Source organism: Nicotiana tomentosiformis, chromosome 12, assembly GCF_000390325.3.
Source record: "Nicotiana tomentosiformis chromosome 12, ASM39032v3, whole genome shotgun sequence".
In the NCBI taxonomy this organism is placed as follows: Eukaryota; Viridiplantae; Streptophyta; class Magnoliopsida; order Solanales; family Solanaceae; genus Nicotiana; species Nicotiana tomentosiformis.
This window is the reverse complement of record NC_090823.1, coordinates 92,092,142-92,164,230: the sequence shown is the minus strand read 5'-3', so window position 1 is coordinate 92,164,230 and position 72,089 is coordinate 92,092,142. Positions and strand designations below refer to the sequence as shown.

At 38.3% G+C, this 72,089-nt stretch overlaps 4 protein-coding genes across 6 annotated transcripts; 3 read left to right on the top strand and 1 right to left on the bottom strand.

Moving 5' to 3' along the window:
- Positions 1-9,574: 9,574 nt before the first annotated feature.
- LOC138903037 (uncharacterized) lies at positions 9,575-10,318 on the top strand. Its single transcript, XM_070190946.1, has one exon. The coding sequence runs from the start codon at positions 9,575-9,577 to the stop codon at positions 10,316-10,318; it is 744 nt and encodes a 247-aa protein (XP_070047047.1).
- Positions 10,319-17,766: 7,448 nt separating this feature from the next.
- LOC138903036 (uncharacterized) lies at positions 17,767-18,390 on the top strand. The gene has a single exon (XM_070190945.1). It carries the CDS (start codon positions 17,767-17,769, stop codon positions 18,388-18,390), a length of 624 nt encoding a protein of 207 aa, XP_070047046.1.
- Positions 18,391-39,195: 20,805 nt separating this feature from the next.
- Positions 39,196-46,335, top strand: LOC104093530 (uncharacterized). Of its 2 annotated transcripts, XM_009599283.4 has the most exons (7): positions 39,196-39,290; positions 39,408-39,495; positions 39,576-39,774; positions 41,194-41,280; positions 41,418-41,804; positions 44,525-44,678; positions 45,225-46,335. In XM_009599283.4, exons 2-7 carry the CDS (start codon positions 39,428-39,430, stop codon positions 46,124-46,126), a joined length of 1,797 nt encoding a protein of 598 aa, XP_009597578.1. In that variant the 5' UTR covers positions 39,196-39,290; positions 39,408-39,427; the 3' UTR covers positions 46,127-46,335. The 2 variants fall into 2 exon arrangements, with proteins under 2 accessions (XP_009597578.1, XP_070047679.1); XM_070191578.1 differs by having other exon boundaries at positions 39,217-39,495.
- A 179-nt stretch (positions 46,336-46,514) lies between these two features.
- LOC104093531 (uncharacterized) lies at positions 46,515-50,068 on the bottom strand. 2 transcript variants are annotated; one of them, XM_009599285.4, is made up of 3 exons: positions 49,897-50,068; positions 48,357-48,942; positions 46,515-47,025 (listed from the first exon to the last, which is right to left on the bottom strand). In XM_009599285.4, exons 2-3 carry the CDS (start codon positions 48,805-48,807, stop codon positions 46,976-46,978), a joined length of 501 nt encoding a protein of 166 aa, XP_009597580.1. In that variant the 5' UTR covers positions 48,808-48,942; positions 49,897-50,068; the 3' UTR covers positions 46,515-46,975. The 2 variants fall into 2 exon arrangements, with proteins under 2 accessions (XP_009597580.1, XP_009597581.1); XM_009599286.4 differs by having other exon boundaries at positions 49,809-49,922.
- Between the last annotated feature and the right edge of the window lie 22,021 nt (positions 50,069-72,089).

Here is a 72,089-nt window from a genome sequence, read left to right as displayed (position 1 = left end):
CGCTTTTTTGCTTTCGTTTTAGTCCAAAAGCACTTAATTGTGTTCCCGTAAACTGATGAAATGTTCTTAATTGCAAAAATATTGGAAGATGAGCTCCCAATATGAAATCCAACTCAAGAAGGAGTGATCTGAACTCAAGGACAAAAACAGGCACAAAAGCTCAGAAGTGCGGACCGCAGATTATCATCTGCGGCCGCAGGATGTGAAGAAACGCCCATCAAAGAAGTGTGAAAAATACGGTCCGCACATGATATGTGTGGCCGCAGAAACTGGGCAAGAGTAAAAGTTCAGAGAACCTGCAACTCAAGTTCAACAAAAGTGCGGACCGCACAATTATTGTGCGGCCGCAGAAGAACAGCTACGCCGCCGCAGTTACATTTGTGTGGACTGCAGAAGAGCAAGTTGCGGCCGCAGACACATTTTTGCGGACCGCGGAAAGAGAGAAGTGCGGCCGCAGTTTTTCTAATCCTGTCATGCTGAAGCAAAGTGCGGACCGCACATGGAATTGTGCGGCCGCAGAATCTCCGAAAGGGCATTTTTGTCTGAAAATTCCAACCCTGTATAAATAGAAGAGTTTCACTTTTTTTAGGTTAAGTTTTGACATCAGCTGCTATAGTAGATGGTTTCTTTTACTCTTTTTAGTAGTTTTTGCTATTTTGAGCTTTTTGAATATTGATTTCATCATTTTAATTATCAATATGAGTTTAATTATCATTTCTTCTTCTATTTCTTCTATGGAATTGAGTTTGATACCCAATTTTGCCCTCATATTTTCTCAAAATATATATACTTTCAAAACATCATTATTTAGTTTACAAATCTATACAATCATTTTTTCTATAATTTCCTATAATTTTTAGAGCTTTAATATTTATTTTTCTGTATTTAAATTGCTTGAATATTTATTAATTACTCCTTCAAATTATTTTATGATGACTTAGCTACTTAAAGTTATTATTTTTGCACCTATAATACATGTTTCAAATATTTTACTTCATTTTATGTAATTACATTAATATTTTTAAGCTATTTGCTCAATTTTGCAGTAATAGCCTATATATGTAAAGAAATGCACTTTATTTATATTATTTATGTCAAAATAGCATTTTATATTTTTATAATACAAAGTTATTATCTTTAAGCATTTTAGTGTATAAAATATATTTTTACTTAATTGCCAAGTATTTTTTATAAATTATTTTCGTATATTTAAATAATAGCCTAGCTTTAAACTAATTTTTGAATTAAATTGGCCCAATATCCTTAGCCCAATAGACCCCAAGCCCAAATCAGGCGACCCTTGTATAATACTCGGTCGGTACCTATTTTTATGACCCGCCCCATTCGTTTTTGAATCCCAGTTGTTGATCTCTCAATATCATCGGCCTTCGTTCACTGTCCTTCTTTAATTAAGCAAACCCGCCCAAACCCTATCATTCTCTTTTAACCCGCCGCCCCTAAATCCTCTCTACTCTCTCTTCTTTTCTGAGAAACCCTAGCCGTTGTATCACTCAACTTCTCCAAATCCGGTTCTAAAATGGAATCAATCATTGATTCACTTACCTTATTAGTCTCCTCTCACTACTAGTTGTCCGTTTGTGGTGTTACCTAAGTACTTTCCTAAACATGGCGAGCAATAATCTCCGAAATCGAACAAAAAGGTGTTCAAATCTTGTATTTTGAGCGCCGTTTTGTCTACATACGTTCAACACTGTATTATGTGAGTCTGATTTCGTTTGAATTTTTGTGATTTACACTTTCCCTAAAAAAAAACTTGGGTTTACCGGATTTCTCTCCTAAATTTATTTTGAACTGATTTTGCAAGCCTTCTTTCCTTATTCTATGATTGATTTATTTTGTTTCCTTGTTTATTCGGTCAATTTTTACTGCTATATAAACCCCTCCCTATTCCCCTTTTAAGACAGACTAGAATCAACATTGTTTTCACTAAATATTTGACGCTTTGTTATGCTATTCTCTTGTTCTGTATTCTATTTTTGGCCGACTGAAAGCCAAGGCCACTAAGACTCTGTTATTCAACCTTCTCTTGGTTCGAGCATTGCCCGGAGTTCTTTCGAAGCTCCTGTGAACTTTGACACATTGAGATTCTGGGTTCTTGTGGAATTTTTGCTCTTTACTGTTATTCGTTTAACTGGTAAGTTACTGGACTTCTGCAATTTCATTCTTATGTGTCCGTGATTCATATACGTTCTCACTTCTGAAATTCATAGCTTAATATGTTTCTGGACTGCCCTTGTGTGCAATTCTGCTAGCTTTACCTCAGTTTTAGGTCTCTTTAGCATTTAATTTCACATAATGTGGCTACTCTGAAACATGCTTTTGCCTAATTTGAGCAATTTAGATTCTCTTAAATCCGTTTAGCCAATGTATTTTGAACTACTATTGTGTGTGACCTTTGCACTTGTTAGCATCTCTTTAGTATTTAGTTCTGCTTAAAATGTCAATTCTATTATTTGAATATGCTTCATCTTCATAATTTGTACTTTCTTTAGTTAATTAGTCTATTGTGTCCAAAACCTGAATGTTTACATTTACTATCTGACATGAGCTTGTTTTCCCATTCTGTTCTGAATCTCTATAATGGTAATCTTGCCATGTAGTATGTTTTAAGTTTGTGTTAAGATCCTTCTCTACCAATCATGACTAGTTCCTTGTTAATATATCCCTCAGCATGTTTTTGGCTCACTTGATCCACCAGTAATTGTCATAATCTGTGTTTCCCTATCATGTCTAATGCAGTTCTGATGTCTGATGTGAAATTAACATGGCTATTTTATGACACTAGGATATATACTTAGCATAATTTGGACCTTTAGGTTTTCACCTGGTTGGTATTGGGCATCTATGCATGATAATCTTTGTCAATCCTGCAAACTTATTTTTTCCTTAACTCTGCCAATATGTGACTGCCTATGTGCTAAGTGTCGAACCTGCTTCTAAATCTTTACTAAACTTGCTTTTAAATCCTGTGACATGTTCGATTATTTGCTCTATATGCTCAACTTGGCCACGTCTGTTTTAAGTTATAATTGTATCCCTCAATTCCCGTCTCTCAACCGTGGTCCACTCTCCTTCACTTGTTACCTATGCTCTCTTAAATTTCTCATTCTTATCCGGCTGAAAGCTAAGACTACCTAGGCTTTACTATTGACCTCCCTAGTGTGAGCACTGCTCGGGGTCCATTTGAGGCCCTTGTGAACTCTGACCCACTAGGATTTGGGTCCTTAGTCATTCCCTGAATCTTAAACTACCCCCCATTCAACCCATTTCTTCCTATTATCTGTTGTACATCTAAGTAGGTTGGTTTAAATGATGCAATGCTTGGCAATATAGTTATATGAATTGACTTTGGGCTCCTCTATGGATTCTGGGTTGTGTTGATGAATACGACTCCTTGTTAGAAGTCTGGGCATGCTGTGTGAGAATTGCTAAAGGCCCAGACAGTGATGGGTGATTCATTTAGGCCTGTTGTGGGTCTATATTTGTATCTTGCTCATTAATGGGCCTGTAGTAACTTTGTATAAACGATCGGGGTGTTAGTAAAATGGGGAATTGATAGATTTCTAATATGTGCATACTAAATTGGTAGATAATTTGCCTATACGACTCAGTGATTTACTTGCTATATATATGCTATTCCATCACTATGTGCACTATAGAAATCATTCCATTAGGGAAACACACATACACATTCTGCTAGCAAATACGAATTCAAAGTGCTGCAAATTATGCTTACTGCTACGTGATACTAGAAAACCTGCATATAGGAATAAATGTCATTGATTTCAATTCACATCAGCATTCACTAGAAATCATGCCTACAGTATTCTGACTATTCCGTTTGCCACTGTCACCTAGAAAATATGCCTATAGGATTAAGGTATGACGATAAAATTAGCTCTAAGTGTTGAACGTTAGATATCCTGCCTATAGGATATAATTACTCGCCATAATTTATTAATGTTAAATTGCTCAAACACTGTTTCACGTATGCTATTGTTAGAAAGCATGAATAATTTTGGGCTTTCCTCAGATAGATTTTATTGTCACTTAGTGTTTCACACCTAGACACAACATTTATAAGTTAAATAACTGGAAGTCTTCAATCTCAAATCAACATGCAACAATCGTATAATTATTTGGAGATAAGTAGTGCCTAGCCTTTGAAACCTCTTGTATGTTTTAATGCATAGTCACATAGAAATCATGTCTATAGGGCTTAAGGTTCTTAATTCTAAAACGGCCTAACATGAAAACCTGTTTCGCGTGCATTTGTTGCTTAAGTGTGGAGGCTAACTTGAGCCCTTAACTGCCATATTTGAAGTCCAATATGTGTTTTGTTTGTCGCCTAGTTTTGCATTTTTTAGCAGCCTAGATAAGGTCTAGAACCATCCAAATAGAGGTCCAAAACCTCCTGGACCATAGGTTTGGGACGGGTAGTGCACACATAGGATATGACTTAGAATTGAATTAGAGCGCTCTTAGGTAAACAACTTTAACATAGTAATCGGGTAGCAGGACATGATAGTCTGTGACCGCTGGATAATATGAGTAACACCCTATCTCGAGGGAGTTACGAAATATTATTTATGTTGCACGGGGTGATCCTTCAAGCTAAAAAATATAGGATCTCCCCCCCCCCCCCTCTTTCTCTTCTATTAGAATAAAAAAAATAGTTGCACCTCCCTATTCAAGATCTCTTTGTAATAAATTTCTTAGATTTTGTACTCTCTTTGATTACTTGATCACATATACTAAGTAAAATAATTTAAGTTCGGTCGGGACCCATAGTTGTAGACCTCGAGGAGTGCCTAACGCATTCTCTTTGAGGTGACTTGAGCCCTTACCCGATATTTGGTGGCGTTGACTAGTTAAAACAGAGTTATTTGCAAATAGGTTCCCTACTGCATCTTAAAAATACCTCATTTAATCGTTAGGTGGCGACTCTCCTCTTTTAAAACCTCATTTAAAAGAGTTGTCACACGTCGAGGCCCGATTTCGCGAGAAAAAAAGGGGCGCGACAGTATGGCGACTCTGCTGAGGAATTACACTTAGGCTCTTACCATAGCGAATTTGGCTTATATGGATTAGTCTTCTCAGAAATAAACGCGCTTCCCTTTTCCATTTTTATTTGCTACTACATGCACATCCCTCTCCCATTTTCCTTTTACTTGTTTAAATTCGTTGTAATATGCACATCCCTTCCCTGCTCCACCCTCTTTTGCTTAAATTGGTTATAACATGCATATACCTTTCCTATTCACCTTTGTTTTCTCTAAACTGCTCTTCATTTGTTTAAAGATTGCTACATCATATCTCTCCCACCCCTGCTCCCTTGCTTACTTTATTACATTCCCTATATTCCATGAACTAACTTCTTCCTTTGTTTTTTTTTTACGTCTTTTATGTTTTACCTTAATACTGTATTTATTGCTTTTACATATTTATCATGCAAATATTTGGCAACGTATTATTATCTTTGCATAAAGCATACTCCACACCATATTTCACTCATGCCTGATTAATAACATAGCGGCACTTGAAGAGCGTTCGCGCTCTTCCAACATTACCCTTTTAAAATTGGAAAGGCTTACTTGCGATAAACTAGTCAATCAGCGGTGCAGTCGACGGTCCCGTGCCTTTCCCTCTCAAGTTTTCCACTTGGGAGTACCGGTCTAGACCCTTCTAGAAATCTCACTCCAATATCAATTGTGCATGCATCATGTCAAATCTAGTATGGGTTAGAACGTTGTCCACGTGATAATCCACTAAGATAAGCCTTGTCCAAAGTCCGATGGGATTTCCATAATCCCAATGGACACCATCACATTATGTGCATTACTTGGAGAAAACATGTCGGTATGTTGATCATTAATGTGTAAATAGTCAGATCCGGAGGGGGAAAGGGCTAACTCTATTTGTTTGCAAAAAATGAGGCACGAAGTCCCCAGGTTCGACATGGTTCAAAACATCCCACCTTTCCTGCTTGATTGGTGAAAGAACCTCTCACCTAGTGACAAGAATCATGTGAAAAGGGTCCTTGGTAATTTACCTTCCTTATTGGACATTCGGCCAAATAGGGCATTGATTGAGGCCGCCACTATGTTTTGGGATGAGAAAAGAGTTTTCTTCCGCTTTGGTGACATAGAAATGACTCCTCTCTTAGAAGAAACATGAGGCTTCGCTAAGCTGCCATGGGATAGTTTGGGTTTATTAGTACCAGAAAATCGTACTCCCCGTGGTTTTTTAAAAATGTTGGGTTTCAAGAAAAATGATGAGTTACTCTATCTAAAAAAGTCATACATCCCATTTGAATTACTTTACAAACGTTATAGGCATAGCAAGTCATATTGCCTTCATCATGATGAACTTGCCATCACTTCCTTAGGTTGAACGCACCGCCGAGTTTTTGTGTTCATTGTCTATTTCTTGAAATTGATGATATTTCCGATGAAAGGGGGAAAGATCCACACTCGCTTAGCCATGGTCGCTAGGAATTTAATGAAAGGAATCGGGGGACAAACTTACACTATCATCCCCATGATCTTGGCCGAAATGTATCGCGCTTTAGATCGATGCAAGCAGGGATATGGACACTTCGAGGGCTGTAATCTATTGCTGCAGGTTTGGTTATTAGAACATTTCTAGAGGTGAATATCGCCAAGAGCTTCTGCGATGACCATTAAATGACTACATAGCTTACCATCATCCAAAGAGAATGATATTTATCCCAAATAGGTTTGCGCAACCTGGAAGTGCTGTGAGCTGGGTGCGTTTCTTCAGCAATTTGACTGACGAAAAGGTACATTGGATGTTTGAATGGTTCCCTAGCAGTGAGTTCATCATTAGATCAAGAGAAACTACTCATCTAGTGTTGATCGGGTTAAGAGGGAGCTATCCTTATGCTCCTATAAGGGTAATGAGGCAAATGGGAAGAAAACAGGTTATACCTCGAGTTTCCAACATGGTCCAATACAAAGTAGATTTTAAAGGGAACATCATTCCGTTCAAGTTCGAGGCACAGCATATGTGGAATCAAAAGGTCATTGTGGAGAAAGATACTATCTAGCTAGACAGGTATCATGTCGGCCATGTGTACATCTACCCATAATGGTTAGTAGATGATATAGCGGGGGATGTCAAGCCAGGAATTAATCTGAAAAATAGGATTATAGATGACGTTGCTGAAGCACAAGTCAAGTATAGGATGCTGCGCAAGAGGGTCTTCGAGTCTGAAGCTAGGCATTCAGAACAACACAAAGTAGATATAGAAGCGATCAACGAATGGAGAGAAATTGCTACTAAATCAATAGAGAGATTGGAATATTTGGAGCAAGGGCTAATGGAACTTGAGGGAAAGATGAGAAAGAGACTCTCGGATTGTCAGAACACGGTAGGCAATTAAGGAGGGCATCTAGCAAGGGCTTACTTACTATTAGATATGCGCGACTTGGGGAACCTGATTGACAGATCCAAGAAGGCCAAGCATGGAGAAGGTCCTTCTGGGGCCAAATAGATTAGGAAAAAATGTCTTTATTGCTTTCTAGATTCGTTCAAATTTTTTATTGTAATAAGGCAAATGCCATTAGTGACTTTCTCATTATTGTCGTTTTAGTAAAGATCTGACTCATTTTGGCATTAATGAAATGACGCAATTATTGGCATTAATTGTCTCCAAGTCTATGTCGCTTCGGCCTACCTCGGGCACAATGAGGTCCCTCAAATTAGGACGCGAATTTATTAATTCTGCAACACATGTTCAATATCGCAAACATTCTATTAATACTCCTTACTAACTTGGTTACCTTTTTGGTTTTTCTTTTCTTTTGTTTATTCCTATTCCGGAGAAATGAAATTTGATAACGTCTCTTTCTCTCTCTCTCTAACGTCTCTTTACCCCCTTTGTCTCTCTAACGTCTTCCTCCATTGTGAGACCACTGTCACACCGGTGTAAATCCGGCGACCTCTCACCGGATACAGGTAAGTCCTCCTCCCTTTTTCTATATCTTTTCTCCTACTCTTCTCTCTCTTCCTTTCTCACCTCCTATCTCTTTCTCCTTTCTCTGTTTCTTCATCTACTTCACTTCTAAGTTAAACACATTTCTTCAAGTAGCGTAGAGGAATAAGGGGTTTGCTTAAGCTTTTGGATCATCTTAATAGTGTAATAATATACTTGTAAGGTTTTAATTCTCTTTGTTTTGAATGTATAGATGAAAATATTTGCATTATCTTAGCTAATTTGGCATTTGGGTATTTTTATTTTTTTTTATTATTGTTTTGATGTTTGGGAGTTACTTAGTCCATTGTGAATACCCTTTTAGTTTCTTGAGCTCGAGAAAATTCTTGCTCTCTGTTTTGAAATCGGTTTTCTTCTTCTCTTAATCTTTCTTGCATTTTCTATAACCGTTTTTTTTTTACTCTTTGTAATCAAGATCTGAACACCATTTTGTTCGTTCTCTCCTCATTAGATCCCTCTTTCAAAAGCTCCTTTCAGGTTATTCTTAATATTCCATCACTCATATATTCATTATTGTGTTTGATTTATAGTGAACTAGCTAATCGTATTAGAGTTTGGTTGATTTGTATCTATAATTCGATAAAAGTAGTGTTAAAATCAACATTTCCCTCTTTTTAGTGGAAATTTTTTGCAACATTTACTGCTTTCGGTGCTTATATTTGATTTGAGGCTATTTGTTTCTGGTTTAATCAATTCAGCTTTTATTTCATCAACATTATTGACTGATTTTCAATCAATTCAGCCTTTATTTCATCTTATTCAACTTGATTTTGGCTGATTTGAATTGGGTTTGGTTATTTTTACTATTGGATTCATGAAAGTTTTGTAAAATTTCGGTTTCTATTCATTATTGACTGTTTTAAAATCAACTTAAGGTTTTATTTCAACCTTTTTTTTTGCGCTCCTTTGCTACGGGTGGGGCCTCACCAGTGGTAGCGGTGACAACCCCTCCCTCCTTTGTTTGGATTCGTGGTGTTTTGTATGTATTTCAGGTTAGGGTCTGTGGCTATTAGCAGTGAACAGGGCGTGTGTGTGCAAACATTTAAGAACAACCCGGGCGAGTGTCAGCAAGGGGCAACGGGAGTTGGACGCGAACGTGCTAGGTGGCCGCAACGTCATCGTATATACCAAGACAATTCCCAGGTTCTACTCGCGGGAGTTGGTATATCCCGCTTTTTTGTTTCTCTTTGTTGTGTTCGTTAAATTGCTGCCATCATAGTTCGTATTAGTTTATTCACTGTATTAATATGACTGTAGTTACAACTTGTCTTCTTCTAGTTTGGTTTGTTGCCTCGGGTATGTTAGTGATTTCTCTTAGTCTGTCATAGGTATAGTGGTTGTGGTCTGGGATGGTCGAGTGAGGTCATGTCCTCGAGGGGTGCGGGGGGTGGGGCATGAGGTAGGACAGGGGTTAGGGGTAGGGCAGGAGGCAAGGGAGGTAAAGGTAACAAGGGTGTCTATAGGTTGAGAATTGGGTCATGGAACGTAGGTACATTGACGGGTAAGTCTATCGAGTTGGCAAAGATCCTCCAGAAGATGAGGGTCAATATAGCTTGTGTCGAAGAGACAAGGTGGGTAGGGTCGAGGGCGAAGGACGCAGACAAGTATAAACTTTGGTACTCAGGAGTTCAGAAAGGTAAGAATGGAGTGGGTATCTTAGTAGATAGGGAACTTAGAGAGTCTGTGGTTGAGGTTAGACGAGTGAATGATAGATTGATGATTATTAAGTTGGTAGTTGGCGAGTGCACCCTAAACGTCGTTAGCGCCTATGCTCCGCATGCGGTCCTAGATGAGGAGGTTAAACGATGCTTCTGGGAGGGGCTAGATCAGATTGTGCGCCAGGTTCCGCCTGCTGAGAAGCTTTTCATAGGAGGGGATTTCAATGGTCATATTGGGTCGACCGCTGGTGGTTATGGCAAGGTACATGGAGGCTTTGGTTTTGGGGAGAGGAATGGAGGAGGTACCTCGCTGTTGGACTTCGCTAAGGCTTTTGGGTTGGTGATTGCGAACTCTAGCTTTTTGAAGAGGGAGGAGCATTTGGTTACTTTTCAAAATGCGGCGGCGAAGACTCAGATTGACTATCTCCTCCTCAAGAGATATGACAGAGGGCTGTGCAAGGATTGCAAGGTGATTCCGGGTAAGATACTCGCGACGCAGCAGAGGCTCTTGGTGATGGACGTTGGTATTATGTTAAAGAGGAGAAAAAGGTATGCTCGAGGAAGACCAATAATCAGGTGGGGAGCCTTAACTGAGGATAAAGCCCATGAGTTGGAGGGATAGTTGTCGGCTATGGGAGCTTGGAGGAGCAGTGGTGACGCGAGCACTATGTGGTCAGCGACAGCAGACTGTATAAGGGAGGTTTCGAGAGAGGTGTTAGGGGTCTCGACGGGCGTCTCTGGTAGGCACAGAGGAGACTGGTGGTGGAATGAAGTGGTCCAAGGTAAAGTGGAAGCGAAGAAGGTAGCATACCTGAAGTTAGTGGGGAGCATAGGCGAGGAGGAGAGGCGAGCGTACATGGAGAGGTATAAGGTAGCTAGGAAGTAAACTAAGTTGGCGGTCACGGAAGCTAAGACTGCGGCGTATGGTCGTATGTACGAGGAACTGGGGGAAAAAGGCGGGGAGAAGAAGTTATTCCAGCTGGCCAAGTTGAGAGAGAGGAAGTCTCGGTATTTGGACCAAGTGAGATGCATCAAGGACGAAGATGGTAGAGTATTGATGGAAGATGCCCGGATTAAGATGAGATGGCAAACTTATTTTCATAAACTTCTAAATGAAGAAGGGGATCGGGATATTTTTCTAGGCGAATTGGAGCATTCTAAGAGTCACCTTGAATTTGGGCACTGCAGGCGTATCAAGGTTGAGGTGGTCGTGGGAGCTATGCGTAAGATGAGTAGGGGCAGAGCGACCGGGCCAGACGAGATTCTAGTGGAATTTTGGAAGTGTGTGGGGAGAGCAGGTTTGGAGTGGTTGACTGGGTTGTTTAATGTTATTTTTAAGGTGAAGAGGATGTCGGATGAGTGAAGGTTGAGTACGGTAGTTCCATTGTATAAGAACAAAGGTGATATCCAGAGTTGTAACAATTATAGGGGTATCAAATTACTGAGTCATACCATGAAAGTGTGGGAGAAGGTGGTTGAAGCGAGGGTGAGGATGATAGTGTCGGTATCTAATAACCAGTTCGGGTTCATGCCGGGTTGTTCTACTACAGAAGCTATACACCTTGTTAGGAGGTTGGTGGAACTGTACAGAGAGAGGAAGAATGATCTGCACATGGTGTTTATTGACCTAGAGAAAGCGTATGACAAGGTTCCTAGAGAAGTTCTCTAGAGATGCTTGGAGGCAAAAGGTGTGTCGGTTCCTTACATTATGTCAATTAACGACATGTATGATGGGGCAAAGACTCGGGTCAGGACAGTAGGAGGCGACTCCGATTATTTTCTGGTTGTAATGGGATTACACCAAGGTTCTGCGCTCCGTCCGTTCTTGTTCGCCCTGGTGATGGACGCGTTAACACACCATATTCAAAGAGATGTGCCATGGTGCATGCTATTCGCCGATGACATAGTTCTGATTGATGAGTCGTGAGCCGGTGTTAACGAGAGGCTGAAGTTTGGAGACAAGCTCTTGAGTCTAAGGGTTTCAAGCTGAGCAGGATGAAGACGGAATACCTGGCGTGTAAGTTCAGTGTTGAGCCGGGGGAAGTGGACGTGGATGTGAGGTTTGAATCACAGGTCATCCCAAGTAGAGGCAGCTTCAAGTACCTTGGGTCGGTTATCCAGGGGGGAGAGGAGATCGACGAGGATGTCACTCACCGTATTGGGGTAGGATGGATGAAGTGGAGGTTAGCATGTAGAGTCATGTATGATAAGAGAGTGCCAACAATACTCAAAGGTAAGTTCTATAAAGCGGTGGTTAGACTAGCCATGATGTATGGGGCTGAGTGTTGGCCTGTTAAGAATTCACATATCCAGAAGATGAAAGTAGCAGAAATGAGGATGTTGAGGTAGATGTGCGGGTACACTAAGATGGATAAGATTAGGAATGATGATATTCGGGAGAAGGTGCATGTGGCTCCCATTGATGACAAGATTCGGGAAGCGAGGCTCAGATGGTTCGGGCATGTTCAGAGGAGAAGCCCAGATGCTTCGATAAGGAGATGTGAGCGACTGGTAGTGTAGTGCACGAGAAGAGTAGAGGACGGCCTAAGAAGTATTGGGGAGAGGTGATCAGGCAGGATATGGCGAGGCTTCAGATTTTCGACATGACACTTGATAGGAAGATGTGGAGGTCGAGTATTAGGGTTGTAGGTTAGGAGGTAGTTGAGTCTTTCCTTACTTCGTACCAGTATGAGACCAGTCTGTTAGGGTTTTTGTCAAAGATAGCTAGTGGCAATGTGGTGTCTTACTATTTCACTTTTTAGTGCAGGGTCTATTTACTAGCTATCGCTTTTGCTTTGCATCTTTCTTCTCGGTGATACTAATATTGCCTCCTTTTGTCTTTTTGTTTTCTTGAGATGCGGGTCTTTCGGAAACAGCCTCTCTACTCCTTCAGGGTAGGGGTAAGGTCTGCGTACACACTACCCTCCCCAGACCCCATTAGTGGGATTTTACTGGGTTGTTGTTGTTGTTGTTATTTATTTCCATTCCCCAAGGTTGGTTCATGCATACTGGCATCGTCAACATATCACACTAGATCCAGAGGTCCTCCACCTCCTCCTCCCCCACCATGTGATCCCAAGAACAAAGGAAAATCGAAAATGGATGATATGAGTGGTATTAGAAAAGACGGTGCTACCCACGCAGAGAACATTGAAACTTCAGACGGCCGGAGTACGCCAGCACAGAATGATTTGGTCCTACGTCTGGAACAGAAAATATTGAAGCTACAAAGGGAGCTTGAGCAGGTCCGGAACTTGACAAACCTTTCCCTCACCCTAAACGTCCCCGACATCAACCAACAAAACACAAACGCCCAAAACCCGGTACCTCCCCAAAACACATAAAACCAAAATCCGCAAAATCCTCCCACGCCTCATCAATACGCCACACTTCCTCAAAACCATAATCCTCCACCAGTACCTACCCCTCCACAATACCATCACCATCCGAATCAATATCCACAAACCACCACTTATCACACTCCTCAGAACGCACCACAGCCTACCCCTGATCCCCAAAACTCAACCAATGACCACCATTATGCCCAGATTCCCGGAGTCCATCAAAACAATCCCATATATGTGGAAACTTTACCCCATACCCCACAACAAACACTATATATACCCGAATTCGCCGAGAAGGACCTGCTTATCAAGAACAAGGCGGAAGAACTCAAGAAGCTTACTAGAAAAGTTCTAAGTGTCAAAGGTGAAAAATGCATCGAGGGGTTGAATTATGAGGATTTGTGTATTCAGCCAGATGTAAAACTGCCAGAGGGTTACAAACCTCCTAAGTTTGAAATGTTCGACGGAACTAGTAATCCGAAGGTTCATTTGAGAACGTATTATGACAAACTTGTAGGCGTTGGCAAGGATGAACGAATTCGTATGAAGCTATTCATGAGGAGCCTCACTGGAGACGCCTTAATTGTGGTATATCAGTTAGAACCCAAAGAAGTGGGTTAATTGGGTAAGCATGGCATCAGATTTCATGGATCGGTTCAGGTTTAACACAAAATATGCACCAGACGTTTTCTACATTCAGAATCTCAAGAAGAAACCAACGGAAACTTTCCGCAAGTATGCTACTCGGTGGAGGTCTGAAGCCGCAAAAGTAAGGCCGGTACTTGAAGAAGAACAAATGAATAAGTTCTTCGTCGGAGCTCAGGAGCGAAATATTGATGGTTATTGAAAACCATAAATTTTCTGACATCATCAAGTTGGGAAAAAGAATATAAGAAGTTATCAAAAGTAGAATGGTGACAAAGTTTGAAGCACTCCAAGCCATAAATAAAGCTTTGCAGTCAGGAGGTATCTCCAAGAAGAAAGAAGTGGGTGCAGTAATGGTAGCCCAAGGTCCAAAGTCTCATCTCATATACCAAACACCTCAACCCACCTCCCAGATACCAACAACCTGCCACCACTTACCATACCTATAACACCCAACCAGCATACTACCACTCACCACCAGCCAGCTAAAATTACCAAAAACCAAGACCAAATTTCGATGGCAGACCACCCAGACAATACACTCTAATTGATGAACCCATAGACCAACTATACAAGAGGCTAAAGGCTGCCGGTTATGTCATTCACATTCCCATTGTTGCTATGGAAAACTCTTCCCAGTGGATTAACCCAAATAAGACATGTGCCTATCACTCAGGCATGAAGGGTCATACTATTGATGAGTGTCGTACTTTGAAGGACAAAATTCAGACATTAATTGACACTAAAGTCATACAGGCAAAGGAAGTTGCACCCAATGTCCGTAACAATCCTCTCCCGGATCACAGGGGTGAAGGGGTAAATGTGATAGAGACCGATGAAGAATGGGACTCAGAAGGGTCAACTGGACTCATTCAGGAAGGGGATAATCCTAAAACATCTCCATTCACTCTCACACCTATCGTGGTACAAACTCAGGCACCAATTGAAGTTGAGGTAGCCGCACCAACTCCGTTTGAGGTTGAAGTAACAACACCCTTCACCTTGATGGTAACACCTACGCCGTCTTATAAGTCTAATGCTATACCATGGGATTATGTTGCGGAAGCAAGAAGGAAAGGAAAAGCAAAAATGGAAGAAACAGGTGCAACGCAAGGCATGACCAGAACCGGTAGGGTTTATACACCCAAGCATTTGGGAGGAACGAGCAAAGAAGCTGCATCTAAGACGCTTGTCATTGAGACTGGCCTGGATGACCTTTGGAGAAAGGTGCAAGCAAGAGAATATTTTGTGGTTGATTATCTAAACAAAACCCCTGCTCAAATATCCATTTTATCACTGCTACAAAACTCCGAGGCACATAGGAATGCCCTGATGAAGGTGTTGAATGAAGACTATGTACCCAATAACATCAGTGGAGAAATGGACAATATGGTAGGGCAAGTGTTGGAAAGACACAAGATCATTTTTCATGAACACGAGCTCCCACCGGAAGGACTAAGTCACAACAGGGCACTGCATATAACAATGCAGTTTGAGGATAAATTCATTGCCAGAGTCCTGATAGATGGGGGTTCAAGTCTCAACATATGTCCACTAACTACTCTGAAAAGATTGGGTAAAGGCCTGCACAAGATACGAGTAGGAAGTATGAATGTGAAAGAATTTGATGGGTCTCAAAGGGCCACAATTGGGGAGACCAACCTCAGCCTACAGATGGGCCCAACCTGGTTTGATGTTGAGTTTCAAGTGTTGGACATATCGCTACCTACATCCTATTGTTGGGATGACCTTGGATACATGTCGCTGGGGCCGTAGCTTCTACTCTACATCAGGCCGTGAAGTTTGAGTGGAACCATCAGGAAGTGATTATCCATAGAGACGGAAGTAATCCCATTTATACCAATCAGATTGTTCCGGTCGTCGAGAATAGAAGGAAGTTGGGTTGAGAAACATACCATCGCATCGAGCGCGTCAACGCAATTGAGAAAGACAAATGATGGAGCAGTAAGATAGAAAGCATACTATCATGGACAGGGTATGAACCCGACAAAGGTCTCGGCATGAATCTCCAGGGGATCACCAAACCGATACAGCTAAAGCATCATGGCACAACTTTTGGGCTTGGGTATGAATACACCTGGCAAGAGTGTCAGAATTGGTCGCCACCATGGCGTGGTCCTTATTATCCTCTAGAACAACCAGTACCATATTTGCACCAGTTATTTCATCAAGCTGACATGATGTGGAGGTCCGAAGAAGATAAAGTTTTAGTTGGCATAAGGAATTTGTTTCTGGATGATGAAGACATGGATTGCAGTGCGATAGTTGAGGAGGAGGAGGAGGAGGAGGAGGAAGGCCTTATTATTCAGACCGTGGAGAAGGGAGATGTTCTCAAGAACTAGACTGTTGCACCATCAAGGGCCCGTCGAGTTCCTGGGTAGCCTGGCAATTAGCAACATTTATTTTCGAAAGATATTTTATGAGCATCTAAGACATTTTCAGTATTTTGTTTTAAGCATATTTTGTTTTGAAATAATTGCTCGAGTCATCGAGTCGTACTTGTTTGACATTTTCAATATTTATTTAATGTATTATTATTTTTAGTATTTATTATTATTCTTTACACTTTTTTCTCTACAGTATTATTATTACCTATCCCGATGAACCTACGACTGTGACATGTAATGAGATAACGCAACTTAAGGATAGTGATTCAGAGGATCTGGAAGGGGATGTAATACCTGAGGAAATTGTCAGAGAAGTGGAAAATTTTGAAAACAAGCCTAAGTCTAATTTGGACGAGACCGAGACAGTTAACTTAGGGGATTCCGAAACAGTCAAGGAAACCCGTATAAGCATTCACCTATCACCATCATAGAAGGAAGAGTACATCCAATTCCTGAAGGAGTATGAAGACATCTTTGCATGGTCTTACAATGATATGACTGGTCTGAGCACATCCATAGTGTCTTACAAGTTACCCAACGATCCCATGTGTCCACCAGTGAAATAGAAGCTCAGAAAATTCAAGCCAGATATGAGTTTGAAGATAAAAAAGGAAGTCACTAAGCAAATCAAAGCCAAAGTTCACAGAGTGGTTGAATATCCGACTTGGTTAGCCAACACTGTGTCGATTCCGAAGAAGGATAAGGATGGGAAGATCAGAGTATATGTCGATTATGGGGATCTAAACAGAGCAAGTCCCAAAGATGATTTCTCTTTGCCCAATATACACATACTGATTGAGAACTGTGCCAAGCATGAACTTCAATCCTTTGTGGATTGCTTCGCGGGATATCATCAGATCTGGATGGATGAAGAGGATGCCGAAAAGACATGCTTTATTAAACCATGGGGAGTATATTGTTACAAAATGATACCGTTTGGCCTAAAGAATGCTGGAGCCACTTATATGAGGGCCATGACAACCATTTTCTATGACATGATACACAAGGAGATAGAGGTGTATGTGGACGATGTCATCATCAAATCTAAAAAGGGTACAGATCACATAGCGGATTTGAGGAAATTTTTTAATTGGCTTCAAAGGTACAATCTGAAACTGAATCCTGCAAAGTGTGCCTTCGGAGTCCCTGCCAGAAAATTGCTAGGATTCATCGTCAGCCGCCGAGGGATTGAATTGGACCCGTCAAAGGTCAAAGCTATTCAGGACTTGCCACCTCCAAAGAACAAGAAAGTTGTGATGAGTTTCTTAGGGCGTCTCAACTATATCAGCCATTTCATAGCACAATCAACTATGATATGTGAACCGATTTTCAAAAAGTTGAAGAAAGACACTGCAACAAGTTGGACTGAAGAGTGCCAGAAAGCCTTTGACAAGATCAAGGAATATTTATTCGAACCACCTGTTCTGGTCCCACCGGAACTTGGGAGACCTCTGTTACTCTATTTATCTATACTAGATGGGGCTTTCGGCTGTGTCTTGGGACAACACGATGAGACGGGAAGAAAGGAGCAGGCCATATACTATCTGAGTAAGAAGTTCACATCCTATGAAGCATGATACTCTTTGCTGGAGCACACTTGCTGCGCTTTGACACGGATAGCTCAAAAGTTGAGGCACTACTTCTGTGCTTATACCACATATCTCATATCAAGAATGGACCCGTTGAAATACATCTTCCAGAAACCCATGCCTACCGAAAAGTTGGCGAAATGGCAAATATTACTGAGTGAGTTTGATATCATCTATGTAACTCAGAAGGCAGTCAAAGGGCAAGCATTGGCAGATCATTTGGCAGAAAATCCTCTAGACGGAGAATACGAACCATTGAAAAAGTATTTTCCCGACGAGGAAGTATCATTTGTGGGAGAAGACATCACTGAAGCATACGATGGTTGGAGGATGTTTTTCGACGGAGCCGCGAACTTTAAAGGAGTAGGTATTGGAGTTGTCTTAGTATCAGAAACCGGCCAACACTATCTGGTATCCGCAAGACTCAGGTTTTCATGTACCAACAATATGGCAGAATATGAGGCTTGCATTTTGGGACTCAGGTTGGCCATTGACATGAACATTCAGGAGTTGCTGGCGATTGGAGATTCCGATCTCTTGGTACATCAGGTTTCAAGAGAGTGGGCCATAAAGAATACTAAGATATTACCATATATGTACTATGTACACAAGTTGATGAAGAGATTCACAAAAATAGAGTTCAAACATGTTCCAAGAATCCAGAATGAGTTCGCAGATGCATTGGCCACTTTATCTTCCATGATATAACACCCAGACAAGAATTGCATCGATCCTATGCCAGTAGGGATTCATAATCAGCTAGCTTATTGTGCTCAAATTGAAGAGAAAATGGATGGAAATCCATGGTTCCACGACATCAAAGAATATTTGGCAAAAGGAGAGTACCCGGAGCATGCAAATCATACTCAGAAACGCACACTCCGAAGATTATCCAACCACTTCTTCCAAAGCGGAGGATTTTTGTACAAAAGGACTCCAGATCTGGGAATATTACGGTGTATTGACGCTAGGGAAGCATCCAAATTGCTCGAAAAGATACATGCTGGAACTTGCGGACCGCACATGAATAGCTTTATCTTAGCTAAGAAGATATTAAGAGCAGGATATTTTTGGATAACTATGGAAACAAACTACATCAGGTATGTCCAAAAGTGTCATCAATGCTATGTACATGCTGATATGATACGAGTGCCACCCAATGAACTCAATGCAATAAGTGCACCTTGGCCTTTCTCCGCTTGGGGGGTAGATGTCATCTGTCCAATCGAACTCACCGCTTCAAATAGGAACATGTTCATTCTAGTGGCCATAGACTATTTCACAAAATGGGTTGAAGCCGCATCTTACAAGGTTGTAACTAAGAAGGTCGTCGCAGATTTCGTTAGGGATCGTATTATTTGTCGGTTCAGGGTGTCGGAATCAATCATCACTGACAACGCCGCCAACCTTAACAGTGATTTGATGAGATCCATGTGTGAAACCTTCAAGATCAAGCATAAGAATTCCACAGCATATAGGCCGCAAATGAATGGAGCTGTAGAAGCCGCCAATAAGAACATCAAGAAGATATTAAGGAAGATGGTAGATAATCACAAACAATGGCACGGGAAGCTACCATTTGCCCTACTTGGATATCGTACCACGGTTCGCACATCAACCGTGGCAACTCCTTATTTGCTGGTCTATGGGACTGAAGCCGTTATTCCCTCCAAAGTAGAAATTCCATCTTTAAGAATCATACAAGAGGCCGAACTCAGTGATGTAGAATGGATACGAAGTCGCTATGAACAACTAGCTCTCATTGATGGGAAAATAATGAATGCGGTATGTCACGGTCAACTCTACCATAACAGAATGTCTAGAGCTTTCAACAAAAGGGTTAGGCCTAGACAATACACACCGGGGCAGTTGGTGCTAAAGCGGATACTATGTTTAGCCTATCTACATTTCTTCATCTGATGTAACTGAACTATGCTTGACTTGATTCCCGTTTAAGAGGGGATACATAGGCAGCCCTGTGGGTTCGGTCACATCTTAATAAAATCTTCATTTTGCCATGGTCAGAAACTGGGGCGTAATTTTGAGGAGGACCCTCAAAATTCTAAAGCTAGTCTAGCCAACTTCATCATACGCAGAACAATCAAAGGATTGTTTTTAAACTGGGGCAGAATTTTGAGGAGGACCCTCAAAATTCTAAAGCAAGGAGGTCGCAATGTCTCTAAAAATGTCACAGTCATTGGCTCATCTAGATTACTTAATATTGCATACTACCATAATTCAAATAACTACACTCATCAAATGCATGCATATTTTTCAAAAAATGTTATTTCTATAACAGCCAGATGCTGCCCAGGGTAACTCAAATAGGATCTCAAGATAGGAGCAAAAGCAAAGCAAGAAGGTGAAAGCACAGACCAACCTTCCCCCACAAAACTCACAATCTTTCTTTGGATGCAAGCATAGTAAGACAACAATATCTGCAGACACATCAGGTCACTACCTTCAAGATAGCAAATTATCTAGCGCAAACATCTCCAGCTAAGAACTACTTTGCTTTCTCACTATCACTCATCATGAGGCTAAGCATTGCCTCCCTTCCTGTATAAGTCTAAGCACTGCCTTTCCCTGTATGAGACTAAGCATTGTCTCCCTCTTTGCATGAGGCTAAGCACTGCCTCCCTTCTTACATAAGGCTAAGCATTGCCTTTTTTGCATGAGACTAAGCATTGTCTCCCTCTTTGCATGAGGCTAAGCACTGCCTCCCTTCTTGCATAAGGCTAAGCATTGCCTTTTCCGCATGAGACTAAGCATTGTCTCCTTAACTGCATAAGGCTAAGCATTGCCTCCTTAACTGCATAAGGCTAAGCATTGCCTTTTCCCCATGAGACTAAGCAGTGTCTCCTATTTGCATAAAGCTAAGCATTGCCTCCCTAATTGCATAAGGCTAAGAATTACCTTTTCCGTATGAGACTAAGCATTGTCTCCTATTTGCATGAGGCTAAGCATTGCCTCCTTAACTGCATAAGGCTAAGCACCGCCTTTCATTACATGAGACTTAAGTATCGTCTCCTATTTGCGTGATGCTAAGCACTACCTTTCTTTTCATGAGACTAAGCATTGTATCCTATTTGCATGAGGCTAAGCCCTGCCTACCTATTTGCATGAGGCTAAGCCATGCCTCCTTAATTGCATAAGACTAAGCACTGCCCTTCCTGCATGAAGCTAAGAACCGCTTCCCTTACTTGCATGAGACTAAGCATTGTCTCATTTTCTTGTATGAGGCTAAGCATTGCCTCCCTAATTCCACAAGGCTAAGCACTGCCTTTTCCTCATGATTAAATGCTATCTCCATTACGCCATCTAAGACCTAGCATTATCCTCTACTCACCCAGGGCTAAGCATTGCCCTCATCTTACCCAAGACTAAGCCTTGTCTTGTCTCATCTTCGCATACGGCCAAACATCATATTTTGCATTTCATGGGCTGAAATATTGCCATTTTGTCCAAAGGCGTCATGGTATGAAGGCATCATCCTCATAGCTGGAAGACACCATTCCATGGCCCGAGGATCTCTTAAAAGTGCACATCATTATTCAAAGGCGTCATGGTTCGGAGGCACCATTCTCATGGCCCGGGGACATCATTTCATGGACTGTGAATCCCTTATCACATGATTCATGGCCCATGACATCATGGTCTAAGGACACCATCCTCACCGTCCAAAGACAGCCCTCATGGTCCGAATGGAATCTGCATCATGTTTAAATTCTCGCAATAATCCATATATATCATGTTTTAAGTTTTGCAGGTAATCCAGGAAGTAAGCGTTCGCCTTAGGGGAGCAATCTTTGCTCTGGTTTCCGTTCAATGTTCACATCCTGCAATTATTTCAAACGTAACCAACCACCATCAATTACCCGCCTTTTACTCTACGACCGTTCAGATATTTGCTCAGTGATACATCCATAACGTTTCAGATTCACATCGATGACTCCGCATAAATTCATCTGATACTGTCCTACCCCAAAAGAACCTTTTCCGAAGCATACGACCATTCCTATAACAACTCCATCGGTTCAGTTCGCCGTTGGATCTAGAACTACACACGGCCTGATTCCCGTAATACCAGGGATATGTAGGCAACTCAAGAACCAGGGTTCGACCTCCATTTTTTCAAATCACCTCATTCGGTCAAAAATCGGTCATCATTTTCTTTACCCGAAAACTCTTTCATCATTCCCGGGTAAAGAGGGGCAGCTGTTGATACCCAATTTTGCCCTCATATTTTTTCAAAACATATATACTTTCAAAACATCATTTTTACATCATATTTAGTTTACAAATATATACAATCATTTTTTCTATAATTTCCTATAATTTTTAGAGCTTTAAGATTTTTCTGTATTTAAATTGCTTGAATATTTATTAATTACTCCTTTTAAATTATTTTATGATGACTTAACTACTTAAAGTTATTATTTTTGCACCTATAATACATGTTTCAAATATTTTACTTTATTTTATGTAATTACATTAATATTTTTAAGCTATTTGCGTAATGTTACAGTAATAGCCTATATCTGTACAGAAATGCTCTTTATTTATATTATTTATGTCAAAATAGCATTTTATATTTTTATAATACAAAGTTATTATTTTAAAGCATTTCAGTGTATAAATAATATTTTTACTTATTTGTCAAGCATTTTTATAAATTATTTTGTGTATTTAAATAATAGCCTAGCTTTAAACTAATTTTTGAACCAAATTGGCCCAATAGACCCCAAGCCCAAACCAGGCGACTCTTGTATAATACCCGGTCGGTACCTGTTTTTATGACCCGCCCCGTTCATTTTTGAATCCCAACCGATGATCTCTCAAGATCAACAGCCTTCGTTCACTCTCCTTCTTTAATTAACAAAACCCGCCCAAACCCTATCATTCTCTTTTAATCCACCGCCCCTAAATCCTCTCTACTCTCTCTTCTTTTCTGAGAAACCCTAGCCGTTGTATCACACAACTTCTCCAAATTCGGCTATAAAATGGAATCAATCACCAATTCACTTACCTTATTGGTCTCCTCTCACTACTAGTTGTCCGTTTGTGGTGTTACCTAAGTGCTTGCCTAAACATGGCAAGTAATAATCTCCAAAATCGAACAAAAAGGGGGTTCGAATCTTTGATTTTGAGCACTATTTTGCCTACATACGTTCAACACTATATTATGTGAGTCCGATTTCGTTTGAATTTTTGTGATTTACACTTTCCCTAAAAAAAAAACTAGGGTTTACCGGATTTCTCTCCTAAATTGATTTTGAACTGATTTTGCATGCCTTATTTCCTTATTCTATGATTGATTTATTTTGTTTCCTTGTTTGTTCGTTCTATTTTTACTGCTATATAAACCCATCCCCATTCCCCTTTTAGGACAGACTGGAATCGACATTTTTTCACTAAAACATTGAGGCTTTGTTATGCTATTCTCTTGTTCTGTATTCTGTTTTTGGCCGGCTGAAAGCCAAGGCCACTAAGACTCTGTTATTCAACCTTCTCTTGGTGCTAGCATTGCCCGGAGTTCTTTCGAAGCTCCTGGGAACTTTGACGCATTGAGATTTTGGGTTCTTTTGGAATTTTTACTCTTTACTATTATTCGTTTAACTGGTAAGTTACTGGACTTCTGCAATTTCATTCTTATGTGTCTATGATTCGTATACTTCTCACTTCTAAAATTTATAGCTTAATATGTTTCTGGACTGCCCTTGTGTGCAATTCTGCTAGCTTTACCTCAGTTTTAGGTCTCTTTAGCATTTAATATTACATAATGTGGCTACTCTGAAATATGCTTTTGCCTAATTTGAGCAATTTAGATTCTCTTAAATCCGTTTAACCAATGTGTTCTGAACTACTGTTGTGTGTGACCTTTGTACTTGTTAGCATCTCTTTAGTGTTTAGTTCTGCTTAAAATGTCAATTCTGTTATTTGAATATGCTTCATCTGCATAATTTGTACATTCTTTATTTAATTAGTCTATTGTGTACAAAACTTGAATGTTTACATTTACTATCTAACATGAGCTTGTTTTCCCATTCTGTTCTGAATCTATGTAATGGTAATCTTGCCAGGTAGTATGTTTTAAGTCTGTGTTAAGATCCTTCTCTACCAACCATGACTAGTTCCTTGTTAATATGTCCCTCAGCATGTTTTTGGCTTACTTGATCCACCAGTAATTGTCATAATCTGTGTTTCCCCATCATGTCTAATGTAGTTCTATTGTCTGATGTAAAATTAACATGGCTATTTTATGACACTAGGATATATACTTAGCATAATTTGGACCTTTAGGTTTTCACCTGTTTGGTATTGGGCATCTGTGCATGATAATCTTTGTCAATCCTGCAAACTTGTTCTTTCCTTAACTCTGCCAATATGTGCCTGCCTATGTGCTAAGTGTCGAACCTGCTTCTAAATCTTTACTAAACTTGCTTTTAAATCCTGTGACATGTTCGATTATCTGCTCTATATGCTCAACTTGGCCATATCTGTTTTAAGTTATAATTGTATCCCTCAATTCCTCTCTCTCAACCTTGGTCCACTCTCCTTCACTTGTTACCTATGCTCTCTTAATTTCTAATTCTTAGTCGGCTCAAAGCCAAAGCTACCTAGGCTTTACTGTTGACCTCCCTAGTGTGAGCACTGCTCGGGGTCTATTTGAGGCCCTTGTGAACTTTGACACACTTGGATTTGGGTCCTTAGTCATTCCCTGAAACTTAAACTACCCCCCCCCACCCCTTTCTTCCTATTATCTGATGTACAGCTAAGTCGATTGGTTTATATGATGCAATGCTTGGCAATATGGTTATATGAATTGACTTTGGGCTCCACTATGTATTCTGGGGTTGTGTTGATGAATACGGCTCCTTGTCAGAAGTCTGGGTATGCTGTGTGAGAATTGCTGAAGGCCCATACAGTGCTTGGTATTTCATTTGGGCCGGTTGTGGGCCTATATTTGTATCTTACTCATTAATGGGCCTGTAGTAACTTTGTATAAGCGATTGAGGTGTTAGTAAAATGGGGAATGGGTAGATTTCTAATATGTGCATACCAAATGGGTAGATAATATGCCTATAGGACTCAGTGATTTACTTGCTATATATATGTTATTCCATCACTATGTGCACTATAGAAATCATGTCATTTGGGGAAACCCACACACAGAGTCTCCTAGCAAACATGAATTCAAAGTGATGCAAATTATGCTTACTGCTACGTGCTACTAGAAAACATGCCTATAGGAATAAATGTCGTCGATTTCAATTCGCATCAGTATTCACTAGAAATCATGCCTACAGTATTTTGACTATTCTGTTTGCCACTGTCACCTAGAAAATATGCCTATAGGATTAAGGTATGACGATAAAATCAGCTCTAAGTGTTGAACGTTAGAGATCCTGCCTATGGGATATAATTACCCGCCATAATGTGTTAATGTTAAATCGCTCAAACACCGTTTCACGTATGTTATTGTTAGAAATCATGAATAATTCTGGGCTTTCCTCCAATAGATTTCATTGTCACTTACTGATTCACTCCTAGACACAACATCTATAGGTTAAATAACTAGAAATCTGCAATCTCAAATCAGCATGCAACAATCGTATAATTATTTGGAGATAAGCAGCGCCTAGCCTTTGAAATCTCCTGTATGTTTTAATGCATAGTCACATAGAAATCATGTCTATAGGGCTTAAGGTTCTTAATTCTGAAACGGCCTAACATGAAAACCTGTTTCGCATGCATTTGTTGCTGAAGTGTGGAGGCTAACTTGAGCCCTTAAGTGCCATATTTGAAGTCCAATATGTGTTTTGTTTGTCGCCTAGTTTTGCATTTTTGAGCAGCCTAGATAAGGTCTAGAACCATCCAAATAGAGGTCCAAAACCTCCTGAACCATAGGTATGAGACGGGTAGTGCACGCGTAGGATACAACTTAGAATTGAATTAGAGCGCTCTTAGGTAAATAACTTTAACATAGTAATTGGGTAGCATGAGATGATAGTATGTGCCCGCTAGATAATATGAGTAACACCCTATCTCAAGGGAGTTATGAAATATTATTTATGTTGCACGGGGTGATCCTTTAGGCTAAAAAACATAGCCCCCTCCCTCTTTCTTTCTTTTCTATTAGAATGAAAAAATAGCTGCACCTCCCTATTTAAGATCTATTTGTAATAAATTTCTTAGATTTTGTACTCTCTTTGCTTACTTGATCACATAGACTAATCCATATAATTTAAGTTCGGCCGGGACCTACAGTTGTGGACCTCGAGGAGTGCTTAACACCTTCTCTTTGAGGTAACTTGAGCCCTTACCGGATCTTTGGTGGCGTTGACTAGTTAAAACAGAGTTATTTGCAAATAGGTGCCTTAACGCACCTTAAAAATCGTTAGGTGGTGACTCTCCTTTTTTAATACCTCATTTAAAAGAGTTGTCACACGTCAAGGCCCGATTTTGCGAGAAGACAAAAAGGGCACGACATGGTTGTAACCCAACCCTAGAGTGTAATCTTAATGGGTGTTTGAATTATTGCTTGTTTATGGTTGGGTGTTTATTATTTAGCCTTGTTCTTTCTTTTAATTATAGAATTAATGGTTGCAAACATTAGTTCATACCTATTTGACTTGGTCTCTACTTGAGAAAGAGAGACTTAGTCTAGGAAAACTTGGCTAATAAAAAATTAGGTAAATCGAGAGATTGATAGTCCCAATTAAAGGGTTGAACCTAGAGATAGTAAAACCCGACTTGAGCTTTGTATTAATCATTTTGTTCAATACCCGTTTGGACTTTGAGAAAGCCAAATTGAGAAAAATCACTCTATGGCCGAGAGGTATTGAGTGGGTACTCGAGTGTTGATAGCTATAATACACCCCGACTAATAAAACAAGCTTTTAAGTTTATAACCCGTTAGGTAAACACCTAGGTGAAGGTCATAGCCCTAGGCCTTTTACATCATTTGAAAAACAACAACAAAAATACTTTCCTAGTTTCAATTCTTAGTTTGTAATTTTAGTTTAAATTAGACCTAGAAATAACCCAAGTTTGTGGAAGTGCAATTTTAGATATTTCAAGCTCATACACTACAATATATACCCCTAAGTCCCATTCATTGCTCCTTGTGAAAAATCGACCTCGACTCCTTGTTGGGTATTACTATTGCATCGACCATTTCATAACCTTAAATAGAAGTGTGACTTGGACGAGATGCGGCATTAGGCTAAATATGATGACTACACAGGCTAGAGCAGCTCAGTTAAGGAAATTAAAGAAAATTACTCAGCAAGAACCGGATTTTTCAACATTTAACCCGAGTACGCACTCGTCACCTCACATACACGGCCTTCACGTATTTCAAATATCATAACAGTACCAAAACCTAAGGGGAGTTTCCCTCACACAAGGTTAGACAAGTCACTTACTTCAAATCTCGCTCAATCAATCGATATGAATGCCTTTACCTCGACTTTCCGACTCCGAACAGCCCAAATCTAGGCAAAATCAATTACATACTACAAATACAACTACAAGAAACTAATTTAAATAATAAATCTACGACTATAGCAAAGAATCGAAAAATCACCCCAAAAAGTCGACCTGAACCCACATCTCAGAATAGGGTAAAAGTCACAAAATACGAATCTCCATTCGATATCGAGTTCACCCATACCATAATTACTCAAATCCGATACAAATTTCTCGATCAAAAAACCTCAAATTTCGGTCAGAGGATTTTTCCACCTTTTTCACCAATTTCTCAACCCAAATCCTTAATTAAATGAAGAATACATGATATCTTAGTGGATATTGATCAAAAACAAGTGAAGAGTCCTTACCCAAATGTTTTCTCTAAAAAAACCTCGAAATTGCGCCTCAATCTGAGCTCTATATCTCAAAATATGAAGAAAATGGCAAACCCTCGATTTAAACCATTCTTCCCAGCACTTCCACTTTTGCAGTCCAAAAATCAGTTCTGCGGTACTGCTTTTGCAGTGAAATCTCTGCATTTACGGAGCTCACTTAAACTCCCAGATATCGCACCTGTGCATATCCATCCGCATCTACGGACGCGCTTTTGCGCCCACTCGTCCGCTTCTGCGGAAACCTTGGCCACCTCAGCTCCCTCACTCTCCGCTTCTGCGGTCATCCTTCCGCATGCTCCTCTTCTGCGGCCTTTACGTCGCATCTACGACCGCTGACCACCCCCTTCAGTTCAGTTTCTGCGCTTGGCCTCACACTTCTGCAGGCCCGTACCTGCGGTCAAACTTGCGCAGGTGCGGTTGCACATGAATTGGTGCACTTCAGTCATTCTTTAAGCTTCAACTTGATCCGTTAACCATCTGAAGCCACCCCGAGGCCCTCGAGACCTCAACCAAACCTACCAACAAGTCCTAAAACACAATAAGAACTTAGTCGAGCCTTCAAATCACATCAAACAATGCTAAAATCATGAATTGCACATCGATTCAAGCCTAATGAACTTTAGCACTTTCAACTTCTACATCTGACGCTGAAACCTATCAAATCGAGTCCGATTGACCTCAAATTTTTCACCCAAGTCATAATTGATATTACGGTCCTACTCCAACTTCCGAAATTGGAATCCGACCCCAATATTAAAAAGTTCACTCGCAGTCAAACTTTCCAAAAATCATCCAGTTTTCTTACTTTCGCCAATTGACGCCGAAATGACCTACGAACCTCAAAATCAACATCCGAATACGCTCCTAAGACTAAAATCACCCTACGAAGCTACTAGAACTGTCAAAACTCTATTTTGGAGTCGTCTTCACATATTTCGAACTACAATCAATTCTTACGACTTAAACTTTCATTTTAAGGACCATGTGTCCCATTTTACTCAGAAATCAAAAACAAATTCTCCTGGTAAGTCACAAAACCTAATATGAAATAAAGGGAGCAATAAATAGGGGTTCGGGCTAATACTCTCAAAACGACCAGCCGGATCGTTACACAAAGATTTATTTTTCTTACAATAGCTATTACGCCTTGGCCATCACAATTCATCGACACAAATGTAGTCAGTTTAATACCTAATGGAATACTCGCCAAGAAATTTCTTAATCAGCCTCATTACCAGGCAATGTCAATACCACAACACCCATCAAAAAGTGGCCACACAATCATTAGTGAGTTTTCCTCATCTGAATCAGAGATTCAATATCATCATTGTATTCTTCTAATACAGTGAAAAATCCACATATAGAATACTAACTCATAGTACTTCTCAAGTAAGGCATAAAATCATCTCAAGTGCCTTTTAAAATATTCAACACATAATAGAATTTATTTTCTTTGGGTATCTTTCATATTCAAATACCAAAGTAAAATTTTTTTAAACATAGAAGCAACTTTAACTTCTACAGAAATATTTTAAATAGGAAACGGGTTATAATTCAACAATTTCTTCACCCAAATATTTAAGAAACCCAAAGTAAAATACCATGACCCCCCACATTTTTAAAACGTTTAAGGTAGGGGATAATATTTTTCATAATTTATAAGGAGTATTACCAAAATAAATAAATCATTCTTCTTGTTCTTCAACTTGGGTGTATGACACAAAATTAACTTTGTTAGCACAAATACGCTTAGTAGCACAAGAGTCTAATACTCAATCTCTTGTATTAGCCATAAGATTCATTTGAGATATGATCACAATAATTATATCATCCGCTTAGTCAAATTTACTTTTGACTTTGAAGGATTATCATTTCTATCGAATCCTCTTCTACATTGAAAAATATATGATGGCTTAGTGTGCCCCCACAAAATAATTATTATTTCCAATAATGTTTGATCTCAAATAAATAACTCATAGTTATATTAAGAAAAATTAGTCATTATTCAACATCCATCCAAATGATCAAGAGATAGCAAAGATTATTTTTAGAACATAAAGTACTTACACCAAAATACAATATACTTTGGTCTTCCAATATATATAATGTTGCCACAAGAATCACAAGTTCATAAGGCTCTTCCATATTGACATTAAAAAATTATTTTTAGCAACATAAGGGCGACAAAAGCAACGGACAATAAAATACATACATGAGTTCTTTTAGATATATGTATAATTACTATTTTGATAAAGTCATATTTAGCCGCACTCAACTGTTCATTCATGATCTCTAGCAACATAAGTAAATCGTAAAATATTGATGCATTAAGAAATTAAGCTTTACCACTACTCAAAACAAATAACATATTGCCTCTTTAAAATGTTAAGAGAGAAAATTTAAAACACTCAAGATAAAGAGAACTACAAAAGCGTCTCTTATAAGACTAAAGAAATAACGTGCATTTTCTTTTACAATACATAATGCACATACATAATAACACACTATAAATCTACTACAGCAATTAACGCATAGCCCGAAACACTAATAAAATTAGAGGAGATTATATTTATCATCTTAAGGCCAAAGTTTATGTGCCTATTATATTTTCACGAGAATAAGCATAAAAGAATAAGTGTTGAAGAGGTATATATTAGTTCAATTATGCATACCTGATACTTAAATATAATATTACGCAAAACATATCAAGTGGAAGATATTTCAGTGTGTCTTTAAAGTCCATCAGAATTTTATAAGTAGTATTCTCCATAAGAACAAAGTGAAATATCCTTAAAATTGTTGTAAATCTTACGAAAAATACTTGATCATCACGAAACTTGTAGGGAATTCTTCAAAGCTTGAGGCGTGTCAAATACACTGTCCTTAAGGATATTTCACCCGAATTGGGTGTATCCCCCAGGATTCAACAAGCTCTTTTAGTATAAAACGAGGAGCAGAAACTAACAAAGATTTATTCATAGTAGAAAGTCCGGCAGAAGGAAGGAGAGTATTTTCTGTATACTTAGTCTCACTCACAAAAGGGAAGAATGTGTGTATATGTAGGTAAAGAAAATCAAGAGGCCATGATGGGTGAGTAATGGTCCAACGGTTACAAATGTGGAATAATGACTCATTATTCTATGAAATAATAAAGACACTAAATGTTTAATAAAATGAATCTAGACACCTTCAGAAAATATGAATTTGGACACTTTCTTTTGAGATATCATATCCACTATTTTTCTAACAGATGGAAGATGAATAAAGGATATAGTGATTTGGTTGTGGCATGGGTTAGACCTATTTTCATTTTACCCTTATTATCGACATAAAATAAATAGTGGTATTAGATATGTTAATATTATATTACACTAATAGCAAAACGGGTACTTGTTAAAACTTAAAAGATAGATGTCACGACCCAAAAATCACTAGTCGTGATGGCACCTAACTCGATCCGCTAGGTAAGTTAACTAACAGAAAATACAATCCAAAAGAGATTATAGGATAGTAGTAAAGAATCATCCAAACATTTACAAATTGACCTAAGAACTGGTAGTACGAATCACGAGCTTCTAAGACTTAGAATTTCAAAACTAATACAAATAATTACACGTTATGTTTGAAAGTTACATAAACAGATTAGCAAAACCTAAGCTACCAAGGACAAGAGGCAGCTATATCCGGAATGCGCGAACATCTTCAGAGTCAGCACCCGACATCACCAGCCGCTCTGCTCCAAAATCTACATGCAATGTGCAGAAGTGTAGTATCAGTATAACCGACCCCATGTACTAGTAAGTATCTTGTCTAACCTCGTCGAAGTAGTGACGAGGCTTTTTAGTTAAAAGATACTTACTGATAAAACCTGCACTTTGAATCAATAATAGAACTATACCACAATATAATCGAGAAGAATACATGAAACGGATACGCAAAACAATAACCGAGTGTTAACAGAGATCAGAATTTGGCATCTTCAAATACCTAGACCAATCCTTTCCTTATAATGAAACTAATAAACCACAACAGTCAATTCTTTACTTTCATAGCATGAGAAATGTACTCAGATATCAAGTTAATTGTACGACAATACCCTTCGTACTTTTATCTCATCCTCACCCAATATACGTATAACAAAACCAACCAGATGGCAGAAATACCGATAACAAGAAATCACAAGGTAGGAAATACGCAAGTAGCAATAATGAACAAGGATAACTATATAGGCAACAGTAAAAGACTAGGCGGAAAGCATGTGAGTGATGACAACAACAACAACAACCCAGTATAATCTCACTAGTGGAGTATGGGGAGGGTAGTGTATACACAGACCTTACCCATACTCTGGGGTAGAGAGGCTATTTCCGATAGACCCTCGGCTCCCTCCCTCCAAGAACTCCCCACCTTGCTCTTGGGGTAACTCGAACTCACAACCTCTTAGTTGGAAGTGGAGGGTGCTCACCACTAGAGCAACCCACTCTTGTCAATGTGAGTGATGATAGCAATTGGAAACAAGGAATATCAACTTCAACTATCTAGCATGATGAAGGCTTAAATAGAGGTATAACAAATAAGAAGTAAACACCTGATCTTTACAAGTTAACAAGTAGAGGCATGAATGACAAACTTAGAAAAAAGGGCTTGTACTAAGGTGTGACCGAATAGTTACGACATGGGTGTGATTATAGCAGCAAGAAGTAGACATGGTATTTGCAAGTTAAACAAGTAGAAGACATGGGCATCACAACAACAATTGAGATAGAGATCAAGGACAATAACAACAAGTCACACAAGATTTATAAGTACGATAAAAACAACTCAAGGTAAAGGTACAAACGTATACATGGGAAATAGATATCACATCATAATGCATGTCCCTCGTCCTCACCTGCACGGAAACACCCATCGTGCCATGATCTCACGATAATAAAAGCATAACAATATAAATAAAATGGCACGACATCACCCTTCATGCTTTAACTCTCAAATGACATGGCACGACATCACCCTTCGTGCTTTTATGCTCAACAATGTGGCACGGCATCACCCTTCGTGCTTTTACTCTCAATGATATGGCACGACATCACCCTTCGTACTTTTACTCTCAATGATATGGCACGACATCACCCTTCGTGCTTTACACTCTCCCTCACACGATAATGTATATACAATGGCACGACATCACCCTTCGTGCTTTACACTTTTCCTTACCAAGCATATGTATATCGATGACAAACAAGGCAGTAAGCATAAATAACATCAAGGAGAGTGTTTTAACGGATATTCCAAACAAATCCCAAATTACAACTTTCCAAGCCAACAATGATTCAATAAACCCTCAAGAACCGTATTATTCAAATACTTCCACAAATCTTATAAATGATCCACAACACAAGTATAGAGTCTAGTATCTCAAGAATATAATGATTACGCATAGTGATGACCGAATTAGACACGTCAATGTATACTCAGAACTCCGTCAAATTTGATCAAGTTATAATAAGCTAAGTCTTGATTTATAACATTTAATACTATGTTCTTAGTAGCTAAGAGTCAAGTAAGGCATGAAGCAGGAAGGTCGCGTAATTCTACAAACACAAATATAACATAATCCACCCCTCGAGCATGATTAACCTTGGCACTTACATATACGCTCGTCACCTCATATATGTATCACCCCCCGTATGTAGCAAACAATGTCAAATAGGAGAAAAAATTCCCTCAATAAAGTTAGGCAAGATACTTACCTCAATTCGGCTAACTCAACACTCAATTTAGCCTCTTTTTGTTTTTACAAATTTGCCTCCGCTCAGTTCAATCTAGCCAATGACTATTTGAATTCATCACACAATGCAAGAGAAAAAAAATCAATTAATAAAGCTGTGATGTTTATTAGATTTCTAAAAAGTCAACAAAAGTCAAACCCCGGGCCCGCCCGGACAAAACTTGGGTTCATGGGTAGGTCTTGACTACCCATAGCCGCACGAGTTCAAATATATGTTTTGTTTTCAAATCCGAGTCCTATTCGACTCTCAAATCCCAAATTTTCATTTTTCAAAACTTTGACAAAATCCCTAAATTTTCCCCTAGATTTTTCATGAACTTGATGTTAAATCTTAGATAAAATCATGAATATAGTTGAGAATTGATTAGAGGTACTTACCCAATTATTTGGTATGAAAATTCCTTCAAAAAATCACCTCTCATCGAAGCTATGGTTCAAAATATATCAAAATGAAGCTAAGTCTCGGAATTCTCAGCACTTAACAGGTTGCAGATGTCGCATTTGCGACAGGGGGTTCGCAAATGCGAACCCCGCTAATGCGAACATCTTATCGCAAATGCGAACAAGAAGGTTGTTTGTCAATGTCGCATTTGTGACCCAATACTTCGCAAATGCGAAGACCAACATTCCGCAAAAGCGATAAGGTTCTTCGCAAATGCGAATTTTCCCCAGCAGCCCAGACTTCGCAAATGCTATAGCTGCTTCGTAATTGCGGCTGTTGCATTTGCGACAAAACATCGCAAATGCGATGTTACCAGCATCGGCAATCAAAGATAATGAAAAATCATTCTGAAACTCACCCGAGCCCTCGGGGCTCCAAACCAATCATGCACCCAGGTCCAGAAACACAACACAAACTCGCTCGCGCACTCAAATCATCAAAATAACCTCTAAAACCACGAATCGGATGCCAAAATGCTTGAAGATCAAATTGAACTTCTAGAATCGCAAGCGAGCGTCCGAACCATATCAAATCAACTCCAAACAGCGCCAAATTTTGCAGACAAGTTCCATATGACGAAACTAACCTACTCAAAGCTTCAAATCATGCATAACAACCTTGAAACGATGAATCACACCTCAAGTTAAAATCAATGAACTTTGAAACCTCAACTTCTACAACCGATGCCGAAACCTATCAAATCACCTACAATTGACCTCAAATTTTGCACACAAGTCACATTTGCCATTACAGACGTATTTCAACTTTCAGAATCGGAATCCGACCCTAATATCAAAAAGTCCACTCCCGGTCAAACTTTCCAAAAATCCAACTTTCGCCAATTTAAGACTAATTCGACTATGGACCTCCAGATTACAATCCGAATGCGCTCCTAAGTCCAAAATCTCCCAACGGAGCTAACGGAACCGACGAAACTCTATTCCGAGGTCAAATGCTAAAAAGTCAAACTTGGTCAATTCTAGAGCTTAAATCTTGAAGTTCATTCTTCCAAATCGATTCCGGATAACTTGAAAAACCAATACCGACGATTTACGCAAGTCATAATACATCGTGCGGAGATACTCGAGCCCTCAAAATACAGAGCGAAGTGCAGATACTCAAAACGACCAGTCGGGTGTTACATCCTCCACCACTTAAACATACGTTCGTCCTCGAACGTGTCGGGAGTCGTTTCAAAGATATCAAATCACGATGTAACCTTACTATGCATAAACCCGGGGGTGATCCCACGTCACCATGATCCACATAAGCCTGCCAATACAACATAACTAGAGATCTTTATTTTGACCTTGGTCTTTAAACCTTAGAACCCAATCTCTATCATCCAGAATTCATTACAAGACCCGAATCCCACATCTACACAATGTATAAGTCTGAACAAGTTGTATCAAGTTATACCTATAACCCAAGATGTAATCACATGATATACCCCATCACTTCGACACTCACAGTAGGAACTGCTGACCACCATTACTGCCCAAAAACAAATCCGGTGCCGGTAGCAAACCTCGTATCGATTAGGACCTCGTTCAAAACCCCCATACCCTACCGATGATGAAAGAAACACGCATAACTGCTTAACCACTCATCTGTTCAAAAAGCCAAGAAACTCACTCATCCGACTAGGGCCATTGTCCAAATCCTCAGCAAAAATATAGTTTTATTCTTCCAAACCTTCTGCATCCCAATACAATAGTGCAAATCTTAGGTCTAGAAACCTCATCTCAGCCAATACAAGCAGCCCCACTGACAAATATCAACAATAATCATATAGAGCCTCACACAACCCGATTCCGTACACTAACAAGTAATAATTCAGACATGACAGATAATAGTAAGAAAACTAAATAAGAAGACTACTGAGCAAGTTAAGTAGGCAGGAAAATTTTAGCATTTTACTATGAACTATTTTCAACAAGGTGAAAGCAAAATACACGAAATAGGAATAAGGAGTCACATTTCATCACTGTACCGTTGCGGCGTACAACCCGATCCTATCATATCAATCTACATAGGGTACCTATCGAGCCATAATACTCGAGCTCACTAATCACATGTGCGTCAACATCAAGCATAACAGAGTGCACAAAAATATAACTGTGGGAACATTATTATAATACCGAGAAGGACAAGCACAACTATGGTGCAATAAGCAAATCAACATCATGAAGTCCACCTTTCCCATAGTGCCATGAGGCCTAAACTATACTGCAATATGCGTGTGAAGAATCATGTAGCCCTCACAACCCGTCACAGTATAAGAGAGAAACATATAACATAAACCAAGGCGCGAATAACATCCATTCCGCCCGATGATATACATGTGGTAACAACTGCGCAAGAACAAACAAATCTGATCCGATATAGAATACACATTCTCATTAGGCTCAAAAGCAACCCCCAAACTAATTTCCGATCATCCCCAAACATGTAATTAACCTTCCAAAAGTCCATAGCAACCTTTCCATAACACCTACCATCAATCGTCCAATCCTCAACATTTCTTCACGACTCGCAGTCAAGGAATAGTCTGCCACTAGAACATCCAGTCTCTAAACCTCGCGATTACCAGAATCTTCATATCCAATTTCAACACCACTACTCAAATGGCTGATGTGTCACCCACATTCCATCATTCTACGGAAAAATACTCATAAGTCAACACACAATGCACCTGCCAACATGCGAACTCTCCTCCGGTGGGAACAGATAGTGCCAGCAAAACCTTAGACACCTGAATCGTCCATGTCATCAAGAACTCATATCCCTCCCTCCAAAACTAAACTGCAACCTTGTACATGCAACTTTTCAACCCCATACGGCGCATCGCCCCTAACATGCTAACTCGCGATACTACGAAAATCATATGGTCAACTCTGAACCATAAGCAAATTGAACACCTCATCAACCAAGAATCTTTCATTTAACTCAATCCAGGAGAATACCACCATACGCAATATAGCTTCTATACTTGTGGTAAAAACCAACTCCGACTGTGGTCATAACCATGATAAATTCTTCGGAACTCAGTAACACATAATCGAGTAATCAGAACTAATCACCTCTAACTCAACCGAGTCACGCAGACTGCCAACCCGAAAGTAACTCAATCCGATATGACCGCCCTGAGGGAGCTTCCTGGGAACCCGAAGCCATTTCTTGCATCACTCCAACATTGACATGTAGACCTTTCTTGACAAGGAAATACCGCAGATCCGATTACCATTCGCTACCTTTTTCAAGCCCACCAAACTAACCTACTCGAAGCTTCAAATCATGCATAACAACCTTGAAACGATGAATCACACCTCAAGTCAAAATCAATGAACTTTGAAATTTCAACTTCTACAACCGATACCGAAACCTATCAAATCACCTCCAATTGACCTCAAATTTTGCACACAAGTCACATTTTCCATTACGGACCTATTTCAACTTTCGGAATCGGAATCCGACCCCGATATAAAAAAGTCCACTCCCGGTCAAACTTCTCAAAAATCCAACGTTCGCCAATTCAAGACTAATTCGACTACGGACCTTCAGATTACAATCCATACGTGCTCCTAAGTCTAAAATTACCCAACGGAGCTAACGGAACCGACGAAACTCCATTCCGAGGTCAAATGCTAAAAATTCAAACTTGGTCAATTCTAGAGCTCAAATCTTGAAGTTCATTCTTCCAAATCGATTCCGGATAACTTGAAAAACCAATACCGACGATTTACGCAAGTCATAATACATCGTGCGGAGATACTCGAGTCCTCAAAATATCGAGCGAAGTGCAGAAACTCAAAACGACCAGTCGGGTCGTTACAATAGAGGGCTAAATTAGATACCAAACTAAACTTCAGGACCAAACATGCCATTCTCTTCTTTATTTATGAAAAAATGGATTTAATTAGCATCCGCTTCCACATGGAATAGAGGATATAAATACATTCAAACTTTCGTATCCCTTCGGCATTACTAAAGGCAAGTATTAGTCAAACAAGTTATCAATTTTAAAATAAAATAAAGTAGAATTCTCTTTACTTATTACTAACTTTTTAAGTAGTGAAAGAAAACACAAAAATTTGGTCCAATGAGAAACTGAAAATGTTATACTATTAGTGATAGCCAATGGTTATGTCACATGTTTGTTGATTGAAGTAGCTAAAGGTACTACCTTAATTCTCAAAAGTGAAATTCCTCGTACCAATAATTGCAAAGTAGGAAAAACCTTTTTTAGTGCGATTTTGCCATGTCCATAGACAATATTACAAAAAACGTGCAGCCAAACAATGTCCTAATGATGGTTTTTCAATCATAATGTTATATTCCCATGAATGATTAAGGTTCTACGAGTAAATAGAATAATCTAAGAATAATATCCTAATAACCAAAATGAAAATATAACTATAAATGGATGTATTTTTAGATATTCAGGCCCTCTTGGCATTTAAAATTTGTAAGCGCAGGACAAAAATGAGGATTTTGCTATAGGAGTTAAACAAACATAGAGATTAGCTAACGATATTCATACAACAACTATATAAAAATTATTACCATCTTGTTTATTAACCACATAAAAATTCATTTTGCATGTATTGCGTGTCTATATTGAAATTAATCTTCATCGTATTAGGGTATTTAATTTGATAACCGCCGATGTTTTAACACCCAAATAGTTATTTTTTTGGTTTCCTACTCGGTGTTCGATTCCCGTATTGGGACCCGACTAAATCCGATGCCGGAAAGTTCCACATTGGGATTAAAGCGCTCCCTAACAAAGGCGACTCCATACCCAGGGACTCGAACCCGAGACCTCTGGTTAGGAATAAAGTAGTACTTACCACTACACCACAACCCTTGTTGGTTAGCCAAATAGTTATTAGTACTTCTTTTACTCCATTTAATGTGATACTATTTTTTACTAGCCAGTTTCAAGAATAATGTCAATTTTCATATTTAGAATAATTTAACTTAAGTTTTATTTTACCATTAATAATATACTCTTATGGAGTAGTCAGCAAAATATCACAACATGCTTAACATTACAAGTTACTTAAGGCTCGTTTGGTACAAGGAATAAGAGATCATTAATCTTGAGCTTAAATTTGAGATGGGTTTATCTCATATTTGTTTGGGATAAAATCACGATATAATTAATTCTGAGATTAGTTATTCTTGAATTGTAGTATTATTTTTATCCGTATATAAGAGTAAAATAATAATTTCGGAATAATAAATCCCGAAATAATAAATCCCTTATAGTTTTGCTTTTTTCCTAAACTCTACTTACAAGTAAACTACACCACATAAACAGAGTATCACTTGGCAAATTCCTGTGTTTTTACCAAATAGTGAAATTTATTAAAAAGAGATGTAAAAAGGATACTTTTTTTTCTTTTAGCATTTTCACATTCCTCGACCTCTAAAAACTCAGTTTGACTGAGCTCTCTCTCTCTCCGTTGCGAGTAACGCGTTGCTTCGACGCTCTTCAACGGTCAGTCACAAAAACGACGTCGTCATACTCATCTTCTTCGTTCTTCCCCTAGCTAGGGTTTTTCTCTTGTATCATACTCACCTTTCTTTCTCCTCAATCGAATGTGATTTTAAATAGAGAATATCAAGGGATTGAGAATGTTCGAGAAATCGAAGAAACAAAAGTGTTTTGTGACTGAAGAAGATATGTCCACTCTCTTACAAAGGTCTCTTTTTGCTTCTTCATTCTTTTTTCTAAATCATTTTTTTTGGTATTGATATTTTTGTTTGGTGATTAATATTGAAGGTATAATGCAACAACTGTACTGGGAGTGTTGGGTGAGGTGGCAGCACAAGTTGCAGCAGATGAGAAAATTGATTGGAATGCATTGGTGAAGAAGTCTACAACTGGGATTACTAATGCAAGAGAGTATCAAATGCTATGGCGCCATTTGGCTTATCGCCATGGTTTGCTAGATAAATTAGATGATGCTGCACAACCTTTGGTATGTCAATCATCGCCAAATTGTTTGTCTTTCTGCGTGTGTATGTGTGTGTATTTTTGGGGCGAGTGGCAGAGCTAGGAATTCTGACAAGGGTAATTAAAAAAAAAATACAAGAATGTCACACCTGGGATTTGAACCTGCAATGGAAAGCAATTTTTGAATCCCTTTCCCACTACACTATAATCTTTCCCTGCGCCAAGGGGATTCGACAATTATGATTCATTTTTACCCTATTTGTGTATCATAATTTTCCAATGAAGGCAATTCAATTGAACCCCTTGCGCACCCTAGCTCCGCCCCCCGTGTGTATGATCGGAGCAGTGTATTTTTTTTTTTTTTGGGGGGGGGGGGGGGTGTTTGGTGGCTTCATTTGGAAGGAAAGGTCCAAATAAAGCAGAATGGATATAAGTGATTGACAAAGTTGAATCAGCTTGTTTGTGATTGAGCCGTAGATGTAGTTTTGTATACTAATTTTTTCTTAGTGAAAGTAATATTTTATTGAGATAGTAGGGGAAAACTCCCTATATAAGAAGTATACCAAAAGTAGAGAACCTACATGAAAATATACGGTTCCTTACAAAAGACGCCCAATCATCTATACCGGCAGGAGTAGTGGATGCTCCAAATTTAAGCAAAAAACAAAAAGCCCCCAAGCTGTAGGAAGTAATGTTCTCCCTTTAAGCTCTTTTGTTCCTTTCTCTCCAAAGTATAATACCCACATTACTGCTAAGGGCGTCAATTGCTTATGTTATGCATAATCTAAATCAATTTTGATAAATTGGGAAATTTCATGCGTGTTAAAATTTCAATTGCTTTTTGATACAATGTGGAGTTGCGCTTTAGCTTATGTGTTGGTGAACTTTGGATGTTGAGAATGGCTGAATATAGCATTTCCAGCTTTCTATTTTTCCTTCTTTTCCTTTCTCAATCGCCTGTCTTCTAAGTGTTGTTTTTTGATAAAAAAAATTTGTGCTGCTTGCATGTTTGTATATGTGTGAATAAAGTATATATGTGTGAATAAAGTGTAAAGATGCATTAATTTTCAAATTTCACCCTTTCTCCAGATTGGGAATAAATATGGCCTATTTCATTAGGTTTTGGGGTTTAATAATGTACTAAGCTTGGTGCTGTACATATGTGAACATCTTCATTTATCTTCTGCCTGGAAGGATCTCTTTTCTGGCGGAATGTTGTGTACTCAATAAGTGACACCCAGAAAACAATTTTTTGGTCCCTAGTTTAGTGTTTTTCCTTTTCTTTTTGTGAGCTTTGTTTGAATAATTAAGTGGCAGTAATTTTAGGAGCATGTATTGATAGTTGATGTTTGGTGGTGAAAGATCCACCTTATAGCTTGAACCTTATGTTGGTGATTTATAATTCCATGACTTTGTTTGTTGATTTTGTACTTTTTGATGACAGGATGATGACAGTGATTTAGAATACGAGTTGGAAGCTTTCCCTGCTGTAAGCAGTGAAGCTTCAGCAGAAGCGGCAGCATGTGTCAAGGTAGGTCAAATAATCTGCCCAGAACGCTGTAATTGTGAACAATTATTTGGCTGAACAGCTTGCATCTTTCATATGCACTCAGTTTGTGTTGTGGATAACCAGTTGTGTGGTTTGGGGGGAATCTTGGCCTTTGACAGGTACTAATTGCTTCTGGTGTTCCAAATGATACCAATATGTTAAATGGTTCAACTGTTGAGGCTCCATTGACTATAAATATACCTAATGGCCAAACTTCTAGAACTGGTATGGATAATTCATTCCATGGTACTTCTATGCACGGGACAAATATTACAGTCCCAGTTGCAGTGCAAAAACAACCATTGGCAACTGTGGCGGCTGCTGAGGGATTGGATACCCATGGACTAGCTTGTATCAACTTGCCTCCTCGACGAAAGCGTAAACCATGGTCAGCAGCAGAAGACATGGAACTCATTGCTGCGGTCCAAAAATGCGGTGAAGGAAACTGGGCAAACATATTGAAAGGGGACTTTAAGGGAGACAGAACAGCTTCACAACTCTCTCAGGTTTTTCTTTGTATATGATGAATATATCTATCTTTATCAAAATACTGACTATATCTATATATATTCTCCAGTTTTAATTACTCTCTCTAGTTAGTAAATGCTTTTAACCTTGTCCTTCTTAAATTTTAGCACAAACATGGCGCTAGTTAGCACCGTAGGTAGAAATAATAACATCGTAGTTGAATTGCGTTCTTCTTTTTTGCTTTTGGTGTAAATCTGAATATATATATATATATATATATATATATATATATATATATATATATATAAGACCCTGAGTCAATTGTAGATGCTCTAGATTCCTTGTTAGAGGAGCAAGGAGGGTAGATTTCATAGCTTTCCTCCTGATGTAACACCTAATTTTGGACCAGCACAATCTTTAGGCTGATGTTTTATATTAATATACAGAAACTGATACCTTCTCAAAAAATAATTGTTAGAGAAGGTAGTCATCTTTCATTGCTTAGATTAATCCTTGTCTTGGAGTTAAAAGAATGTTAATTTTTTCGGATCCCTTGTGGTTCGCAGCTCACTAAATTGATCTCATCCAAAATTCTAACCCCTCTATTTGCTCCAAAGAGTAAAAACCAAGAAAATAGGTCATTCTCCAGCTCAGTTAATTGATAAGTTATAGATTTGCATGTTAGTAGAAAAGACACCTATATCGGGATATTTTCGTGAATCATTCTAGCTATATAGCTAGAGTTTGCTTCAGTATGAACCTAATGATAGAGAGACAGAAGAAAGATCTTATCAGATTGATAAAATAGAGCTGTTTCTAGTGCTTCACAAATGATAGGAAAACTGGGAAGGAAATAAAAAGAAATAAAATTAAATGAAAGTTGGGTGGAATACCCCTTTCTCTGTCAAATGGTAAGATGGTAGTAAGGAACATAGAGACGTCTCGCGTGCGGATTTTCCTCAATCTTGAACAGTTGGTGTGTTTACCTCAATCTTGAATTAGGCAACAACCAATTCATGTCTTGCAATATCCAAAATTTAACAGTTTGGGAATATATTGTTCCTCCACTCAGACTGACTTCCATGATTCAAGCGTTAGGTTCTGATTATTTAAAAAATGGCAAGGTATGATGCCATGTCCTTTTGGCAGTTGTACGATGCATTTAGTAGTACAAGTAGCATGCCCAAGGTGCTTTCCTTCGGATGATATTACCTATTTTAAGGAAGAGGGGATGCCGTACTTGACAAAATAACAGTCCAATTATTTAGGATCACTATTTGTCGATAAACCTCGATTGTGATGTAGCAGTTATCCTCTGATCTATGTGGTGTGAGGTTATGGACCAATTTTAAGAACTTTTTGTGTCAGTTTTATGGTATAAATTAAAAACTTTATACTTCTGATGTAGGATTATTACATTCCTTGGAGGATAACTTTTCCTCCCGTTAACCCCTCAATATCTAATGAAACTTCTTACTGAATCCCTGCTACTAGTTTGGACCAAATATTAATTCAATCATTTTAGATCACTGTTTCTCGGTAGACCCCAATTGTGATGGAGCAATTATCCTCTCATCTATGTGGTATGAGTTTATCAGCCAATTTCAAGAAATTTCTGTTTTCAGTTATATGGTATAAATGGAAACTTTATACTTGTTCTGATGTAGCACTGTACATTCCTTAGAGATAACTTCCCTTCCATTCTTCGCCTCATTTAGGTAATGCTTGCACCAAATCATGCATCTCAACAAGAACTAACCAAGTATTTGCCTTTCCTTTTGATAAAATTACATTAATTCTCATGCCCCTGTTTTCAAGAGGACAACAATAAACAATAATGTAGCAAGTAGAATTTTATATTAATAAAAGAACCCACCAAAAGAGAATGTTGTTATTACGAATAGGAAATTATAACTCTAGTATTAGAAAGCTAGTCATCAAATCTGAAATCAATGCTAAAACTACATCTTTGCATCTGAATAAAAAATTTAATGTGGTTTCACTGCCTAATTGACACGACTCATTTTACATAATTTCACTTAATTGTAGTTTTTTCCAATTCTTTTATCTATATAATTGTTTTCTTGTGTGTATGATTATTGTTTCTTGCATTACACACACGCGCACGCGCGTGCATGCACACACGTATAAACTTTTCATCATCTGCAGTATTATTATCTAAAAGGTGTGCTTTAATTGCGTTTTACGCTTAAAGTGCAAATGGAATTTGGCGCTTTTGGCAGTTTTTTACCGTTGACAATACCGGTGAGACCTTTAGTTGCAAGCTCTATCCTCCCAAAGTGTTAACAAGTTTTGGTATGCAATCATTTATTGACAATTTTGGTGACATAGATGTAAATGGTAAATGGAGTAAACTTAGTGGTGAAGTCATATCTAAGTATTGTTTCTGTCTTCATTTACATCTAAATATTGATTCTTTAACTTCAACCCAGCATTTTGGTTGTACTAAAGATAATCCTCCTAGTGATATCTATGTCAAACAAATAGTTGGAGATAGAGTGATAGACCATGGATGTCCGTTGTTATCTAGTATGGTTAGGATGTCTGGGTTATTCCCAGGTTTCCCGGGTTCGAATCCCGGCAACGGAATGAGATGCAGAAGTGTGTATTGGTTTAGCTAGCATGGACTGGACGTAAAAAAAGTAAATAGGAGAAGTTGTAAATATTGTGTCTGTTGTCAACTATCATTTTGCATTTTAAATTTACCATGAGATTATGAATGTTTTTTTTTGTGCAGAGGTGGGCCATTATTAGAAAACGGCAGGGAACCATTGTCGGGAATGGCTCACAGCTTTCAGAGGCTCAGCTGGCAGCTCGTCGCGCAATGTCCCTAGCTCTTAATATGCCTATGGGAGATAACTTGAAAGCAGCTTGTCCAATCAGCGCTGGCGGTAATCCTCTCAACTCCTATATGATGTTAATGTATCTGTTCCCACACTCCTGATGGGAGAAGGAAAAGGTTGAGGGTGAGGGGGAGGATAGTTATTGTTGAGATACTGTCTAGAACTCTACATTGGGTGTGTCAGATGGCTGAGAGTATCCTGTGATAATCTGAATGTATGTTGTCATTTACAGTATCTGCAGTATGTCTGCAAAGGGGTAATTAATTATTCAACTGTTCAATGTTTTTTCTCCTGGAACTGCTCAACGTTCAATAGTTAAGAAGTTTCAGTTGTTCAAGAGTCTTTAGAAGGTCTGAGTCCTATATTCCAATTAATATTGACGGCATGCAAAATACATATAAAAATTATTGCACGCTGATCTAGGAAAAGCAAAATTCCACAGTGGATTAGGAGCAATTTCTCTTTTCAGCATGACTGAGTTATTTGAATGGGTGGAGAAAACATGGGAACTCTTCCCTTCTTAACCTTGTATATCAGAGGTTAATGCCATTCTTGCATACTGCAGTTTTAACCCAGGTTTTTGTGTTGTTTCAGTGGGGCAAAATTCAGGCGCTGGACCTAGTAACTCTTCACATTCTGTTGCTGCTGACTTTGCATCTGGTGGTGCACAATCCCAGCATCAGCAAGATCCGTTGTCGTCAAAACCTCGGATAGTCCCAAAAAAGCCATTGCCAAAACCTAATACGAGTCCTGATTCAATTGTCAAAGTTGCTGCTGTGGCTGCAGGTGCCCGCGTTGCTACCCCTTCAAATGGTGCCTCATTGCTCAAGACAGTACAATCTAAATCTGCCGTCCAAATACCTAGAGGAGGTCCTGCAGTCAAATCTCATGTCCCAGTTAGTACAAATGGCTTGCCCAGTAATGTGCACTTTATTTGTACCGGCCTGGTGTCCCATTCCACAGGCCCATCAAATGCCTCACGGCCTGAAACTCTGCAGGTGCTGGGCCACTCTTTGAAACCTGTATCATCGGCTGTTCAACCTAGCCTTGCTGGTACTTCATCCAGACCAAATGCTTCAGCTGCACCTGATGCCCCAACATGTGCTCCAGCTGCTGAGCTTGAAGAAAATACTAAGCAAAAGCTTCTCCAAAAAAGTCAAACTACCACTCTGTCTAATGCACAAAGTGAGAAACAAGTAGGAGTTGTAGGTGCTTCTGGTGATAAGGCACTACCACCACAAGTCCAACAAGATAAACTTCCTGCATCAAGCAACCCGTTCATAGAGAAAGCTGAAGATCAAACCTCATCGTTCGGTGATGAAGTAAAGGAGGATAGACAAGATGATCAAGATTCTGTTCCAGGCATTCATGTTCAAGAAAAGTTAATAAATGATACAACTAATCCTAGTAAAGCACTAGCTAGAACTGAGAATGGGAGTACTAATGGTTGTGATCTCAATAAGGCACCAACTAGAAATCAGAATGGAAGAGAATGAAATGGAGTGACTGGGTTGGACCAACTATGCATGTAAAGATAAATGCATGTTAATTCTTATCTTCCTTTTTGGTAGTTTTGCCTTCTTCCTTCTTTAATGTAAATGTGTAGGTTTCTTGCAAAGCGTTGTATATACTTGGGTGACAAATTACAATTCCTTGATATTCCCTCGTTAATTATTGAATATCTCCATGTGTTATTATTTCGTTATCTTGAGATCTCTTTTGCAGGTTGTGCAATCTACATTAAAGAGACTACGACACTTAAATTCCTTGTTGTTGCCCTGGAAGCAACTACATAGTCTTAAATATATAAGTGCAAATGTTGATTGCAAGGAGTTAGAAAGCAAGGGGTGACAAAGATTAGTAACATTAATCAGCAGAAGCTAATTTCTTACTAATAACATTTGAACTTCCCATTTATTTCAGTCAGAAATAATTTACAACCGGATGAAACTGCATATTTCACAATGACAACATACTTGCTAATAACATCAGAAGTATCCAGTTATTTTCTCAGGCAGAAAGAGATATTGACAACTGGATGAACCTATTCACAGATATATTTACATCAAAGAATATTACAAGCATAATCACAACTTAGCTTTCCCTCCATTTTTACTTAGTTTTCTCCAATTGTTTTTCTTTAACCATCATTCTTCTCTTCTCCTTCCAACCAGTTTCAAATCACGAATTTACACCAATCGGAGGAGGCAAGTAGAGGTTACTTCTTCCGAACTAATTCTGAAAATCAGAGACACAAGGTACGGTATGATCATTGAATCCACTGCAACAAAGAATCTGGAGGGGCAGCAGAAAAGAAATCGAATAAACTCAGCCATTGCAGTATGTCAGCTGTACTGCAAAGATGAGAGCCACTGCTCCGTATACTTCTTATTCTCTGCATGTAAAAAATGAAATCAATAAGCATAAAGTATGGAGAACACAAAATTAACAACTGAGCCAGCAACTATACCACTATTTAATTCTATAGACACTTGTTTTTGGTTTACCCCACGTCTAGATCGATGCATCATTCAAAAAGTGAAAAATGTCAAAAATAGGAAGGAAATAAGAGAGTTGAAATCGTAATGCTTGACCAGAAAAATGGTTACATTTCAGAAGAACAAAGATTTCAGATTGACAGTCCTGTAATGGCTAATGAACAGAGTTGCACAAAAATTTGAAGTCTTCTGATGCCAAGAAAGTTATGATATGTACATCTCAACCAGTAAACAGAACCCCTTTTATCCTATAACTGGCTTGTCAACGATGACATAGACTCCACTAACTGAATATGGTACTAAATACTTCTCAACTGATCAAGCCGTGTGGGACAAAGGAAAAAATCTAACTTTTAATTTCAAAACGGAAATAAAAAGGGGCAAGATCAGAGTTGTGTAGAACACAAGATACGATGCTAGATATGAGTCACACTAATGTATAACAGGTTATCAATGAGAAATTCATTCTGGAGGTGTGCTGCATTAATGACTTAACATTACTCGTTAATAATCATCATCTACCCTTAAATAATTCACCACCAATCCTTGCCCTTCCCTCTGGAAAAGACAAAGGGAGAAAAGAATCTTGAACTCATTCTAATTTCTCTAGATTGCAGCACCTATAGGAAATGAAAAAAAAACCATTCAATAATATAAAGAAGGCCAACCAAAGCAACCTCATTCAGTCACCACATTACATGAAAGGAAGCTTTCAGCAATCTTAACATTCGGAGCTTGCACTAGATCTGCTAGTTATACTTTCAGCACATTAACAAAGCGGAAATGAAGCAAAAAGCAGGAAGCTCAATTCACCAATTTCTAAGCATGAAACAAAATGTTGACTCTCGATTCAAGTCCTTCCTTGTCCTTGTGTGATAGAATTTAGTTATAGCAAGGGGAAGTCGACAGAACCTTCAAAAGGTAATGGTTCGTGTTTTATCTTGTTTTTGCCCAAGCAGCCACTAGTTTCAATAGCAATGTATATGTTTCTCATAGAATTACTTAGTAAGCCATTAGCAGCTAGCAGCATATTATCAAGTGGAGAGAAGTCTTTATGTCAGGAGTTTCATATACTTTTAAGTACGTGTTATCTGTCTGAGACGAATATAAATTTAACTATCTGAAACGAAAAATATATAATTGGTTCTGTCGCACCAAAGAGAAACCAACAAAAGTAGAAGTTGTATTTCCAAATAAAAACAGAATATTCCAAGAAACTGACTCTTACCAGAAGCATGTATATCCTTGAAGTTTCCAATGCCCTGCAGAAACTTGTCTTGTGCATTATCTTCCATGTTTGCGCGTCCACGTCCATAGCAAGGAACAAGCACAGCAAAACTATCATCTCTATTTTCATCACTGTGGAACTCCGGGCCATGAGGCTCCAACCATCCAATGGACCAGTCTGAATCATCAGACTCGGACCCTGATACACATCCACCGTCCGATGGCACAAGAACAATATCATACTCCCTATCAATCTTGCGCTCCTCTCGACTCTGCCATTTTCTCTTAACCCTTCCAGATGAGGAGGCAATATTCCGAGGGAATGTCAAAGTATCCAATTCAAATAACCCTGAATCAGATAATGAATTTAAACAAGTCCCTTTCGAGATTTTTGGTTCTTGATGCTTTCCACTCCAAAGCCACCAGGACAAAGGGGTAAATGCCAAGGCCATATCTGACTAAATCAAGAAATTTCTTGAACCCAAAATAGAAATCAAATTCTGAGACTGAGTTTTTGAACAAAACTGCTGGCAGATACAATGAATCAGGATTATGACAATTGAAGGTACTAAATGTGTTATTTGTTCCTGTTCCAAAGAAATTCAGCTAGTTAGAAGATGATACAAACAGTATTAACACAGCATGTTATACAATTGAATGACCAGCAACAAATTGATTTTTCTTTTTAAGTTCATCAATTTTCAATACAGCAATAACAATAATAAAGACATGGAACACAAATAAAGTGACATCTTCGTCCATTCATTATGACCCATAATGTTGCCATCTTTGTGATAGAAGATGGTTATATCACCATTTTTTTTTTTTTTTCTAAAAACAATTTAAGAAAATTCAAGCTCTTCCCTTTTTCCTCCTTTACTTTTTCTACTTTCCCATAGCAATAAATCAGTAACTATAATCAGCTTGTAGCAAAGGTTTATAAGAAATTATAATATACCCCCTAGAAATAGGTCCTGATAGCAAATTAGAACCAAATATTCTGACCCTATTAATTAGCTCAAATTTTTATTGAAATTTAGCTCAATTTTCAGATATTGTACAAAGTGGTGTTTCACAAAAATAAGAATTAAAATTCCAATTTCAGCCAGTCAAACAAAAACCACCAAATATAAAGGAAGTACAATGGAAAAAAACCACAAAAAGAAAAAATCAAGAATCCCAGTAAAGATCATAGCTTTGCAATTAGCTGTGCTAAAACTCGTCATAAATAAACAAACAAAAATCTTTAAAAGATTCAAACTTTGGATGCTAATAAATCAAACCACAAAGAAAGCGACTTTAATCAGAAATCCAGTACAACTTCTCAAAAAGAAAAAGAAAATCATAGCTTTAGGATTAGCTAAAACTCTTCATAAATTAACAAAATAATATCTTTTAAAAAATGAAAAAAACAACTTTTTGAGATTTCCAACATGGGTATCTCATAAAGAACCTTAAATATTCCTTCTCTATCAAACTTCATAAGTCGATCAAAAGGTTCAGTTGCAGAAAATATTGAAATACTTGGCCAATATGTATACCTGCTTAGCCTGAATTTACATGTAATTGTAAAAGGGGTATTTTTTTTGTTTTTTGTTTTATATGGAAAAGGGGTCTTTTTTCTTTTCAATTTGAAGAAAAAAATTAGAGAGAAAAAGAAATTGGAAATAGACAGTTTTCTTGAACGTTTGTGATAGTTTCCTTCAAGTATTCAACTACCAAACCTGAAGCTGAGTCTATTTAAAACACAGCTTAAGTTCTAAATTTAGAAAGGGCAATTATTGTCTGGTTTAAGGTACAGGTGAAGATGGTGGAACTGATTTTTTATTGATCAGGAATGAGGGTACAATTGTCTTTGTGGAATTATTTGAGGGTAGTTTTGGAATTTGGAAAAAGTATGTATTGATTGGATATGAATATGATTGGTGAGCAAGCAACTGAAGAAAGATAAGTCAAATTAAAAGAAAAGTGCTGCCAGGTCATATGATGTGCCAGGTGGCAGTGGGACCAGGACCAATGATAACGTTGTTTGTCAATTTCTTGTGTGTGTGGTTCAAGTAATTTGGCCACTAGTTGGATTGAACAGTAGGCCTCTAATGTCTTAGTTGTGCCAAGAAAATAAAAATAATTCGTCTGTTTGTAAAAAAACAAAATGAATAAATTCGGAGTATAAAGATTAAATTTCCTATTGTTTTTCTTTACTTAGACATAGATTTTTTTTTTTTGAAAATCAAATTTATATAAATAAAAATATTATAAGTTACAAATTTTAATAATAAAAAGTAATTTTATATACAAAAGTTTTGGTAAGTGGCTCTAATGTTGCTGGAAAATGGGTAAGGTAAATCTAGTTAAGGACAACACAAGTTACTTGAGTACAAATCAAACTACAAGCCTAAGTTGTTGGCCACATCCACACCTTTTGAAAATGCCTCCATGTTTGCCTCTCAAAAAGAAATGTATCCAGTTGTTAGCAGAAATGGATGTAGTGAACAACTAACGGGTTCAACTGAACTCTTTACTTTCGATGCGATATAAAAATCCATTAAAATTGCAAAAATAATGGATATGAACTCATAACTTTAAAAATATAATGGGTTCAATACTAAAAACCTTAAAAGTTGAACTCATAGTATTTAAATCCTGGATCCGCCTCTGGTTGTTAGACCGGTGAAAGCATATAATGGACAAAGACAATTCTATCAAGACATTTTGAGAATTAGTACAATTAGGTTTACATTTATGACTTTGTGTGTTACCTTTGATTAGGGTTAACCTCCAAAAGACAATAGAGCAATGATACGTAGGAGAGTCCGGAACCAGCAAAAAAAAAAGAAACAAAAAAGAACCAAATTAATGCGAAAAAAAAAAAGAATTAAACTACATATAGTACATGTATACTATGTGCTATATATGAGTATGAGCTAACGTCCCACGTTAACGACCGTCTTCATTTTATTTATTTTTTGTGGTAAAAATACATAATGCATGGTAACATGCGCAATGCGCGCCAAATATATTTAATTTTCTAAATGAGAAATAAAATGTTGGTTGATGCATTGGTTAAGGGCAAGTGGAATGGTGGCCATAACTTTGTGTCGTGAGCTCGATTCTAGCCTTCCACAACTTAACCGATGCACCAACTATGCACTTTGTTGCATAGTGCATGTTTATCATGCGCTATATGTATTGTTACCACAAAAAAAAAAAAATCAATACGCGAGGAGGTTAGCTCAGACCCATGTATAGCGCATGCTTACTATGCCTTATATGTAGTTTGCTTTTTATCTTTTTCTTACACATTAGTATGGTTCTTTATGTTTTTTTTTTTGCATCATTTTGGTTGATTCGTTAGCTTTTCTTTTATAAAAAGTTGTATTCCCCTATTCTAAATCTCCTCCTCCCTTAAAAAAAAGGAGAAATAGTTGAATTTTTGTCTTCATTCCTAGAACTGAAATCTCTTGGTGAGAAATCCTATTAGTTATTTAGTTGGAAAGAATTCGACCATGATAAAAAAGGCAGATGAGAATGTAAATTAGGCCACCTATTTGACTGCGTAAAATCTTTAATTTTCTTAGACAACATTGTACCTTTTTCACATGTTTAAAAAGGAGAAAATTAGTTAATAATAAAAGAAAGAGGGCGGAAAGAGAGACTGTATATTTATTTTAATTAATTAAACCTTTCATACCAAATCTTACCGTAAAAAATAGTCTACCCTTGATATTCATTGTATCTTTGCCAGAATTCTATCTCACCTTACTCTTTCCAGGAAAATTACTTGTGATTGGAATTGACTCTCGTATTACAAATAGCAAATTAAATAACAAGAAAATTAAAGAATATGATGCCAAACGTCATTCCAAATATAAATGGATGTGTTTCAAAATTATTTGCGGCTTGGTGGGGTTCAATATTTCATTTCAATTTCATTAGCTAGGACTAGGACAAGAGCATGATAAGGACAAAAGGGCAAAAGGGTATGAAAGATCCACTAAAATTGGACCCCCTATATTATATCAAAGACTTTTGTTTTCATTTAGGCATCCGACATTCTAAATTCTTTGGCCCCATTAATAAGAATTTATGTCAAATAAATCCACTAAAGAGGGATAATATTTTTACCAAAGAAGGTTTTTATTTTAAAAAATCAAATGCGAGATTACATATTAAAAATTGATTGATCGAATTAATTTAAATTCAAGAGTTAAGCGTCCTAACTCTTTCAACACATTCTTCGGTAGTTAAAAAGTAAACTTGCGCTTCAATCATTCATATGACTAATTGACATATTTTGTCGGATTTCCTCCCAAAGGGTGCACATGGCAATTCTTGGTTTGATGGTGACAAAACAACAAATACTAAACCAATTTATTTAGCACCGCCTACTGGTTTGATTGGAATTAATTAGCATTATGACTTCTTTAATAGCTTTTCAAATTGTGGCCTAGAATCCTTCTGGAATTTCAAGGCAAGCAAGATTAAAATCTTCCTATCAATATCGAAACAACATCATATAAGAGCATAACTATAGAGTTTTCTCTATTATATAGACGCGCTTAGATATTTGACAATTCCAGGTACGTTATACAAAAAGAGTACTCGAACTTCGACATACAAACATGAAAACTTTAATATTCCATTACTTTACAGATTTTTTTTTAAAATTTTCAAAACTTAATATTGTCTTAAGTATTCTATAATACTTATGTGTCACATGAATTTGAACGGAAAAAATATTACATTAATATCTAAGATATCTTAGAACCGTAAACCACTCAAATATAAAGAAGGGTTGAATATCGGTTTCGGTGAATTAGAACCGTAACTCAGTACTTCACGCAAATCTTAGAACCGCAAATTACTTGGCACAATCTCTCCATACATGACTAGTAAAGTAGAAAAACGAGATGGTGAAATATTATCAAAAACTATGGAAGAGGTGTTATAAACTCAAATCTGGTACTTGTAACTTCTTACATGTTATAAATATATTATATTGCGGATGTCCACTTATTATTCCGTTGTAAATAAGTTTCATGAAAAATTTTATCCATATTGGACTCCGCCGTAAATATATTTATCTATTTAATACTACGTTGGAAATAAGTCTCCTGAAGAAACTTATCATTTCAGTACTCTGTTCACTACTAGAAATCCGAAAAAATTCGACCGAGACATACCGACCAACATTGGTCAGTCAACAAAAGCGACCAAAAAATCGTCCAAAGCGGACGAAAACTACCAAAAAGACATTTTATATTTTATTTAAATTACATACCAACCGAAATCGGTCGGTATATTGGTCAAATATTTGATCGCAATGGTCAGACTTACTTAGTCAAAGCACTTTTTTTGATTACCAACCAACATTGATCGGTAATGTGGACCCATAATTTTAAATTTTAACAATTATATTATTATTTAAAATATTTTATAAAATTTATAGTTGGATTTACCGACCAAAGTCGGTCGGTTATTACAAGAGAAGATTTTACCGACCAACTTTGGTCGATAGCTGTAATTTCTGGAATATAACTGACCAACTTCGGTCGGTTCATAGGTCAAACATGGTCACACTTTTGAACCACAGTAAAATTTACTATATAAATAATATAAATATAATCCATTAACACTTTATTTTGTAATACAAATAATGAATGCACTAACATATACTATAACAAGCTATATATAGTTAAAGTAGTATGACGAAGTGTACATACATACATATACATATACATATATATATATATATATATATATATATATATAGAGATATATATATATATAGAGAGAGAGAGAGAGAGAGAGAGAGAGAGAGAGAGAGAGAGAGAGAGAGAGTGTTACATCCCATATTTTCGTATGTAAAAATACGCCATAAGTAAATTGATGAAAGCTCGAAAATGAGATATTACATCCTGCATTTTCGTACGTTAAAGTTTCGTCGTAAGTTAATCGACGTAAGTTCGGGAATGAGATTATTTTGAGATTATAAGCATTATGCTATTTCAAACAAGTGATGAGTAAATTCGTGAAGGTGAAAGGGTAAGCAAATCGAAGAAAATGAATTTCATCGAAGTTTGATATTTTGGATAAAATACGACCCGAGCTAAAATACCCGGTATTTATGAACTAGTATCATACAAGGTACCACATGGCCATGATATTAAGGTGTATAAGGTATGTTAAAAGTGAGTAGTATTTTAAGTAAGTGGAGATAATTCTTAGTTATGTTGGTAATTAGTTAATTATTGGGTAATGAGACATTATCTAATTAATTAATAATTAGTGGGGGATTAATTAAAGTCTTTGGGTAAAGACTAAGGTCTTTGGACGATTTCAATGTGTAAAAAACGTGGCAGCCAAGAGAGCCAAGGATTTTGACTCATTAAATCCATATATAGGTGGCACATATATGGCTTAGTCATCTAATATGTGGGGCCCACACCTACTAAGCTTTAAAACATCTCTAATTCACTTTAAGAGATGTTGATATCTCTATCATATGAGAAAGAAGGCTTTGGCCAACTCAATAACAATCTGCATCTTAGTATCTTAAGTAATATGATTATTGTTTGAAACAAAATTCAAGCAAGATCTCTAAGCATCTTAGAAACGTGAGATGTTACAATTTTAAGGGAGTATGGTGTAATCTTTTTCAAGAATATCATACGAATTTTTCCCTACTCCAGGTATGTTAAGGCTATCCCTTCTTTCTTTTTGGCATGACCCAAATGATACTGAAAGAAACGAGCAAACGCACAGTTTTCATAAACTACTATATTCATAGAAATATTAGGGGTGTCTATATTCTTGATTCCCCATGTGAATTATTATTATATCTTCTGTTCATGGGTCTCAGAAAAATATGTATTTGATAAAATTTATCCGACATGCATATTATTTTTTATGACATTTCAAGAAAATATTATTAACGTATTTCTTATGCATTTCATGCATTTATACATATATATTGACCCATGACCATATGGCGTTATATACGCGTATATATTTATATTATATGTATATGGGATATGGAAAAAGGTTATGGCGTTATATACGCACCACCACCTGATCAGCTGGTATACGTTGATGATTTGCCCACAGTGGCCGAAATGATATGATGGGATGCCCTCAAAGGCTTGATGATGTTATGAACGCATATACCAATGCATGGTATGACATTTATATGCATATACATGACATTATGAAAATGAAATAATTCACAGAGCTATGTAGACGTACATGTCGAGTCTTTTACTCTATGTTTCTCTCATGTCTATTATTTACCGATTTTCATTCCTTACATACTCGGTACATTATTTGTACTGACGTCCCTTTTGCTTGGGGACGCTGCGTTTCATGCCCGCAGGTCTCGATAGACAGGTCGAAAGTCCTCCAAGTAGGCGATCAGCTCAACAGAAGATATTGGTGCACTCAATTTGCTTCAAAGTTGCTTGTTTGGTCAGTATAATTTAAATGTGTATGGTTTGGTATGGCGGGGCTCTGTCCTGACCTTTATGACAATTATATATTCTTAGAGGCTTGTAGACAGATGTCATGTATATAAAAGATTGTACGGCCTTGTCGGCCTATGTTTTGAGTTTATTAATGATCATGTTGGCCTATTAGGCCCGTATGTCACATGTATATGATGATATAATAAGAAATATACGTTACGTTGGTACTCGGTTGAGTAAGGCACCGGCTGCCCGTCGCGGCCGATCGGTTTGGGTCGTGACAAAAGTGGTATCAGAGCAGTTCTGTCCTAAGGAGTCTACAAGCCGTGTCTAGTAGAGTCTTGTTTATGGGTGTGTCGTACACCACACTTATAAGCAAGAGGTTACATGGCATTTAGGACTGTTACTCTTTCTTCTTACTCTAGATCGTTATCACGACCCAATTATTTCTCCGTTGGGTATCGTGATGGAACCTAGTCTTAGGGATTAGGTAAGCCTAACAATAATTAAAATAATAACATTATTTAAATAGAATCTCTTAAAATTCCGGTAGTACAAGTCATAAGCTCTACAAAGTGTTTGCTAGAAAACTTCTAAATACAACTGTCCAGAAATGAGGATAAACAGTGCAAAATGAAAACTGAAAGGTGACTCCGAAGCCTGCGAACGCAGTAGCAGGTTTACCTTGAGTCTCCACAGCAACAGTCCACACAGCTAGCTGACGAACAAGTACCTGGATCTGCACAAAAATATGCAGAAGAGTAGCATGAGCACACCACAGCGGTACCCAGTAAGTATCAAGACTAACCTCGGTGGAGTAGTGACGAGGAACAGTCAAGACACCCACTGATCTAATAAACTGAACATATATAAGTACATGAATAACAGAAGTATGATGTCTACATAAAGACTATGCAATATGGCTCACAATACAGTAATGGAAATAAGGAAGGAAACAACAAGTATCAGCGGAATATCATGAAAATGACACAGACAAAGTGAATGGAACACAACCTAAATCCGGAATCACGAGTACAGCAAGGACAAGTAATAACTCAGTAATTACAACCGCTTTTACATCAAGTCTTAGTCAACAACTCCATGAGGTACCGAACCTCGAACAATTCATAACTCACGGGTCTCAATACCTGAACCCTAACACTTGGCATCCTGTGCCCTCATAACACCTCATAACCACACTGACGACTCACGTGCCAATAGAGCCAATCTCACATAGAAGGCAAGTAAACAAGGGTGAGCATCTATGCTCAACAATATTTAGAACACCTCTTATCCGATAAGAGTGCTTAACTACGTGTATGCTTGTGCAAGTGTCCTAACATAGTCCATACCAACAAATAAACATAAGGAAGAAGAAGAACTGACAACACGTAGAATATTTTCTCACAACTTTCATAAGATAAAGCTCACACAGGTACGTATACCACTACACAAATATCAACAACAAGAATTCCCCCAGGCCATAAATCATCACGATTCAATCCCTGACACAGCCCACCTTTTCTCGCCACGTGTGCAATAGTAACATAAATGCCCGCCTTGTCTCGCCACACATGCATAATAATGTTCCCACCTTGTCTCGCCACATGCGCAACCCATAAATATATATACATATCCCGCCTTGTCATGCCGTATGTGCAAATATCAATGGTAACAATAGCACGGTAGAAACCTCGTGCATCACAATAATAATAACCGCACGGCAGAAACCTCGTGCATCACCACAACAAGTACCATAGCAACAATGATAATAATACAAAGTACGACAAGTAAATCAACTCAAGAACTTTAATTCACAAAGAAACGGTAGAACCAATTCACAAGGAATAACCACAATAAAGAATGTTAGGCGTAAAGGGAACAACTCAACAAAGGGAAACTAATGTGTATCAACGATCCCACAATATACATTTCAACAACAGGGAAACTAACATGAGTAAAATAATTCCAAATAAAACAAGTCGACTAAGATATAGGATATCTAAAACTTCTTTTAAGGTTGAGGAATTACTAAGAATTTTTAACAATTTAATTAAGGATAAGCAGCGGAAAGATAATTATAACCTCAATTAAGACTGAACAAATTATAAGATGATATAATAATAATTTTAAATAAAGATAAGCAGTTATAAAAAGATAGCATGACAATAGAGGAGGTAAAATCTTCAGTTAAGTCAAATAAGAGTCAAATAGGCAATAAGAGTGAATCCTGAAAGCAATTAATTCTAATTAAAGCATGTAGAGGTGAAACTAGTAAATAGGAACTTAATCATATCAAGAGCAACTTCATACTCAGTGAATATAAGGACCTAAGAATCCTAAAAGATCAATTTTTCACAAATAAGTTCGAGCACGCACTCGTCACCTCGCGTGCATGGACTACAATCAACATAGAAGACTCAATCCTAAGGGGAAACCCCCCTCCCCCCTCCCCCCCACAAGGTTAGGCAAGATACTTACCTCAAACCAAGTTCAACCAGTCTGTAAAAATGCCCTTTTTTTTCAATTATCCGACTCCGAATGGCCCAAATCTAGCCAAACACAATTGCATAACATGGATACAACCATAATAGACTCATCTAATCAATAAAATCAATACTTTAACAAAAATTCCGAAATTCGCCCTAAAGGTCAACTCGGACCCACGTCTCAGAATCGGGTAAAAGTCACAAAATATAAATACTCATTCACTCACGAGTCTAACCATATAAAAATCATCAAATTACGATACCATTTCGTCCCTCAAATCGTGATTTTTCATTTTGAATTTTTTTTCTTTCAAAAACCAAAATTTTCCTCAACTCAAAACACAAATTAAATGATAAAAATAAAGAGAGAATCATGGAAAAAAATAAATTCTAGGTGAAGAACACTTACCCAATCGATTTGCATGAAAAATCCACAAGGAATCACTCAAAACCGAGCTCTAGAACTCCAAAAATGGTGAAAATGGCAAACCCTCGGAATAAAGGACTTTATATTCTGCCTAGGGGTTTTGTGCATCGCGAACGTGGAGAAAGGGACGCGTTCGCGAAGAAGAGAACAAAAGCTGCCCAGTTGTTCTTCGCGAACGCGACAACACGTTCGCGAACGCGGAGAGGAAAAATATGATGGCCCAATGACTGCTCTTCGCGAACGCATGAAGTAGTACGCGAACGCGAAGAGTGTAATGTTATAGCTATGCGAACGCGTAAGTGACACGCGAACGCGAAGAGGAAAATGATCACCAGTGCCCAGGGCCTGGTTTGCTCTTCGCGAACGCGAGATAGGGAATGCGAACGCGAAGAAAGGGGTGGCAGAACTTCGCGAACGCGAAGAGGAAATATTTCACCAGTGCCCAGGGCCTGGTTGCACTTTGCGAACGCGAGATAGGGAATGAGAATGCGAAGAGGAAATATTTCACCCTCCAAAATAGCACTACGCGAACGCGAAGGCAAGGACGCGAACGCGATGAAGGAAACCAGATGACAGATAACATCAGTTCAAAAATAGGGGGAAAAGACCCGTAGCCCATCCGAAACTCACCCGAGGTCCCTGGGACCCCGTCTAAACATACCAACAAGTCCCATAACCTAACACGGACTCGCTCGAGGTCTCAAATCACATCAGACAATACCAAAAATACAAATTGCACCACGAATCAAACTTATGAACTTCCAAAACTTCCAACTTTGAAAACTCATGCCGAAACCAATCTAACCAACCCGGAATGACATCAATTTTTGCAGACAAGTCCCAAATAGCATAACAAAGCTGTTCTAACTCTCGGAATCGCATTCCGACCCCGATATCAAAAAGTCCACTTCCGGTCCAAATCTCCAAAAATTCGACTTTCGCCATTTCAAGCCTAAATCAGCTACAGACCTCGGATTTATAGTCCAGACACACTCCTAAGTCCAAAATCACCCAATGGAACTAATGAAACTGACAAAACTCTATTCTGGAGTCTTCTTCACATAGTTCTGACTACGGTTAAAATCCTAAGACTTAAGCTTCCGTTTTAGGGACTAAGTATCCCAAATCACTCTGAATCATTCGGTAACTAAATTCAACCATGCACGCAAGTCAATACACATAATATAAAGCTGCTCAGGGCCTTATGCCGCCGAACGAGACTTAAGTTCTCAAAATGACCGGCCGGGTCGTTACAATCGTGTGGTAGAGCTCAGTTGTAAGAACTCAATTTCCTAAACTCTATCTTAATCGTAATACAATGATGCCTACATCTAGAAAGACGGTTGGTAAGAGATTGCATATGACTGTGAAAGAGTTGAGTCAGAGGAACTCGATTTTGCATGATGCTTGTGATAAGTACTTATAAGGTCTTCAGCAGATCATGTGTGTACAAAGATGTGTAAGTTTTTTGATAAGGATCCCTAAGGCAAGAATGTCTATCCACTCTTACGGTAAAAAGGAATAAGAGAATCGGAAGGTAGACACAAGTTTCAGTAAGTAAAAGAAGCAAGATGAAGAGGGGTACGAGGTACTCAGCTAGCAAAGATTATCATTACTTACAATTCAGGAAGAGATATATAAGCATTCTGAGTTACCTTCAACAGTAACAGAGGTATGTACAAATGGTCACACCCATCTCAGTTATGCCCTCTAAGAGCTAACAGGTGTGGCTTAAGAGAAAGATGAGATATCAGGATTCGAGTGGGGTTAGAGTAACCCAAAATGATGGATGAATTATTTTCGTTAGTTGACATTTCTGAAGGATAGTGCAAATATGCTAATAGACCTCCTTGTGAGACACTCATATGGTGCACTCTAAAATAGTACAGCTAGATATGAGTACTACAAAGATGGGCACTGGAAGCCTGAAAAGAATAAATATTACCTTAGTGTAGCTCCCGTCCCTAGTGGAAAAAGAATGTTAGGCAACCTAAAGAGCCAGTAGATGGAGCAAGGGGAGCTAAAAGCAAAAGAATATCTTGTTCGAGTTTTCAAAATAAAGTGATAGACATAAATGTTAGCGGGAAATAAGAAGAGAGTTAATGAAGCATTATGAGTAAGATGTGATACATGGATGACAACGGTAGATCAAAACGATGACAGTATTACAGAGTCTATAGTCAATTGAAGGAAAAGACGAGAGGTGACAGGCCTTGAGACAACAAAAGAGTATAGGCCATAAATTCATATCCTCATTTCGAGAAATAAGTTCTTGACTCCAGCGTGATTACCAAAAGGAAAAGTTAGACCCCAGAGTAATAAGAAATCAGCATGGACTGATGAACAAGATAAGGTAAACATGAATTAAGGACTGAGTGATTGGATAATAGTCAGCATCATGAGAATTTTAGATTTTATTCCAGCAATAATAGAGTGGACAACAGAAGAAGATTCATGAGCAATTCAGAGAATGGTCATTCAGGAAGACGCTTCCCTAAAGCAAGCAATGTGAGCAAAGTTAAGCTTAAGGGACTATATGTGCCAGTTATACTAAGTGTCACCCTCACGAGTAAGGAAATTGTTATCCTTGGTACAGAAGGATTTTCGCGAGGCGAGTAAGGATCATCGATGATGTGAAAAAAAAATGCCAAAGATGAGAAGGTAAAACATCTATATGTAGATCATCTTAACACTAAATCTTAGTGCTCCCCTAAAGGGGGGAATATGGAATGATGCGGCATTAATTCAGAATTAAGCGGTTCTAGTAATTATGGAATGGTAAAGGAAGAATGCGATGAAAATGGAAAAGGAGTAAACTTGCACTTACCCAATCCTACAAATATGCTATGATTCCAGAACATTATGCAAACACGACGTCAAGGAGAGGAAGTAAGGGTTTCTACCCGAGATGTTATTGATAAATAAGGAAACAGTATGAGACGTAAGTTAATGCAAAGGAAATAACCCAAGAAAGATTACGCGGAATATTGATATGAGAATGGGCCAACGAGTAGTTAGTAGTTGATCCAGGAAGAGCCTAGTTATGGCTAAACAAGAGGACACAGACAAATCAACAGATTATGCAAGATAAATGTAGTAAACCCCAACATGGAGAATTCACCTCGCAGTAATGTCATTATAATACTTGAGATACATTCAAATAGGAGTCGGGGTAGTTAAAGATACCGTATAAGTATTACGGGGATAAAAGAAAGTGCCACTGGGAAGGCAGTCAAAATATCAGTTCAGAAGCAACCCTATAAGCATAAGGGCGTCGAGGTAAATAACTACGGATAATTATAGGCAAGGAAGGACATCAAAAGGTCCGTCGAGTATACGATGTAATAAGCTCGTAGCTTTACAAGAGTCATAGGGTCCACCCTAAGTACGACAACAAAAGACTAGCTGAGGAAATAAGGAATAAGGCTTCAACCTAAGCACAGTGACCAAAAGAGGAAATGGTCTTGTAACAACAGTCTCACAACGACATTGTATGCACTCTATAAGGATGTGGCACCTAGCATGGCTAATGAGCGGGAAATGAAACCAAAAGTAATATTCAAGATCATATGAGTTGCACGAAAATTCCAGCAAGCGTGGGAACAAAGATAAGCTAAGCATGCACACAACAAGGTGGCAGAACGACCAGGAAAAGTAATAGCTTACGTTTAAAGGAAGCTTAGAGGGAACAAAAGGGATTATGCACTTAAGACTTCAGAGTGATATCCATGCACCATATATGTTGACATTCATACAACCGTAGAAGACTCCGGTATAAGTTAAAAGAAAAAAATTGAGCATAGGGCATAGACAAAGGATTGAATTATCAGAAGATTGTATCATGGATATTCCATAGCGCCCATGAAAGTCTAAAGTAATAACTAATACCGTGAGCTGCATATCAGAAGATAGCTTAACCCTACATGAAGGCTGATCAGAAGGAAGAAGAAACTAAACAGTTACATCAACCAAGTAAATCAGGAGTCTGATTATTGGATCCAGAAAATTATAGAAATCGTGATTGAAAACGTTGCAGGATCACCCTTAATATCAGAGGTACAAGAGAGATAGTACAATAACCATATTCTATAATGGGATCAGTATGAAGCTCCCATAGAATTGTGTATGCACCAGAGGTGCAAGTATTATAATAGAGCTTCAAGTTGTGGATATGAATCATACATATGCAGAAGGGAAGTTATGAAAGAGATAGAAGACGTGATGCAATATTTTAAAGCAAGTAAGGTAAAGGTGAACAACGTACGAGATACTCAAGTGCAGAAGGTTGTGAATAGTCCTTACTTCGGACAGAGTGATAGAAGCGTTGGGATTCAGTATCCAGGAATGATAGCGGTGTCGTCATTGGCATATATGTTCCAGCCTGTGGTTTCTAGGTACTGAGAGGCCTAGTTAAGAGAGTAAAGAAAAGATTGAGACGATGTGATATCTCGCTTGATGTTCCAAAATAACACAAGGAAATCTATGGTGCAAGCAAGTTGAAAGAAGGTTGCGAGTAGTATAACTAGATATGTGTAGGTCGCAAGCTAAAGTATGGTAAAGCGACAAGGTTTTAGGAAGACAGTAATAAGGATAAGAAAGGGAGAGTGAGAAGGTGACGAGAATGGATAAGTCCTCAGGATTAAGCCTATGAAACAAGAGAGCTGATGGTTTCTCTAAGTTATAGAAAGCTCAGTATAGCTTGAATGAACTCAAAGGAGTCTAAGACCAGTAGCATTTAGAAGAGTTGGAATGCTGCCCTAGCATTCAATGAGGATGTAATTATGATAGATAAAGGATGACATTTGGGCCTTCGATTAAGTATTGATTTGAAGAGAATTTCACGAATTGCACGGAATTAAAATACCTACGTAAGGTGGATCACATTGGGATGCTATAAAATATGATTATTGAAGTACAGTATCGCCCCGAAGTGGATAAGGAAAATCACTTCAAATATTCCTCGATGCCACGTAAGCCCTAGTGGCAAGGTATTACGTAAGAAGTTTCAAGTTATAAGTGGTATATTGTAGATCAATATTGATGTGAATCAACAATGGATGGACAAAAGTCACAAAGTATGAAATGAGATTAGGCCGTCATTCTTAAGATGAACAGTAATGATGAAGCATTAAAGGACTTAGATTTATACATATGGGATAAGCAACGAAAGTAACCTGGAGTTCGGTAGCAGATCTCGATAATAATAAAATCAAGGTAAGACTTATGGTATAGTATGACCTACCTAGATGTAATAAAGTCATACGGATGAATAACCAGGTCTATGGAACAAGATATAACAATATTCGTAAGTTCGACAAAATACCGAGTGAAGAAATTCAGTATACCCATAGATGCCCAGAGGGACATCTTATCAAGATCTGTATATGCTTACAAAGTGAGGCCTAGAGATTGGAGGAAAAAAAAGAGAAGAGTCGCATAAGCGCACATACAAGGAAAAAGTCGTACAAACTACATGACAAAAGGTAGCAAGAGTTACGATATTGGAAGAATTCCGACCACAGACCGTGGTGTGAGAAAGAGGCCTAAAGGGAGGAATGCCTTGGACTTTGGATTTATTCAAAAAAAAAAATTGCCTAAATGGCAAGAAGAGTATTAAATTATTCGCAAGAGCTATGGGTTATGAGAATGATAAATGCATCAGTCAACATTTGAGGACGAATGTTTCAAAGGGGGGAATGATGTTACACCCCATATTTTCGTATGTAAAAATACGCCATAAGTAAATTGATGAAAGCTCGGAAATGAGATATTACATCCTGCATTCGTACGTTAAAGTTTCATCGTAAGTTAATCGACGTAAGTTCGGGAATGAGATTATTTTGAGATTATAAGCATTATTCTATTTCAAACAAGTGATGAGTAAATTCGTGAAGGTGAGAGGGTAAGCAAATTGAAGAAAATGAATTTCGTCGAAGTTTGACATTTTGGATAAAATACGACCCGAGCTAAAATACTCGATATTTATGGACTAGTACCATACAAGGTATCACATGGGCATGATAGTAAGGTGTATAAGGTATGTTAAAAGTGAGTAGTATTTTAAGTAAGTAGAGATAATTCTTAGTTAAGTGGGTAATTGGTTAATTATTAGATAATAGGATATTACTTAGTTAATTAATAATTAGTGGGGGTTTAATAAAGTCTTTGGGTAAAGACTAAGGTCTTTGGACGATTTCAAAGTGTAAAAAATGCGGCAGCCAAGAGAGCCAAGGATTTTGACTCATTAAATCCATATATAGGTGGCACATATATGGCTTAGTCATCTAGTGTGTGGGGCCCACACCCACTAAGCTTTAAATCATCTCTAATTCACTTTAAGAGATGTTGATATCTCTCTCATATGAGAAAGAAGGCTTCGGCCAACTCAAATAACAATCTGCATCTTAGTATCTTAAGTAATATGATTATTGTTTGAAACAAAATTCAAGCAAGATCTCTTAGCATCTTAGAAACGTGAGATGTTGCAATTTTAAGGGAGTACGGTGCAATCTTTCTCAAAAATATCATACGGATTTTTTCCTGCTCCAGGTATGTTAAGGCTATCCCTTCTTTCTTTTTGGCATGACCCAAATGATACTGAAAGAAACGAGCAAACACACAGTTTTCATAAATGACTCTATTCATAGAAATATTAGGAGTGTCTATATTCTTGATTTCCCATGTGAATTATTATTATATCTTCTGTTCATGGGTCTCAGAAAAATATGTATTTGATAAAATTTATCCGACATGCATTTTATTTTTTATGACATTCCGAGAAAATATTATTAATGTATTTCTTATGCATTTCATGCATTTATACATATACATTGACCCATGACCAGATGACGTTATATACGCGTATATATTTATATTATATGTATATGGGATATGGGAAAAGGTTATGGAGTTTTATACGCACCACCACCTGATCAGCTGGTATACGTTGATGATTTGCCCACAGTGGCCAAAATGATATGATGGGATGCCCTCAGAGGCTTGATGATGTTATGAACGCATATACCAATGCATGGTATGACATTTTTACGCATATGCATGACATTATAAAAATGAAATGATTCATAGAGCTATGCAGATGTACATGTCGAGTCTTTTACTCCATGTTTCTCTCATGTCTATTATTTACTAATTTTTATTCCTTATATACTCGGTACATTATTTGTAATGACGTCCCTTTTGCCTGGGGACTCTGCGTTTCATGCCCGCAGGTCACGATAGACATGTCGAGAGTCCTCCAAGTAGGCGATCAGCTCAACAGATGATATTGGTGCTCTCCATTTGCTTCGGAGTTACTTGTTTGATCAGTATAATTTAGATGTGTATAGTTTGGTATGGCGGGGCTCTGTCCCAACCTTTATTACAATTATATATTCTTAGAGGTTTGTAGACAGATGTCATGTATATGAAAGATTGTACGGCCTTGTCGGCCTACGTTTTGAGTTTATTAATGATCATGTTGGCCTATTAGTCCCGTATGTCACGTGTATATGATGATGTAATAAGAAAGATACGTTACGTTGGTACTCGGTTGAGTAAGGCACCGGGTGCCCGTCGCGGCCCATCGGTTTGGTCGTGACACATACACACATACACACACACACACAGAGAGAGAGAGAGAGAGAGAGAGAGAGAGAGAGAGAGAGAGAGAGAGAGAGAGAGAGAGAGAGAGAGGTATAGCTGCATCTAAGAACGCGAAGCGCTAGGGCCACATGGTCGGGTTCTTTTGGAGATAGACTTATGAAGAAGCAATAATCTAATTAGTATATATGATTGATTATCATCAAATATATATATTTGTAAATTGATTCATCGCCTTATAACTTACTTAGATGCATCGAATATTAAAAACAAAAGGTCTCGACCTATATTGATGAATATTAAAAACAAAAGGTCTCGACCTATATCGATTAATCTATGTCATGCATTATTAGTGATGAATGAATGAAATATAGAAGAATACTAAACTTCTTTGATATGTATATATGTATCACAAATTAAATAAACGAAAGAAGCTATTAGCATTAAGTAAACGAGTTAATATAACAATCGATTAAATATATTTTAAATAGAACAATATTTAGTTTACCAATTCATCAATTGATCAAGTTTTCATACGTAGTAATGTATTTGATTGATTGATCATCAATTACAATATAATGTATGTGTGTGCGTGTGTATGCGTGTGACTCATATACTTAATTATAACTTAGAAAATTAACTTAGATAGATGAATACAAAAGGTAAAATGTTTCGGCTGATATTTATTAATCTATGTGAGTTGTAATTAGTTATAAAACGAATGAATATATAAGACGAAATGTGGAATTCGAATAAAATAAACGTCTATTATATATACTTTTTTTAAAATTATTATTATTATGAGTGATTAATTATATATATGTGTGAATAAAATATATGCTTATAAATTATTAAAAGTAATTAGTTAATATAATAATTATTTATAAATATTATGCTTATAGTTTATAATTATTTATGAGCAAATATATATGTGAATAAAATATATGCTTATAATTTATAATGTTTTTTAAATTTTATAATATTTTAAGAAATAATAACACTAAATAATTAATTTAGTTTTTTTTTTAAAATTACCGACCGAAGTCGATCAGTTAACTGTGGTCAAACACGGTCAACGGTCACTTAAGTGTACCGACCGAATTTACCGACCGAAGTCGGTCGGTATATTTTAATTTCAGATCTAAATTATGGGTTCCCCCCTCATTTCTCTTCTTCTCCACTCCAATTTTTCTAACACTCACTCTCTTCTCCCTCGCACCCACTTCCCCCACTCCATCTCTTTCTTCCTCACACACATCCCATTCCCCACTCCTCCGTGCCACCCTAAATCGCTGCTGGACCCTCCGCTACCGCTGCTACTGCTACTGCGCTGCCATTGTCGCCCCTTCTCCTCCACCTCCTAAAAATTCCAGGTTTGAATTAAGCATAGCATGAACCTACGTCTACCCGAACATAATAAGAAATTCTAGCATACGCATGGACACCCGTCACCTCATACGTGCGTAGCTCCCACAACATGTAGCACATAAGAATCTAACACCTACGGGGTAAATTCCCCCTCACAGGGTTAGACATGAGACTTACCTCGCTCCGAAGTTTTATAACCGGCTCCAACGTCTCTCTAACACCTCAAACAAAATTCCTATCGATCCGAACTAGTCAAACAATCATGAAAACCAATAAAATATACTCCAACATCATAATTAATTAATTTATAACAATTCTTAACTCCGCTTGAAAAGTCAATAAAGTCAACCCACGTGCCCGAATTCCGAAATTTTTTTAAGATAAACTTTACCCATAACATTACGAACTTAAATACATATTTTATTCCTAACTTCACTTCATCGTGGTCAAAATCTGTAACACCATTTTCTAAGTTTTCTCTTAAAAACCCAAAATTCCCACAATTTGCCATGTATTTACAAGCCCAAATTCGTATATTTAACTCACAACTTGTAGAAATTACTTACCTCATGATAGACGATGAAAATGGCGCTCCAAAATCGCTCCAAGGCCAGCTCCCATGGAAGAAATGAAATGAAAATGAGCCAAACCCACGTACTTATCAAGGCCCTCTGCCCAGTGATCATCGTACCTGCGGTCACTTGACCGCATCTGCCGTCCCACAGGTGCGGCCCAAAATTCCGCTTTTGCGGTTCCCTTAAGGCCTCCCCTCCTCCGCATCTGTGAGCAAGCTTTCGCACCTGCGAAGGCGCACCTGCGCCCATTCCTCCGCTTCTACAGAAATACCTCCCCTTCCCCTATTTCGCTTCTACGACCAACAGCCTGCACCTGCGAGCTCGCAGGTGCGGTGGATTCCTCGCACATGCGAATCCAGCCAACCACACTTCCCTCCACTTCTGCGAGTCCTTTGGCCGCTTCTGCGAGATCGCACCTGCAGCCCTTTCCATGCAGGTGTGATTGCACCAGATCTCAGCTGCCTCAACAATTCTTCCAAGTCCAAACTCGGTCCGCTTCCAATCTGATTCGCACTCGAGGCCCCTAGGACCCCATCCAAACATATAAACACAGCCCAAAACATGATACAGACTTAGTCGAAGCCTCAAACCACTTCAAACAATATCAAAATTACGAATTGACAATCGAAACCTTTTTTTAAACTTTCAAACTTCGCCGAACACGTCCGAATTATACTTAAACATTCTGGAATGACGCCAAACTTTATATACAAGTCACAAATAACGATACAAACCTATTCCAATAAATTCACTTCAAATCAAACTCAAGAAATTCTAAAACCTTCAAAATGCCAATTTTCTACAATAAGCGCCGAAATGCTTCCAAACCACCCGATACTCAACCCGAACATACGCCCAAGTACCAAATCATCATACAAACCTATTGGAATCTTCAAATCCCGATTCCGAGGTCATTTACTCAAAAGTCAAACCTTAGTTAACTCTTCTGGAAGATTGTTCCCGGATAGAGAATTTTCTTTCTGAGATAACTCCGAACTTCCCGAAATTCAATTTCGACCACACATACAAGTGATAATATATAAAGTGAAGCTACTCAAGGTCTCAAACTGCCGAACAACGCGCTAGATCTCAAAACGACCGGTCGGGTCGGTACATTCTCCCCCACTTAAAGATACGTTTGTCCTCGAACGTGCTAAGAACTGCTTCAGAGTTGCCCCAAAATCACTGCTCAGCACCTTGTGCACCTACCCGTGCCACTACCTAGGTGAATATATTAGCTCGAGCCAGACTGAAGATCCACCCTTTTATTTAGCCAACCAGCCTTAGGACCAAATTCCAACCTCCGAATATCTTGACAAGACCTGATTCTAACAAATGAACACCGTATCAATATCCACACGCTGAACCCACACATGATCATGTACCCATGCTGACATCACACAACACACCGCATAACTCATTTGCCCAAGGCAACCTCCTCCAAGAACAACATCTGCAAATTCACTAACTCGATGCACGTAGTATACCTCTTAACACATATAAGCCCGGTTTCAATCCTCACAATACTGCAACGATGAAATAGATGCGCATTAACTCATAACCACCCGTCAAATCAATAACTCATGGATTTTTTTCGCTCGACAAGAACCAACCTCATTCTGAACTGAATAGTGATATTTTCCCTTTAATATACCTTACATAAATCCGATCGCACCGATTTAAGGTCCAATAATCTCGTCTTACCCAGTACAAGCTTCTCAGGCAATAAGCCACCTCAAACACTAACCAAGATCTCATATGACGCCATCAGTGTGCCAATAAGCCACAACTTGAATATGACACATAAGGAAGAACAAACTCTAGAAAAGAACTACCCAGCCGCGTAACGAATGAAACAGCCGAAAAGATGCTATGTACCCTTCCCAGCGAATGAGAAACAAAATACACATAAATAAGTATAGGGAACCGTACTCAACGTCTCATTATTGCGACGTGCAACCCGATCCACACATGATACCATTGCGGCGTGCAACCCAATCCAAACAACATACATGTGGCGGTGTGCCACCCATTCCTCTCATAACAATCAATAAGAAAATACTCATCGAGCCATAATGCTCATACCTACGGAATGCCCGAATATCGACCACATGTCAAATTCATAAATACGACTCTGGGGAGACAGATAGCGCCATGCGCCACAAAATTTAAGCTCGACTAAAGTGCAATAACGGCAAGCTACACATGACCACAACACCCGTGCGAATGATCAAGCCATCTCACAACCCACTTGGCATAATATAGTATTACATAGGATAGCTGACGAGAGGAATAACATCCAACACCCGAAGACTCCTCTATAAATAGTAGAGCATACATTCACATTAGATCTACTAGCGAACCTCAAACCAATTCCGATCATCCTGTACTGGGCCAATAACCTTCCGAGAATCCACATTGACCCTATTCATGACACAAAAGAACAACCGTCAAATCCGGAACAACTCACACAATCCATAACCAAAGGAATAGAGCGCCTTTCAGGCATAAACTCTCACATTAGCGATAGTTCCAGAATCTCCATACTTGGTTTCAATCCCTAACATTCAAGTGACTAACATGTCACACTTATATAATTTTCCTATGGGATACGCTCCCACGACCTTCCGCACTAGGTAGCAAAGTCTGCACCTCCATACCATCGACCATGCTAATTCTGTAAAGCAAATCACGAATCCGCAAATCAATACACAATGCCTCTTCCACAGAACACCATTCTCAGGCGACACTAAGATAATGTCATCTTACTCTAAACATCTGAATTCTTCCCTACCCATCCGAGCTCGTGACATTTTTATCAACACCGAGCCGCAACCTTGATCCTCAACTTCCAATTCCCATGTCACTCATTGTACCTATCATGCCGCTACGTGAGAGTACAAGAATTCATCATAACCCCTGAACTACTAGTAGAATAAACGCTTCACTAGCTAGAAACCTTTCTCTCAACTCATTTCAGAAGAACCATTGCAACATGCAATTGAATTTCCACGATTGCAAAAAATACAAACTCCAAGTCGTGGCCTAAACTGCCATAACTCTTCCGGGATCCATTTATACAACAAGGCCATATGAATCGAATACCTCCCAAATCAAGAAACATATGGTGGGTGTCAAGCCCGTACGTACAACCACAAACCACCTGAATAACTTAACACGCAGAAGGAACTGATCATTGCCACAATCGTGTTGATTCAAACCATTACTAACTGACCCCATTTGTTTCAATTTACTCTTGACTTGCCTTAGAAATAATAATAGTTCAATTCAAAACATAACGAAACCCAACAACACTCATCTCGGGTGACCCAATTCACGAGACCACATCGTCTCTATACCCATGAACTATCTCATATCCTCCTTATGTGCACAATAGCACCTCTAACTAGTACACCCATTCTGAAAGACCTTTCTCAAATCTGAAACTGTTTTTCCTATTTCTCCAATGCTTCCACTTAGACCCGATGATAACATAGAAAATTCCCCAAGTATTCTTAACACTCTGCTGCAAAAATCTGGTCTTCACCGACATAACGAACCCAAAATCCTTAGACACTGCACTTTAATTCTTGAACCTACTAGAACCATTGTTGAGAGTCACCCACTCCGACCTGGTCCCGAATATAACCATACTCCAATGCTCTGTTAGCACATGAACACTCCCAAAGAAGCAACCAGATGAATTTCTTTTCTTGTTCAACATATCCATAAGAAGCATAAACTTTGAGTCTTTCTAAAACCTGCACCTGAATCGATAAGGCGAAATATAGCACACATTCATCAAGTTCTTTGCTC

Excerpts from the sequence above, each read along its gene's own strand:
- LOC138903037 (XM_070190946.1), top strand. The coding sequence starts at position 9,575 with ATGAGGGTCAATATAGCTTGTGTCGAAGAGACAAGGTGGGTAGGGTCG.
- LOC138903036 (XM_070190945.1), top strand. The coding sequence starts at position 17,767 with ATGGACCCGTTGAAATACATCTTCCAGAAACCCATGCCTACCGAAAAG.
- LOC104093530 (XM_009599283.4), top strand. The coding sequence starts at position 39,428 with ATGTTCGAGAAATCGAAGAAACAAAAGTGTTTTGTGACTGAAGAAGAT. Across the intron at positions 39,775-41,193 it reads ATGATGCTGCACAACCTTTG|GATGATGACAGTGATTTAGA; the intron begins GTATGTCAATCA and ends TTTTGATGACAG. Across the intron at positions 44,679-45,224 it reads TTGTCCAATCAGCGCTGGCG|TGGGGCAAAATTCAGGCGCT; the intron begins GTAATCCTCTCA and ends GTGTTGTTTCAG.
- LOC104093531 (XM_009599285.4), bottom strand. The coding sequence starts at position 48,807 with ATGGCCTTGGCATTTACCCCTTTGTCCTGGTGGCTTTGGAGTGGAAAG. Across the intron at positions 47,026-48,356 it reads CAAGGATATACATGCTTCTG|AGAATAAGAAGTATACGGAG; the intron begins GTAAGAGTCAGT and ends TTTTACATGCAG.